A 72,089-nucleotide genomic window follows, 5' to 3' on the forward strand; every position below is an offset into this window, starting at 1 on the left:
GGATCGGAAAGGGTAAGACTGCTGGGAGGGGTCACAAAGGTCAGAAGGCTAGAGGGCATGGGAAATTGGGTTTTGAAGGAGGTCAAACACCACTTCGACGAAGGTTGCCAAAACGTGGATTTAAGAATCCATTTAGCCTCACTTTTCAGGTGCTCATTTTAGTATTTATTTTATTCATATTTGTTGCCTTTCTTCTGTTTGATGTAGTGGGACGTAGATGATTCAGAATGCGCAGCATTTTTGTGCACCTTGTAGAGAAAATGCACCATTTCGAACATATAAATTTAATTTTCATGGTGGCTGGTTGAATTTTCTCACCATCCAAGAAAAATTCTTAGGTAGATCAGTTACGTCATGTCATTTGTAGTCTGTCCAATAAAATTATGACATTCAAATGATATTAAATATAAATTGATTTTGATATTAATAATAGTAGAGTGAGAGAAGGCAAGAAATTAAATATGTATTTTGTTATAAGAGTATAATCAATAAAAATAATGTCATATAAGATTTTATTGAGATGACTTGGGGCATTCTAATTGGATAGATCACAAATGATATGGCGTACCCAATTTACCTAAGAATTTCTCCACCATCCAAACAGAGTATTAAACAAAATGGTTCATTTTCAGTTTAATCAGGTTTGATTAACACCAGAAGCCTTATGTGTGCTGATAGCTTTAAACGCATCTAAACATTCTGCCATGTTTGTTGAACTCTAGGATTTCTTTATTGTAGTGATCGTTTTGAGGTGTAGAATGTAGATATAGGAAGGCTTCTGGACTACGTTTGTGCGTATTTAAATTTTTATAAAACTTGTGACTATAATTTATCTTTTGATGCTTTCTCTTTCCTGGGAAAAGCCAACTATGGCTGGAGCTGTTAATATTCAAATGATAGGATTTTCTATATATGTTTCCTTTCCAATTTTCTTCTGACATTTTTTTTCTCTCTGTATGGGTTTTAATTTCTTCATATATCTTTTCTTGCAGCCTGTGGGTTTGGGAAAAATTGCAAAGCTTATAAATGCAGGGAAGATAGATTCGTCTGAACTGATTACAATGAAAACACTCAAGGTCTATTCACTGTTACTTTGTTTTGAATGGAACTGTTCACTTCACATGTTCACACGATTGCTCTTATTCTGGTGACAATTATTACCATAGGATACAGGGGCGATTGGAAAGCAGATAAAAGATGGAGTAAGATTGATGGGACGTGGTGCTGAGCAGATCAAGTGGCCAATTCATCTGGAGGTAGACTTGATTAAGACTGTTAGTGCTTTAGAATCATGATCATGCTTTTTTGCTTCCTAACTAACGAAATGATTTTACAATTTTTGGAATTATCACTGTCACTGATCGCTCATCACCATTATTGCTTGTGCTGAGTAGATTATGATTACTAGGTCTTTGTCCTTGGACCTTGGACAGCCCTTGCACCATCTGGAACCAAAACCATCTGTTTGTAGGAGCAGCCAGCTTCCAACCTTCGTAACTGGGGTGGTATAGGAAGGCTATATGTGTATGGTTTCTTAGAAATTGGAAGAAAAGAAGACTTGAGACTGCATAGACTCTGCTATTTTTTTTTCAAAGTTGACATTGATAATGCAGTATATCTACAAAACTTGTAACAAGCCATACAGTTCACAAGCCGTGAATAGTGGAGTCTATCTCAAATTTTGTGCAAGTTCATAGGCCTATTCTAGTTGTCCAATTTTTAAGAAATCAGATTGAAGGATTTTACATTAACTTCTGTTGGTCATCGTGGTGTTCTTTCTCTCTGAATCTCTCTTTCCTATTTCTTGTTCTTTGAACTTTGAAGGAATTTTGAAAACATTGAAGACTGTTTTGGCTGATAATCAGTTTATCCTTTTATTTTGCTTGAAGGAATCTAAGATGCGTTCCTTGCTCAGATACACTCTCAAAAATACATGAAGGTCATAGCTGTGCATTGTGCTTTTTTTTTTTTTTAATGTATAACAAAAAGTCATGCAAAATGTATCTTGCTTCCTCCGGTCCAAAATATAAGTTGATTTTTGCCTTCTAATCTTGGTCCAGAATATAAATAACTTAATATTTATGAAAATTATTCTCTCATTTTGCCCATTGTATTTATTAACTTAGATTATTTTGTTATACTATCAATTTATGATCTTTTCACTCATCATAAATTGAGATTAAAGGTAAAAAAGCAAAACAATATATATTTTCATAAGAATAAGAATTTTATTGATATATAAATTATTGTTGAAAGTTGCTTATATTTTGGACTGGTAGGAGTATAATCTTTTGAATTTACAGGTATCAAGGGTCACTGTAAGGGCCAGGGAAGCAGTGGAAGCAGCTGGTGGGTCTGTGAGAAGAGTGTATTACAACAAGCTCGGCTTCAGGGCACTTCTGCAGCCAGAGTGGTTTGAGAAGAAGGGAAGATTGTTGCCAAAAGCAGCTAGGCCTCCTCCCAAACAGAGAGATAAAGCTGACAGCATCGGTCGGCTTCCTGCTCCAACAAAGCCAATTCCATTTTCGGTTGAAGAAAAGGAAGCACCTTTGAATTCATAATTTATATTCATAATATTAGTGATAAATCCCTTGAACCATATCTAGTGAATTCAAGTTGAGACAATAGCATATCCATTCAATCATCCCATGAAATGAGAATATCTTTTTTGGTATGGTGATTTTAAGGCACAGTTGTTCACTCAGATAAGCAGAGCTTAGTTCTTGTCTGTATTTGGGCTGTGATTGGAACTTAGTCTGTGAGATATCTAGGGAGGAGAACTATGCACAGTTTTCATTTCTACTTGGGTCCTTTTCTCTTCGAATTGAGATTAAATTTCTGTCTTCACTCTTTTTGTTTTCCTTGGCTGACTTTGGTATTGCAAATGTTTGTTTTCAAAATGAACTGAGAAAATCAGAAATCATCAGGTAAGGCACTCGGATGGATCAAAGGAGAAAAACAGGATTTTGATTTTGAAATACTGTACTCCCCAGTCTTAAAATATAAGAGCTAGACGATTAATTCACACAAATTAAGAAAATTAGTTAATTACAAAAAGTGTGTTGGTTATTTTAAAATCTCTCTTTTTAATCATTTATATTGAAAATTGACTCGATTGATTTTGCATATTTATTGATTATACATCTTACAGTGTGTGTACATGATAAATATGGGAGACAATAAATTGAGATTTTATATCAAGAATATGAAGTAACCGATATTAATTTTAGGGATAATCTCGATTTTCTTCTCTCATTTTTGCGCTTATCTGATTATAAGACATCGACATTTGTCAATTAATATATTCCTCAGAGTAAAGCATTAAAAGGGATTTGGAGAGCCTTTGTTATGGACATTTTTGTCTCTGCGGATGAAATGTACGTTTTGGTTGTTGTTTATTTTTTTAATTAATACAAAGGCCACACTAACATCATAAAAAAATAAAGCTAAAATCCAAGTTTGGTCATAGTGATCGACTGTGATAGTTCAATTGCACTTGATGAGCTTTCTAATGGTCCTAATATATCTAATTAGGAGATGATTATCAGAGTGTCCATTTTGAATGTCTGATTCAGTTGTTTTAAGTTATTTATCCCTATAAAAGTTAGTTTTTATTGATTAGGCTAAAGTGCATCTTTGATGAATCTTCAGTCTTGAGGCAAATTGATATTTCTATATGTGCCAAGAGAGCATAACTTGGTGGCTGATTCGTTTTGTTTTTGTTTTTGGGGAAAAAAGGCTCACAATGTCTCAATGTCTAAATGAGTGTATGGGATTGCTGTCCTGGCCTAATCTATTTCCCATTTTTTTGGGTTAGCCCCTTTATTGTATTAAAAAAAAGTGCATCTTTGATCCTTAAATTTTATACAAATTTTGTCTTATTTTCTCAATTTTATAAAATATTATTTGAGGTTGGGCCTGGTGAAAAAAGGTTATTGAGAAATACTTAAATAAATTGGGTTCATCATGTCATTTGTAGTTTGTCTAATTAAAATATTTCAAGTATTTTAAATAAAATCTTATATGATATTTTCTTAATTGATTTTATTTTTATAACAGAATGTACATTTGATTTCTTGCCTTTTCTCTCTTTATTATCATTAATATTAAAATTAATTTATATTTAATTTAATCTAAATGTCATGTTTTTATTGGACATATCACAAATGACATGGTGCACTCAATCTATCTAAATATTTTTCAAAATTATTTTCTTATAACATGGCAAACTAAAGTTAATTTGAGAGAAGTGCTCACATTTAATACTCAACATAATCTTAAATAGAATTACATGAGGAAAAAAAATTATAAAGTATCTTTTAAGTTTTCTGGCCATAACACTGTTAATTTTATTAGCAAAAAATGCTGATATTGAATTTTTAAATGTTGACAAAATATTTTTAAATATTGATATATTAACTTTAATTTTTAAAAATCACAATGATGGACAAAACATTTCATGCAAGATATTGATTTTGTAGATATATAAAGGTAGTTTTATAGATATAAAGATAAGCTGCTTTTTAATAAATTTGTTCTGTTTTATGAAGCAACTTTATGTATTTAGGTGGCGGTGGTGGGGCTATGAGGGCACCACTAGTGTCCAAGGGAGAGAGAACAATTGGAGAGGGACCAGCAAACACTGGAAAAGATTGTGGGGAAAAAATCCATATTATCTCGTATATATTTTTAATATTTGTCTCTCTATTTCATTAATTTTCAAGCAAACACATAAAGAAAATATGAAGTAACATTTGATTCTTTTCCTGAGGCAAAGGACCAAGAAAAGAAAGGTACATTTTGAGAGCTTGCTTTTGCTTTTTATATTCTTTTCAAATTCTGATAAAATGGATAAGCACATTTCAAGTTGGAATGGGAACGCACTGTGTACGGCTACTAGGCAAACGCTGAGTTTTCATGCAAGAGAGAGCACACTTCATGCTTTGCAGGGTTGTTCGAGCTAGGGGATTGTGATAACACTGGTGTTTGAAAACTAGGTCAGCCGATTCAATTGGTTGAACTTAAAATCAGTTCTTAATTTAATTTGGTTGACCTTTCAAAACTAATCATAAAAAAACCAATCAATGATCAGAAAAACAGGTCAAAAATAAAAAAAAAATCAGTTGAAAACATGTCTGAATTAATTAAAAAAATTTAAAAAATTAATTAAAACAAAGAACAGTCAAGAATAATTAATATTAATCATGTATTCGTCAACAATATGTTATTTTACCAAACATTTATTAATATTTTTTAAAAAATATAAATATTTGCATATATTTTTTATTTAATTATGATACATAAATTATAAATATATTAATTTAATATCAATCAATACAACCATGATTTAATTACGGTTGAACCAATGAACCATGAACTAGTGGCTACTTCAGTTCAATGACCGGTCCGATGTTTAAAACTTTAGATAAAACATTTATATTCATGTCGCTCATAGATACAATTGAAAATTTATACAACTCTTTTTAAGAAGATTAAAGTTTTAATTAAATTTTTTAGAATCATAAAATAGTTATCAATATTAGTATTTTGTAATGTCACAAGAACCACGTTATGTCAAATGATCAAATCAAGTGGACCTGTTGATTGAAATCATTAACAACTTGATTTGAACCAAAATACTGTTTTCATAGTTTAGTTCAATTGGATTAAGTTAGAGTTAAGAATTAAGATCATCTTTGAAAAGCTAGAGTTTAAATAAGCTCATGCTATTAAATCTAATTACCTTATAACTCTATTTTACAAAATTTACACTAGCCCTTGAGTCAAAGGGCGTTGACCCTAACATTTTTTTAATTTAAAAAATTTAAAAATATATTTATAATCTCAAAAAAGTTAGTATTATGTAAGATTAAATTTAAGAAAATAAATTTAAGTAAATCCATTCCACAACAAATATATAAAACTTAAACATTCATACCTAATGTCAAATAATAACATCAAAATCAATATCAATAAAACTTACACTTTGGTAACATCACTAGCAACATCATAATGATTATCATTATCATCATTATCAATATTAATATAATTTAATCATTCTGTGAAGCCTTTTTAATGACAGAGATATTAAGATCCCATTTAGTTATTAAAAAGGAATGAAGTAGATTTAAAAAATAACAAAAAATGAATTAAACCACCTTTCCCTCTATGGTAAGTATAAAAAAAATTTATTAATATATGTTACAAATGTAAGAATCATCATACTTTCTAAAAATTTTATAAATCATGATTTTCAATTCTATAAATTAAATTATCTATCTTTTTTATAAATGTATTTATCTATCTATTTTTATCATCTTATTTTTATTATTTTTTTAATCATTCTTTTCTAATATCCAAGCGGACTTAAGTTCTTTATATCTTCCTTCTTCCTTCTCATTATCTGATTCCGTTCGTGATCAAGCACAGTGCAAGTCAATGAGCATATGCGGTCTATCGAGGATAGTGCAAGTCAATTACCTTTTTCGTTTCATGTGTGAAGTGGGTAGGGGTAACACAGTAAGTGACGCAGGAGCTGTGGCTGTCGATGGATGAGAATGACAAATGAGCCTGTTAGCCTTTTATTTTTTTTAAACTGAAATTAAAAAAATGACAGGACTTAAAAGTGTTAGCCCCTTTACTCTAATTCTCAGCTCTAATCAAAATTGAGTCATTATTAAATTGAAAACTGAAATGATTTTTCAAAAGCCAAACAAGTTTATGCACAACATAAAAAAGGCCAAAAAAACTAAAAATAAAAAAATTAAAAATTAAACCTTACTAAAAGTCAAGTAAACCCTTCACATTTATATAATATGATTTTGGACTATTTTTTTAAAACATATTGACAACTATATGTGTAAATATAGATGTTTTTAAGCCAACTTATGTCTGATTTAATAAGATCTACCTATATATTTGATTAGTTATAAAATTTTATAGTTATGTTATGTTATTTTATTAAGAATTAGACATAATATAAGTATAAATTAATTTCTTATATGTATTCTTATATATACATTTAATATATTTTGTTTAGTTGTCACTTAATTATTACATTAACGGTTTGGAGTGTTAATCTAACGTATTAATTCATAAAAACCGAGATCTATAGTTTCACAGGTCATCCAGGGTTTTAAAATATGGGTATTTTGATTGTAATGAGTACCTGATTTGATTATTTAGGTTCGATTAAATAGAAAAAGGTGGAAAATAATTTTTGGAAAAGGAGAAGGCAAAAGGGTGCGTGCATGAAAGCCAAAATACAGTGAAAAATATTTCCCTCTCACTCGCCACTCGCCACTACCATGCGGTGGACACCACGCTTTTTTCATTCTTTCATTCTCATCCTCGGCCTCCTACGGACGCGCCCAAAGCAATCTCTTCTCATTCTCTTATTCGCCTTGCCGCCGCACGCTGCTTCTTCCTCCTCCGCGTCATCGTCGCCTCCCACCCTCCCTCCTCCTCCATCGCTAGGTCGTTTTTTTCAGGAGATCTGCTGCTTTGTGTCCTTCCCTATAGCAATCAGTAACGCCCCAACGCTCCTGCCCAAGTTCCTCTTCCAGCCGTCGACAAGAGAGAAGAGGTTGATTGGGCCAGCGAGGCAATGGCGACGAAGGCTTTGAGCTTTGTTGTTTGTGACTTCACAGGCCGCTTTGATGCAAAGTTCTCACCCTTTCGACCAAAACTTATAGCTCCCACGCTCAGATGCTCTGTCCATTTCTCCTCTGATGCTGCTGCCACTAGTAAACCCACCTTCTACCATACCTTGTTTCTTATGCATGTTTTGTGTCTAGGTTCTGTTTCTTGTTTATTTTTTTTTTCTACCTCTTAATCAAAAATAAAGGGGGTGGGTAGATCATTGGTTGTTTTACCAAGTGTTTTTTATTGCTTGAGTTTGGTTTGTTATAGTAAATTTTTCGTTTGAAGTTGAGCTTATGTAATTAAGTATCAGTGGACGAAAGAATATTAATAAAAAAGGCTACCAATGCTTTATAACTCATATTCATTGCTCTTGTCCTGATGAAAAATTTGTACCTCGGGAGTTGAATCCTGTCATTGATGAATTTCTGGATTTTAAAGAATTGGGTAGTTATTTTACGTTCTTCAAACATAGTTGCAGAGCCTTCAAAGTTCAGACTTCAATTTCCTCGACTTCTGTAAATCCTTCTTCTTTACTTTCTCGTGATTTTATATCTGAAAGTGAACTGTGCACCACAGTTCCAATTTATTTTTTAAAATCAACCTTACAATTCCTTTCATTCTAGTAATAGTCTGTTTCAGTTAAATATCCTCTTTCTTCCTCCAATATATATACTTTAAATGAAAGGAAATCCTTATATTGTTACAAAGAGACTAAAGAAATTGATTGATTTGTATCGCCTGAAACATAGGTAAGGGACAGAGGTCTCGGAGGAATTTAGATGCTACACTTATGTTGGTGGATGATAGACTATTAATAACCATTTTACGAAAATATGTGTGTTGAAGCCGGTGATGCTTTCAAGATCAGATTCATTCTTTTGGTCCTGATGAAAATAATTGAGCATCAGCAATTGAATTCGGCCACTGATAAATTTTCTGGTTTTTAATGGATTTTGTCATCAATTTTTCTTTTTTTGGTGTGATCTCTGAACACGTTTTTTATTGCCCTGAGTTCAAAGCTCAGTTTCTTGAAAATATGCGGACCCAAATTACTTTCTTGTGTTACTTCTCTGAAACTGAATTGTGCACTGCACTTCCATTTCATTTGGTAGAATGAACATCAGGATTCCTTTCATTCCAGTGATAGTCTGATATAAATGAAAGAAAATACTTGTGTTATTGCCAAGAGTGTAAAGAGATTGATCTGTATTACCTGAAACATAGGTAAGGAACAAAGGCCTTGGAAAAATTCAGATGCAAGACTAGTGCTAGAGGATGGTTCAATCTGGAAAGCCAAGTCATTCGGTGCTTCAGGAACCCAAGTTGGTGAAGTCGTATTCAATACATCATTGACTGGGTGAGATGGACTGCATATCTTAAGACCTAGACCAGCAATTCATGCACCCTTTTTTCAGAGGATTGTTTTTCTACATATCATGATCTGTTATGCATGTGCACTGCAGGTATCAAGAAATTCTGACAGATCCTAGTTATGCTGGCCAGTTTGTGCTGATGACAAATCCACATATTGGCAATACTGGCATAAATTTTGGTAAGTGAAATGGTTTATATTCCAAATTTCTGGATTTAGTTCTAGAAGGGCATTTAAATACAGTTTTGTATGCACTTCCTGACAGACGATGAAGAATCAAGAGAGTGCTTCCTTGCTGGTCTAGTAATCAGAAGTTTGAGTATCAGGTTCTTTCCTGCTGCTCCAGGTATATTTCCCTTGACTCAGCTCTACTTAGTATGCTCACACTTTCTTCCTTTGTGTAAATATTTTTCAGTACTTCAAACTGGAGATGTGTAGAACCACTTGGTGATTATTTAGCAAAAAGGAATATCATGGGAATTTGTAAGTTTTTATATAATAACCGCAGAGGTGATTTTGAGAAGATCACTGGTTTGTGCATGATTTCAGGTTCTGATCTTGATTTTGGTGCTTCCTTTGTGATGAAACAGATGATGTTGATACACGTGCAATCACACGTAGACTGAGGGAAGATGGAAGTCTTATCGGTGTCTTGAGCACTGACAATTCTAAAACAGATGATGATCTACTTCAAATGTCCCGTTCATGGGATATTGTTGGTAAGCATGCAAATATTTGAGATTGTAAAACATTTGAATGAGTGGAAGTTCATTGCTACTGCTTCATATTTGCAGGTATTGATCTAATAAGTGGAGTATCATGCAAAACTCCCTATGAATGGGTTGACCAAACAGCTCATGAATGGGATTTTAGCTCCAATGGAAGTCCTAGGGAGACCTTCCATGTAATTATCTGCGTTGCCATTTTAGCTTCACTTCTTTCTCATTGATGATCTGGCAGTTTAATTTACCCATCATTCTGGTGACTGGATTGCAGGTTGTTGCATATGATTTTGGGATCAAGCTTAATATTCTCCGGCGCCTAGCATCTTATGGCTGTAAAATCACTGTGGTACCATCCACGTGGCCTGCATCAGAAACTTTGAAGTTGAAACCAGATGGAGTTCTTTTCAGCAATGGTCCCGGTGATCCCTCTGCTGTTCCTTATGCCGTTGAAACCGTGAAGAGCATTCTAGGAAAGGTGCCTGTATTTGGAATTTGTATGGGCCATCAGTTATTAGGTCAGGCATTGGGAGGAAAAACCTTTAAGATGAAATTTGGTCACCATGGAGGAAATCATCCAGTTCGTAACCTTCTAACTGGCCATGTTGAAATCAGTGCTCAGGTAGGCCTTTTTAGTAATTTATTTCATGAGATGAGTACATATGAGAAGAAGTGAGTCCTAGTTTTTTGGGTGATGTATTATTTCCCAAATATATGCAATTCTTCCCCATGGGTAAAAAAAAATATTTGCTGTATATGCTGCATTATTAACCACTGGACCATAAGAGCATTGATTGTACCTTTGGTCTTGCTATGAACAATGAAGTAGAAAGTAATATAACAAATTTCATGCGTAGCTGCAACATTTTAGGTAAAACTTGCTCCTTTGGCATCCCCTGTTTGGTATGATAAATATTTTTGCTCATATAAAGTTTATTTATTGTTTTAAAATGGCAGAACCACAACTATGCAGTTGACCCTTCGCCTTTGCCAGAAGGAGTGAAGGTTACTCATATCAACCTTAATGATGGAAGTTGTGCTGGCCTTTCATTCCCTGCTCTGAATATCATGTCTCTTCAATACCACCCTGAAGCATCTCCTGGACCTCATGATTCAGATTACGGTATATGAGACTTCTAGCCATTACATTTTATAAAACGCAAATGTGAAGAAGAATCAAAACTTGTCAGACCCACATGTATATAGGGATGAAAATTATGCGGCATTGCAAAATTTCTGGTTATTGGTTAAAGAGTAGATTGAGATTCCTAGCTCGCAAGTCCTCATCAGTGCCATTAACTCATTCCAATAGTTGCTGTTGCTGATTTTTTTTAATCAATAATGCTCACCTGATTTATTGATAATGCAGCTTTTAGGCAGTTTGTGGAACTAATGAAGAAGGAAAGAAACAAGAAGCCGGAGGCAAATCTACAGCATCTGTCAACAGTGCAGGCTGTGGATGCTTAGTGCATGAAGTGAGCTGCTACCCTATGAGGATGAAACTTTAGGTGTTAGTCTGAATGATTTTGTGGATGAATTTATCCATCGATGTTCTGCTAAGGTCAATTTAGGTTTATTGTCCTCCATTTATATACCTAGTGCAAGATTGGCTGAGATTGTTGTATCTTAATCAAATGAGGAATTCGTGTACTTTTTGTTTGGGATTTTTCAATCTAGCTGCTTCATAATAATCATAAGATATATCAATGTTTCAATTCTCTGATGGTTCATACTTCCCGGTAACGTTGGTCAGTGTTTGACTCGAAGAAACCTGTGGAGGGGAAGGGAAGTGTTTAATGGTTCTTGTTTGGTTCAGAAAGGAATGAAAAGGGAACTAATGATAAACTTGCAAATATGCTTGTGTTATTTTACTTTTCTTGTTCTATATAGAAGTATTTGTATAGGATTTTTTTTTTTTACTTTTTAAAAATTTTAAAAAATGTTATATTTTACCTCATTTATTTATGATAAATGCTTGCAATATTTTTTTAAGAAACAGTTATTTGATTAATTTTAACTTATTATCTCATTAATTTTAATATACCTTTTAATAAAAGAATATACATGTTGACACAAACAACCACTTAATATCCTAGCCAACAATTGGATACCTAAGAGTCTAAGACTAAGTAATAATTCAAAAATAAAAACAATTAAGACTAAGGGTAATACTTCTGTAAAGGTTCTAAACTTAGACCCTGGATGTATATCTTGGTTTAGTAACTTTTGGAACCCAAACTCACCTAAACTTTTATTTAAAAAAAAAAAATCATTCAGGTGATATTTTTTTAAACTCATCTTTAACACGTCCATAAGGTGCAAGGGAGTCTATTCTAGAAAATGTTGGATCCATTGCGGTTGACCCCCACAAATATTGTAAATTATTCATCAGCAAGGAGGGATTCAGCAACAGTAAATGAAATATCATACCAAGATCGCATTCCTTCATTTCATTTAATAACCCTCTGGAAAAGAGAAATACTTGATGTTGGTGGTATGTGGCATGTCGATGTATTTCTCACATGAAGTCGAAAGCCAATCACGCCTATATCAGGGTTGGAATTGAAGATAAATGTGTGACAACTAGTAATGCATAATTATTGACAGAGAGATAAAAAACAGTGACATGTTTTTTATTTAATTGAATCAATAGTAATTTTGAAAGAAGCCTTTCTGCAGTCCCGCCACGCTGGTAAAATTAAAACAGCTCATACGATAAATATCTAGTCACATTGACAAACTTGAAGATTCGATCATAGGAATTTACCACATGATCAAAAGGAAAAGTCAGAACCAAGCCATTTGCCTGTTATCCTTGTGGAACAACCGAAATTAGAGTTCAGACAAAACAAAATCACTTGTTGAAAGATCGGAGATACAGTACAGTAAACAATATTAAACATCAAATTACAACAGAAATTACCCGTTTGAAAACCTAGGTACAATTAGTTTCCGTTTGAAGAGAGCCACAAATATCTTGCGGCCTCGTGTCTTCATTTCTTATTATACCGGAAATAAGATTCATGCCTAATTATAAGCAAGTATAAAGCTCCACTGAGAGGAATTTCTACAATCGAAAGGAGACTTCGAAAAATCGAAGCCTGGTTAACGCCTCCAAGGCCTGATAACTACCAAAATTAGAATCCAAAGATCAATCCCACGTATATTTTTGTTAGTCTAACAACACAGTATAGCCAAATCCGGATTATGAAATCAGGAGGCATAGAGCATAAAATTAAATTGAAATTATAACGCGATCTAAATTCATCTAATTGGCGGAATAAATTCATTGATCAGAGTTCCAAGCAGTCTACAAAGAGAGTAGATCTCCGTTCATTTTCTCATATGTGCTGAAGATAGCATTGAAAACCTAGTTGCGATCCACTTGCGCTTTAAGAAAATAAATGTTATTAAGCTCTCTCGCCTCTAATTCTCCTGGCAAGTTGAATATCCTTCGGCATGATGGTGACCCTCTTAGCATGAATGGCACACAAATTGGTGTCCTCGAACAACCCTACAAGATACGCCTCGGCGGCTTCCTGAAGAGCAGCCACGGCACTGCTCTGAAACCTCAGATCGGTCTTGAAATCCTGAGCGATTTCTCGAACCAGACGCTGAAACGGAAGCTTGCGAATGAGAAGCTCAGTGCTCTTCTGGTACTTTCTGATTTCTCTCAAGGCCACAGTCCCTGGCCTGAAACGGTGAGGCTTCTTAACACCACCGGTGGCCGGAGCAGACTTCCGAGCAGCCTTAGTGGCCAGCTGCTTGCGGGGAGCCTTACCGCCAGTAGACTTCCTAGCAGTCTGCTTGGTTCTTGCCATTGCTGAACTGGATTTTGATGTTGAAAGCTTAAAGCTAGCTGCAATATAGAATTGAATGGAAAGATGAAGAGTAGTGATGAAGAGAAAGGTGTGCATTTTGGTATTTATAGATGACAGTGGACTGAAATTTTTGGAGGGAGATTGGGAGGGCGCGGTGGGTTTGGCTGAAATGAGCACTGAGATTGGGGATTGATCTGACGGTGACGATTTGGTTATGAGATGGCACACGGATCGCCATCTTTTCGTTTAAGACGGAGATTTTTAATTTTCGTTTTTAAATTTTCAAGCTTGGCGCCTTACCCTATTCTAAAACGAGAGTTCTCAGTTTTGTTTTCAAATTTCAACTGTATTTTGGTTAGGGGAAAGAGAAAATTAATAAATTAAAAACGGCAATAACTATTAAATTAGTTGAGACATTTTGATTTGAAATTTGATAGTTAGATTATAATTAAATCAGTCATGATTCAACTACCATATTTTGAACATGTATTAACTATTGAATATAAAATTTAAAATAATAACAAATATAATAAAATATTTTCTCAGATAAGATAATGGTAAATTAAAAATATAGTAAATAAAGACAAGAAATATAATTTTGAAAAGTATATAAATATTTTATAATTTAAATTTAATAAATAAAAAATATTAAATTGAGTGTATCCATCAAACACTATGTATAACACGTAGTTTAAAATTTGAAATTTTAAAGAACAAAAAAAATATCAAAAATCTAGTTCATGACCAATTAGACATTAAAATTGGGTGCAGATGGGTGTACTAAAAATCAAATTAGTCATTAAATTAGTCAAGATTTTGGTCTGAGGATCAATGATTTGATGGTTGCAATCATATATGAATAAAACATTTTATTAAATTTGTCAAAAAACACCAATTCAATTACTTTTCAATCCAAGTGGCTAGATTAACCAAAATTTTAATGTTATGGTGCAAAGCAATGCTAGAGTCACTTTGTGTAATACAATTTTAAGTAAGGTACTGAAAATTAGACCCAACATTGAACCGGCCAAGGTCAAGAGTTAAAGGTTAAATATTCAATTAAGGGTCAAACTAGAGTTGGACTAGTCATGATAAAATAATATATTTTTATTATATAATAAATGATAAATACTTTGTTAAAAAAAATAATGCAAATAGATAAAAATTACAATATATAAATTTTTTTCTATCTATTTGTAGCTTGACAAAAATCACCATCCCTTCACTCTTTTCAATGTGTAGCAAAATCACCTTTTGAGCTTTCCTTCACACATTAGAGTCTTCATCTTCTACCTTCTTCCTTCTTCATCTCTTTCTTTCTTCTTTTGCTTCTCTCTTCTTTTTTCTTCATCCTTGCTTAAGCCTTGAAGAAAGAAAATGTGCACAATAATAACATTGAGTACTTGAGCAATGCCAAGGGACTAGTGAAGAACAAGAGACCCATAATGGACGCTAAGGTATGCAAGGGATGAAGAGAGCTCAACCAAGATCTGAGAGCAAGTGAAAAACTGGAGATGAGAAGTGAAGCTGTGAAGGAGAAGGACCGAATGACTGCACACTAGGGCTTCTGTATTCTTTTTTTTAATTTCTAACCCTCAAAACAATGTTGTTTTTGATATATTTTTTTAGGTCCTGTTTATAAGTCACTTTCAATATCTTTTATCAAAAGTAAGGAAAATCTTATACCTCACTAAGTTTGTTTTAAAATTTAATAAATTTTCACATCTATCACTTGATAAGGATAAAAGTAAATATTTTTAATAATTTTTCTTAACATTTAATAAGGGCATAAAAGTAAGATTTGAGTACCCTAGTCTATATTATATCCAGAGTCCAGGATAGCCATGGCCATAATCTTGATTACTCCTTATTATTTACTCATTTTTCTAATTGTTGGTGTTATTTTTGTAGTTGTTATGTTTGCAATCTTGTTAAAGGAGTTGATTTTAAATAGTGTGATAAACTTGATTTCTCAATCAAATGATGAGCACATAATTTCCCTAAACATGAATGCTCAAGAATGGAGAAAATGGAATAAATGTGTAACATCTCAAGTTTTCTAATTTGTAGCCCAATTGTCAATTAAGGGTAAGATTAGTAAATTGGTAAATTAATTAAGTTAATTATATTTTCAAGTTGTTAATTGACATTTTAAACTATTAGGCAGCTTTAAGTGTGGGCTAAGGTGAAAGTCAAATCATAATGGGATAAGGTGGCATGAGACAAGAAAGAGATTCCTCACTATGCCACATGCCTTGTGAAAATTCATCAGCAATCACAATAGCTAAGTTCCATTTATGCTTAATAGCCTTTTTAGATATGCATATATAATCAATTCCAAATCCAAAATTATGGTTTTAGAAAATTTTATTCAAACACCCTAATTTTTTTAAATTCCATTTACCTTTTGAAACTCCATTTGACATGGGCTACTTTTTTCTCCATTCAAGGACCAACTCTCAGCATTTGAGCATTTTCCATTTTCTCTCATCTTTATAGTTGATTCTAGGGAATAAAAAACTGAACTAGATCAGCCGGTTCGATAGGATAACTTGGTGAATTAGCCACTTTGCTAGTCTAGTTTGATACTGAACCATGGGTGGCATTGATCCAAACTAACTCAGGCAACCTAGAGTTAACTTGGGATAACTCAAATAACTTTACGGTTTGGCCGGGTTATTATTTTTTCCTGTCACAACCCTCAAACAGTGTTTTTTTTTAGGGTTTTTAACACAAAAAAGGAACCTAAATCTCTTTTATATTCGCTTCTCCCTTACTGTTTGTGTCAAGTCTTTGTATCTCGCCGTCCAACTTGTTTGAACTCTCCCTAGACGCTAAGTTTGCAAGCTTGCTTCCATCTTCTTACCGTTCAGGTTTGCTAGTTATTTCTATGTTGGCGCTTGTTGCCCATGGGTGGTGGTCGTGGCCCAACTTTGCATTTTGAGGGGGGCCATGCTAACTTTTGCCATTTCATGACATAGAACACAAGGAATTGCAGTAAGGCGATAAGCTTTCAAGTTCCTATTTACACACATGCACCCATATATTATTATACAAAGAGACTTGCATGTGATTGTAGATGCGGCATTGCAAGGTGATAAAGTATTGTTGGTGTGGCACTGGAAGGTAGCAAGGTGCACACTTAGCTTTTGAATAAGGATTGGAAAATACAAATTTTTAATAAGAGTGTTGTCTATCATATTTTTTATGATTAATATATATATATATGTATATATATACTCGCTTTAATCCTATTTATAAGATAAGAAGAAAAGAATTTCTTTGTTTACTCATCTAGTTTTATTTATAAAACAAAGAAAGAATATTTATTTTGATTTTACCTATAAGACACTTCAATAATTATTATATTCATCTTTAACCTTTTATCCTTGTTAAATATTTGGAAGATTATTAATTGTTATAGTATTTTATTTTTAAAAGTATGCACTTTAATAGAAGAAAAGTTGAAAACTTATGAAATTTTTTAAACAAAGTTAATAAAGTTTAAGATTTTTCTTAGTTCCAGTAAAAATGCTCAAATGATTTATAAATAAGATTAAAAAAATATATTTATAGGCATGTTGTTGATTTTTAATCATAAGTTTATCCTTAATTTGATCCCTATCAAGTGTTGGCTAAAAAAAAAAAAACAAAAGATTCCTATCAATTGTTGGTGGAAAAATATGTTATTAATATATATATATATATATTTAATAAGAACAAAATCAAAAACTTGTTAAATTTTTATACAAAATCAATGAATTTTCAAATTTTCATGTGTTTTAGTAAAACATGTTAAAAAAATAATTTACAAAAAAAATATTTTTTTCATATATTATATAATTATTTATTTTTTATTAAAAATTGGATTTTAATATTATATATTTTATCCAGTGTATCTAGTCTAGATCATTTATTTTAATATTTCTTTTCAATTATATTTTGTTTTTTTATCTTTTAGTCCTCCAAATTCTTATTTATATTATCATTACTAATTCTTTTTGTGCTACTATTTATTTTTTTGTTATTTTTATTATCATGTTTTTTTAAATTATTATTATTATTTTGTATTCAATTTTTGTTAGGTTATTTGAGTTAAATTATTTAACCTTTTAATTGGTATTGTGCTGAGTTTGTTAGATTTTTGTTAGAATTGTATTGACATGTATAATTATTCCATTCATATGAGAATTAGTATTTTTTATTTAAATATTCATTTATATATATATATATATGAATATTTGTGTATTACATTATATTATTTTAATCAAGACCAACTTGAGTTCAAATTGACCTCAGTTGAACTACTAACCCTGAGGCCCTAATCCATTGTCTGACTAGTTAATGATCAGTCCAGTTTTTAGTACCTTAATCAATTTTAAAAAATTATTCAAATATTTTCAATTGTTAGAATCAATTTTAAAAATTATCTGAACATCATCATTTTTTCTGGTGGAAGGAGCTTTGAATGCTTAAGCATAAGATCTTGAGTTTGAGTTCATGTGAGTGCATAAAATTTCTTTGGAAGAACTGCTCTCAATTAGCCTTGACAATGCTTCAATCTAACCCAATTAGATAACCAAACCTTAACATAATTTCAAGTAAAAAATATGGATAAAATAAACAATCTCCATTTCCAATTTTCTCTATAACGGAGTGTAATTATTTATAATCCAAATATGTTTAATCACAATTTCGAACTCAAGTTTAATGAAACATATGGAAGTCATGAAAATAATTTCAAATTATAAACTTCATAGTGCAGATTAAATGGGAACATCCTAAATGTGGGTGGCTAAATCTGAACACCAGATGGACCTAGGGTTCAGAATCCAAAGGTTAACGAATAGAAATGACATCATGAGATAATTACTTTGAAGTTGCTATTGCTAAGATTTATTTAACATAATTTTTTTTTGCTAAATCTTGTTTTGACCCTTTGCAAGATAATATAAAGTTATTTGTCATTTGCTACTCAATTTTAATTATTTCTCTATCTTAAATAGTCATTTATACATATGAAAATCGCACTAAGCTACAAACCATTACACTTGAATGGTACAAAAAAGTTGCAAAAAGTTAGTGTATGTTTAGTTTTCATTTTACAATTGACAAAATTGTATTTGTGAAATTCAATTATTTGTTAGATTTGATAAAAGTATATCTCATTTGTGGTTTAAATGTACTTTTAAAGGCTACTCAAATAGGTTCAATTGTCATTTGCTACCCAATTTTAGTCAATGACTTGTTTAAAGTAGTCATTTTTCCATTTGAAGTAGTTAGGCTTGTTTGATGTTTTATTATTCATTTTGAAAAAAAAAGTAAAAGTTATTCTATAAAATTAAAAAACTAGAACATCAAACAAACCTAACTACTACAATCAAGCCATTGACTAAAATTGAGTAGCAAATGACAACTAAATTTTTACATATTTTTTGCATCAATCAAGTGTAATGATTTGTAGGTCAATGATGACTTCAAATGAAAAAATGACTACTATTAAGTAGTAAAGGTCCACAGATAAGTGACTACTTCAAGTGGGAAAATGACTACTTCAAATAGGAAAATGACTAAAATTGAATAGCAAATGACAACTAATTTTGGCTAAAATATATTTTTAATCATTTAACTTTATATAAAAATTTAATTTAGTCTTTTAATTTTATAAACTATCTTTTTAATTCTTTAACCTTAACATTGTTAGTTTGAAATGATTATTTTTATGTGTGAATCATTGTTATTTTTTAAAAAAATTAAACTTAATATATCAATATTTGAGAATGTTTTATCATTATTTGAAAGTTCAATGTAAAAATTTATTAAGATAAAACTAATAATGTTAAGATTAAAAGATTAAAAAGATATGTTATAAAGTTAAGAGGCTAAAATAAAATATTGTGTAAAATTAAAGGAAATATACTTTAGTCATGAATTTTTTTTATGATTTTTGAAAGAGTCATAAACATAAGTTTGTAAAAAAAAAATATGTCAAATAAAATTCTAAAAGCTTCGGAGTAATTATCCCATTTCATTTCATGGCATTCCCTTATCATTTAACCATTTGGATGGGATTTATTTGCCATTCTCGTGTTGTATAATATCAATAGGTAAACAAAAGAGTCAGCAATTCAGCTGCTGCGATCTGTCGTGTGAATGATATAATTAGCCTTAGGGAATGGGGACCACATAGAATATGATTCGCATCGCAGTCACAAGATCCCAAACACTATCATTCAAAAGCAACACCACCATTCCCATATCATTCTACCAACCATTGCCTTTCTTTCTTTTTTCCCCCTGCAAAACCATTACCTTTATTTTGTCTCAAATATTATTTTATTAAAGGACGTTAGTTACAACTTTCAACAAACTAGAGTTTTTCCCTTTTTTCGAAGTACAACAGCTGGGGGGGCGGGGGAAAGGGGGTTTGGGTGCAAGAACCAACAACGTAAAAGGAGAGACACAACATGCCATTAAAGCACTTTTTTCTCCCAATTATCTAATGGTGGGTTTAATTCAATTCCATGTAATCCAATGTAATGAGGTAATCTATTGATTACATGTCATTCTAATTAGGGGTGTTCAGTCTGAACCCGTCCCGACTGGTTTGATATTGTTCTGATCATATCGGGACGGGTCTTATCCCGGCCTGAAAATAATCGAGACGGGACTTTATGGGACGGGATAGGAAAGAGGTTCGGGACGGGATGGGACACAGGATTACTATCGGGACGTCCCATCCCGAATATTATATATATTATTTTTTATTTTAAATATATTAATTATATTAATATAATTTATACTTATATTAATTATATCAATTATAATTTTAATACTTGCAATTCTTATTTAAAACTAAAATTTTTTTATATTGATAATTTTAATGGCATGGAGTAAATATGGCGATATCTTTTTTTTATAATATATTAATTATATTAATATAATTTATTCTTATATTTATCTATTTAATAACTTTTATTTATAATATATTTCTTGCTTATTTTTAAAAGAGTAATTAGCTTAGTACATCTTCACTAAAGTAGAAAAATAATGATTTGATATTGTGTTTGACTTGCCTGTTATTGCTAATCTTATAGCATAAAGATCACTTGTATTTGTTATTATAATATGTAATTGTGATTAATATAATTCAATAACTGATTTTAAATTATTGTTATTTATGTGCTTGTATTGTTTTGATTTTAAACTTAATAATTATATGATTTAGAATTTTAATGAATGTTATTATCTAGATCTTTTTTCAATATTATTCCATTTATCAGGACGACGGAACGTCCCGATCTTGTCTCGGTCCCGTCCCGACTCTTAACGGGACGGGACGACTTTCAGGACCGAATGGGACACGGGACCAAAATTCAGTCCAGATCTTTTTTTCGGGACGGGACACGAGATGGGGGTGTCCCGATCCCGTCCCATCCTGTGAACACCCTAATTCTAATGCATTTTGTTGATTCATAGGATTAGGTTGGCCTAATGAAGTAATCCAATGTAATCCTGATTACATCACAACAAAACAAAACATGTAATCCCTGATATATAATTTTAGGTGTATGATTCAAATTCAGATCTCCATGGATCAACATTTGAAGATCTATATACCTTCCATGAATTAACATTTGAACATTTGTATTATACCCTCTATTTTTAGCCTTCACAGGGACAAACATATGATTTTACACTTGTTTTTATTTTATGAATAACACACACACACACTTTCCATTGTATGATTTCTGGGTGACACTAAACAAATACCCCCTTCAGTTCACTTTATTAGTCACTTTTTAAAAAGGCAAAGGGATTCACTTTATAAATTATTAGATTGAAAGTAATATTTTATTTTAAATGAAATGTCTAAACTACCCTTAAAAATTAAGAGAGAGAAACAAAAAAATGCTATTATATAGTTTATTTATTTTTTGAAGATTATGTCTGTAATTTTACTAAATTTTATATTTTGTATTTTTATTATATTAATATTATTGAGGTTGGTAAAAATAATTTATAAATAGAATTGGAGAAAGTATTAATTATGTAATCATTTCATTACATTATATTTCATTCCCAATGATTTTTTGAAGTTTGAACCAAACGGGCACTAAAGATTTTAGAAACCAAACAAACCAAATATTAATGAAAAAGAATACAAGAACCTTTTGATCGTATTTATATTCTTGCTTGTTGCATTTCATATTTCATGGATCAATGCAGCTGCTTCTTCATTGGCAAGATAACAAGTGAATTGGTCGTTGCACTTACCCAATTCACATAATGGGCTTACAAATCGCTAATCGTAAAATTTTACAGTGTAAGCAGGAACTTGATCTCCAAGGGAACAACTGATTCAGAAAAACCCAGAGTTTATGAACGCAAATTGACCATCAGATAGAATTTCTCCATACATTTAACTATTAAAATTAATGTTCCAAGGGTAAAAACACCTTCAAAATATGCAAATTTTAAGGGGGGAAATGAGAAGCAAATATTAAAAATACATCACTCCTTTGCTACGGATAACCTCTTGGAAAAGGCATGGATGAACAAAGGCGAGAAATGCTCTTGATAACTTTCTGCCCACCACTATGAACCAGAGTCACATACAATCAAAGCTCAGACTACCCTCCAATAATCCACAAGACATGACACCGACACCAAAAACCGACTAAAGCAGATGATAATTCGCCATTAAAGCATCTTCAGAACTTAGAAGCATTTCCTGTGGACAATGGAAGGACCAGACTCATCATACTCACCCTTGGATATCCACATCTGCAAAACCACCATGTGTTGTTAGAGCTCAATCGATATGACATGGATTGTTAAGAGATAAGTTAATGAGAAAAATGCTTACCTGCTGGAAGGTGCTTAGGGATGCAAGGATTGAACCTCCGATCCAGACACTGTACTTTCTCTCTGGTGGAGCCACCACCTTAATCTTCATGCTGCTGGGAGCAAGTGCAGTGATTTCCTTGCTCATTCGGTCTGCAATACCAGGAAACATGGTTGAGCCACCACTGAGAACAATGTTGCCGTAGAGATCCTTTCTGATATCCACATCACACTTCATGATAGAATTGTAAGTGGTTTCATGGATTCCAGCAGCTTCCATTCCGATCATAGATGGCTGGAAAAGAACTTCGGGCAACGGAATCTCTCAGCTCCAATTGTAATAACCTGTCCATCAGGAAGCTCATAGTTTTTCTCCACTGAAGAACTGGTCTTTGCAGTCTCAAGTTCTTGCTCATAGTCTAAAGCAACATATGCAAGCTTCTCCTTCATGTCACGGACAATTTCCCGCTCAGCAGAGGTAGTGAACATATACCCTCTTTCAGTGAGGATCTTCATTAATGAATCAGTTAGATCACGACCAGCAAGATCCAAACGGAGAATAGCATGAGGCAGTGCATACCCCTCATAAATTGGTACAGTGTGACTCACACCATCACCGGAGTCCAAAACAATACCAGTTGTACGACCACTAGCATATAGAGAGAGAACAGCCTGGATGGCTACATACATGGCAGGGACATTAAAGGTCTCAAACATGATTTGAGTCATTTTCTCTCTGTTGGCCTTAGGGTTGAGAGGAGCCTCAGTGAGAAGAACTGGGTGTTCCTCAGGAGCAACACGCAGCTCATTGTAAAATGTGTGATGCCAAATCTTCTCCATGTCATCCCAGTTACTGACTATACCATGCTCAATGGGATACTTCAAAGTAAGAATACCTCTTTTTGACTGGGCTTCATCACCTACATATGCATCTTTCTGACCCATCCCAACCATAACACCGGTGTGTCGGGGTCGGCCAACAATGCTGGGAAACACGGCTCTGGGAGCATCATCACCAGCAAACCCTGCCTGCACATATGGACCGAATTTTAAAACATTTGTTGAATTATGAAACCATAATTCATTGATATGTTGATGGAAAAAAGTAAATAGAGATACTAACCTTCACCATTCCAGTTCCATTGTCACAGACGAGGGGTTGAATATCCTCAGCATCGGCCATCTTTTACCAGCCTGGAGAAAATAAATGATGCCGTCAAACAGAGTCAATAGTTTGTAGACACCGAAACATCCACAGCATTTCGAGATCAGTTTTACTCAGAACGTTATAATCTTCATGTCAAAAGGTCAAAGTGAATTGCATCATGCATACCCACGAAATAACCAGAAAAAACATTGCCATTGTTTTAAATTTTTCGAATTAGATTATATTTCCCTTATAAGCTACTCTTGAAACAGGAGGAATATCACTATCTTGAAGTTCTTAGCTTTTAAATCAAACATGGTTTATGTAAAAGGAAGCTCAATAATCAAATAATGAAAAGACTCAAACCAAAGAAATAAATCAGAACAACAAAGTCATTGATTAAAGTAAAATCGTTTCGAATGTATTTAAATAACCCACTATATATGCAAAATCGAAACAGTCGCCAGCATAATAGAGCTACCTGGAAAGAAAAAATCCTCTATTTCGACAGGATAGTAGATCTCAAGTCTCAACTCTAATAGATCATGTAAAATAGTAAGCATCACAACAAAAGTTGTAGATCAGCTACATCTAATCGATAATCGAAGAGAATTTTAACAATCAGATCAGACGATTTACAACAGTGGGGGAGAGAGAAGAAGAATCTGCTAAGATTCCGCAAAGATAAGAAGCAATTCGAGCAGAAACAACATTAAATGGAAAAAAAATCATCACCAGATAAGAAATCTGTTAAAAACAATGGACAAAAGAAACGCATTTTGTACTAGCTAATCATTTGAAACTAAAACGGGGGAAAAACGCACAATAATGAATCGAAGGGAAAAAGACCGAGATATGAAGAGAGAATCACCTTGATTAGAGAGAAAACAAATCCAGAAGATGATGGAGTATAGCGAGAAGCAAACTCCAAAAATATGCTGGGATCGGAATCTGGCCGCGTCTGCTCAGCAAGAAGTGTAGACTGAGAAATGGGATGAAGAATGACAGAGGAGAGGGAAAGGGGGGGTGTATATATATAAAGAAAGAGAAAGAGGAAGGTGTGTAAGAAAATAAAATTAAAATTAAATAAAAAAACTGAAATTTACAGATTTGAAATTGAAATTGGGTTGGGACCAAATTTGAACGATTTCAGAATTCAGAGTAAAATCATTGGCACCACCAGCAAAGACAGGCCTCACTGCCTTGTAACCTTTTTCTTTCTCTTGATCAGATTATCTCATAATGATGTCGGCTTAAACTAAACGCCTCTCTCCATTAAGCGAGCGGCTTTTCTCATCGGCTCGGCTCGGCTTCGCACCCTCACTTTTCAAAATGAAGCGATATGAGGGCGAGCCGCGAGCATTCCGATGTCATAATGTTACTACTACTTATTTAATGTAATAAAAATAATTGTCACAGCAAAAATGAGTAATTAATTCTTTAATTAATCAATTAATTCATAGTTCATGTTAAAATTATTTTTAAAATCAATAGACTAATAACTCACGTTAACTGAAGCTCTTGTGTTCTTCCTGAAGCCTCAAAGCTTTCAAAGTAAGATTAAAAAAATGTCTCTTTCTTAGTTTGAAAGTATAATTACACACGTTTATATTGAATAAGATTTGATTATAAATTATTAATTTTAATACATTATAAATAATATATCGATGCATTATTTTTTTCGAGTCCACTTTTATTGTTATGTGTTTTTTTAAATATAAGGGCGACTTAAAATGGTGGAGCTCTTATACATTTTTTATATGTATATCAACTAGCATTATAAGTATTATTTTGATGAAAACAAAGAAGTGTTCATTTGGAATATAAAAATTTTAGACACAGCCACATAGGTCGTAATTTAATTAATTAATATAGGCTTTGTTTTGTACAAAATGTAAGAATTGCGTATTTCATGATTCCTGAATAAATTTTTTATATTATATATAAACGTTAAGCATACAAATTGATGTAGAAAATGTGGGCATAATGTTCTAACGTTTTAACCGATAATGGAACAAATATAATATGCAATGCAATGTGCACATCATGGGAGATGAAATTAAAGTGTGTTCAGGAACATAAGATAAAATTTAAAACAAAATTGATTAAGCTTTTTCCTCAAACAACACACGGTATTGGTCAGAGAAAAAAAAAAACAGTACACGGTGTCAAATCTCACTTATCGTATTAGATCATGTCTAATACACATATTCACAAGGGTAAAAATAGTAGGCCAGACAAATAAATTCAAACTTATCTAATATTTTAGAGGCTTGAATCTACTCTAAAATCTATATAAATTTTTTTTATAGTTCACGCTTGGCCTATTCAAAAGCCTATTTAAATAGGTCTATGTATAATATGATTTAAAAAATAATGACTTTAAATAGGTTGTAAGGTTATTAAAACCTACATACAAATAATTTGATTTTGTAGGAAGAGAAGTTGAGGAAGATGCCGGATGAAGAGTAGAGGTAAAAAGATTGAACAAAAAATGGAGAAGTAACCACTGGATCTAGACAAGGAGTCAATAACGATTGACAATGTTGGAGGAAGAGTAACAAGCAGTTGAGAAATTGAACAAAGATTTGGAGATTGAACACTGGACGAGTAGTTGTTAACAGTTTGAAAACTAGGTGGAGGACGATGCTGTGGAAGTGTTTAGCTTTATTATTATTATTATTATTATTATTATTGTTTTAACTTTCTATATTTCCTAATTTCTATATGTATAAATAGTTCAGTCTATCATGCTTGTAATTAAGTCAAGTCTTGAAAAAATAAAACCAACTTATTTGCCTAAACGGACATGATCAAAACTTAAACATGCAAGATTGACCTATTCACTGAAAGTCAAGCCTAAAGCATGTCAATTTGTATGTCTTTGACAGGATTGACTTATTTTCACTATTCACATCAATCTTACATGCCATTCTCAACAATTTTATCTCCAAAAGCTAATAAATCATATAATTTCAGCATGTTTGATTTGTTGTTGTAATCGATGCTTCCAAGAATTTTGGGCAGGAATTGGGGAATGCATAAATGAAAATAACAAAAGAAGGGATTAGTATTGGAAAAATAAATAAAGTAAAAGCGGGGAAAAGAGAAAGAAGGTATAAAATATAGAAAAGGGGTTTGAAAAAGGGGGAGAAATTTTAGCTGGCAATATTCGGAAATGAGACACATGCTTGGTTGGCTAAAATTGATGTTGATGATGGAAGTGGAAGGCGATAATGTGGATGGAAATTCTCTGATGATTCCTTTGCCTTTAAAAAGCTTCCATGTGCTTACACGTGCTTCCTATTCTTGCCTCAATGCCCCTCACTCTTCTCTTCTTTCCACTTTTGATTGAGTTGTTGCCTCTATAATATATAAATCATTAACTTGCATTTATATGCGCGTGTTTATCCATTTCAACAATGAATTATATAGTATGTATAAATAAAAAGTTATACATGCATGAGTTTCACATACTTTCTCCCTTTTATAATGTTTACATTTACATATACAAATTACCTCACTATGCATGAATTAAAGATACTAGTTATTAAAAATGAAGAGTCACTATTGAGAAATGGGGAGAAAATAAACAAGTAAAGAACTGTGAAATGACTTAACATCTTAATTCAAATTCTCAAAACTCTTTATACTTCATTATATATGAGTATTTATCAAGTTTAACTTTATTTGATGTGTACCATCAACTAGGGTCATTCTTATTTTGGACTATAAATACATGTATAATAAAAGTACTTAAGTTTCAATCAAAACCTAACTTTGATAGCCTAAATTTGGAAAGAAGAGTGAAAAATATATCACATCTTAATTTAAAATTTTAATGTTTGAATTTATGAGTCGTTACAGCTTATTATGTATTTTTTTTAAATTTAACTTTATCTTATGTGGGATTTTTCATCATTAATTTTAGTTTGCTCACACTTAAACAACTTAGCCCTAGTTAAATGAAAGTTTTTTCATTAAAAATGTTAAAACTTTGTAATATATTTTCCAAAAACAACTCTAATTAAATGTTAAAGGCCATATTAATTGCTCACAATATTTAATTGTGCATGATGGCAAATTAGGAAAGGAAAAAAATTAAATAATTTGAATACCTTCTAAAGTTATATTTTGAACCAACAAAAACTTTGAGAAAATGACCTATATTATGGACCCAAGGAGCATTAAACTCAAGTCTTATTGTTGACACAATTAAATACCTCATTAATAGGTAAATTCGTGATTATTTCGGCAAATGCCTTTTGAGTTGTAGGACCTGCTTTTGTTCAGACTTCAGATGATTTCTCAAAATCCCATTGAAAAGTCCGCAATATTATAAATTAAAAAGAGGGAACAAAATCAAATAATTTAAAAAAAAAAAAGTGAACTAGAAGCAAAGACTCAATCATGAAGATGGAAGGGGTGGTATAGCTAGCTTGAATACAACTCATTGGGGCACAGTAGCAATTTTAATTTACATGTTCCGTGAAAGTCTCATGTATATGGATCGGTTCATTTGGTACTACTGGGTTGGTGCGTACATGGATGGATCTATTGTCTAGTCATCTGATCCATGATTTAGTCCTTAACTTACCAACCTTTCCCTACAAGAAACATTACAGCCTAAAAAGTTTGTTCCTAACATTAATTAAATCAAAACTTTCATCAATGCTTTCTTATTGATGCAAATAATTAGAGATGGGACGATGAAGTCAAGGTGGGTGAGTGCTCCTAGATTGGAAGGGAAGGAGGTGTTTGGTAGACATGAATCACTCAAACCACACACACACAAAGATAAAGGAAGAGATGTCAAAGAGCACCAAACTTAGCGGGGAAGCACCGAGGAGAAACTGTTTCAGAGAGGATTCATGATTGAAGTACAACGTAATGGTAAAGATATCAAGTTTGAATCCTACTCAATTATCTGGAAGCCACTGAAAAGAAAGGGATCATAACTAGATTTGCAGCCTTGTTCAATTCAAATATTCAACTATACTCCATTAGTCCCCCCTCCTTAACTTTTGCCTCACTAATGAGTATTGAATTTAGTGGAATGATTTATCTTCTCATAATGCGGTAAACTGACATTTCAATTGTTACTAAAAGATGTACTCGTATATTTAATGTGTGATCGTGTTTTGAGCATGAGTACTTCTAATAAAAATTGTTTCATATTATAATGAATAGTGGACAAGAAGAGGGGGAGAGAGCCGTGAAAGGAATTTGCCTTCTCTTTACTTATTTTTTCTTCAACCTCACATTTTAATCGTTATATTAAATTTTGAATAGTTAGGATTTAATATTTTACAAAATTATTATTAAAATGTGAAATTGTGAAAAATGATTAAATAAATTTAAACTATAAGATTTTATGCAACTGTAAAATATTAAATTTTAATCATTCAAAATTTAATCTAATGGTTGAAATGAGGAGACAAGGAGTGGTGGGAAAATTAAAATAGAGCAAGCCTTGTCCCGTGAAAGTTTATGGGCTTGGTTTGAATGGAAGGAGGGACCATACAAAAGCTACCCCACGCCGCTATTATTATTTTATCTGTTCCAAAACTCGTGGCTGATCTGTGTCCGTATCAGAATCCCTGCATGCCTCATAAATAGCTCCATTTGCAAATTACCAAAAAGTATTATTTTAAGAAAATGAATTTCTATGTATTCAGATTAATAAGAATAATAAGACTTAGTTTTATATATATCTCATAATTCATACATTGAAATAAAATATTTCATGCTTCGTGCTTCCCACTCCACACACATGATATGACTTGCCTTCCTCATTCATAGATGGGTTTCTTTCTTTTTTAGTAAAAGTTTTTGTTGCAATTTTGCATTGGCCATGAAAAGTTGAAATTCTCTGCAGTAATATACCATAGATTTCATTTTTAAAAAAGAAACACAAATTAAAAAAAAAAAACTAAGTACTAGTTTTTTTTTTTTTTTGGTTGATGGAAGTAAGAAGCTGTTGGCTTTGCCGGATGTTACATTTTGTAACTTCCAAATGTGTTGTTTCCGAGCATCACTGGTATGTCACGCAGCGTGCAGCAGAAATAATAATTTTAAAAAAAAGATTTTACTAATTTTTTTAATGCTCAGGACATAGCACAAGGAACAATATTAAAAAAATTGGTGAAGGGAAAAAAGAGGTAAAGTTTGTTTGGAAGCAACTTTTATAGCGTGGGGAATTTAATTACTGAAAAAGAGGGTGTAAAAAAATAAGAACATATGTTGGCCAAAAAAAAAACAAAAGAATAAATAAAAACAGAAAAAGAAAGTGAGGAAAGAAGGTTTCAATATGAAGGAGAAATCAGGCACAGTACTGAAACAGCAATAGCTAAGTGATCTGTTTTACATGAATATCTTGTGTTCACCATTTCCAGAACACATTGGATCCACACTTGTATTTGTCCTTTCCCTCGCATTCCAGCTCCAAATCATCGCTAATGAATGGCACTTTCTGCAATCCGTCCATTTTCAATCCAAACCAACGCACATACACGTCAGAATCCAATCACAGAATAAACCAGATGAATCAGAAAGACAGATTTCAAGAGAGATTAATTGAGGACCTTTTGCTTGGCGAGATCTTGGCAGCCAGTGAAGTTCTCAGGGAACTTGCAGGTCCCAAATTCCACCGTGTAAGCCCTAGCAAAATTCGCTCCACTCGTTGCCAATCTCTTCTTGTCATTCAATTCCTATATAACACCACACAAATCATCGTGCATCGATTTCGCAGAATAAGAGATCCATTAAGCAGATTTCAGATAGAAATTGAGAAACTAGATCTATCTATAGTTCTATACCTTGTTGGCCTTGCTTTTCTCGAGGTATTGTTCGATGACGCCGGCATTTGCAGCAGAAGAAGCGGCGGCGGCGAAAACGGTGGCTGCTAACAGAGAAATAGCGGCTCTTCTTCCTTGCGGAGCCGGCGAGGTTTGCTGGGCCTTGATCACCGGCAATTTGGGAGCAGAAACGGCCATGGAAGTGTGCTTGGAGTTGAATTCAGAAGAAGCCGCACCAGAAATGGCGTAAGTAGAAGCAAGAACAGCAGAGTTCATGGAAGCCATTGGTTGAGCAGACTCGCGAGGGTGATCAGAGGAGAGAGACGAGAGAGGATGAAGAAAAAGTATGTGTTTAGTATAGACGAATCGAGAAGACGATGATGTGGAGAAGAGATAATGAAGAGGATTAGAGATTGTGGTGGGCGTGTGGATAAGGTGAGATTGCCTCGCTCCTATTGGCAATTCCACGAGTTTTGATCTTCTGGGTTCTTGAGCTCCTGGGTCCCGCTTTAATTTCAATTCACAGTGTGTGCTTCATGTCTAGTGCTCTCCCATCTCCATCCGGTGGTCAAAAAATCACAAGACTTAGGTTGACTGAGAGATAACAAAAATGGAAATTTGTAGTATATGTTTTTGACAAAATTATTCTTTTAATTCTTTAATTCTTTAATTTATTTGTAACCCAATCATTTAACTGTAACTCGTTACAACTCGATTCTGTGACTATAATTTATTGTGACTCAATCTCTTAACTTTTAATTTATTTATAATTCAAATCTTATTTTTAATTTTTTTTAAATTATTTTTATCAAATAAGAGAAATAAAAGAAATGCTCCTAGCTTACTTTAAAATATACTCAGCTTACTTTTTAATATAAGATTTAAGATAACATAAAAAAAGAAAACCAACAAAAGTAGAGGGGTTGAGTCGTTGACTAGTTAGAGTCAAAAATTAAAAGATTAAGTCATAACGAGTCATAATTGAAAGACTAGGTTAAAAATTAAAAGACTAAAAAATTAATTTTTATGTTTTTATTAGGGATTTAGTATTTGTTTAATATATAAAATAAGAAATGAAAGATTAAAAAAAAAGTCCTTTTTGATGGTAGATACTAGATACCAAGGAAATTGAGTTATATATATTGATAAAATAGACAAATAAATAGCTTAAATGCTGTTCAAATTATTTCTATCCTCTACTAGAAAAGTAGAAAGAGCAGGCGATAAAGGACTAAAATGATTAAAACCTAGCCATCCATGGAGAGCCTCCTTAGCTGAGGAATCCGCTAGAGTGTTTCCCATTCTGAGAATATGCCTCATAGGGACCTCCCACTTCCAGCGAAGCATGGGTTGAATTCCCCTTATTAAGTGGCTATCATGATGAGCAGGATCATAGACCCCTGTAACAGCATTAACAACTTCAAGAGAATTGGATTCCAGAATGAATCTCCACTGACCCATGTCCCAAGCAATTTTGAGTCTCATAAGCATTGCCTAAAGTTTTGTTTCCACGCTATCAAATCCCACGTAGCCATGAGTAAATCCAACAAGTGAAGTCCCCATATGACCCTTAATTACACCGTCACAACCTCCCTTATTTAATCTTGGCAAGAAAGCTCCATCAACATTCAATAAGAGCCAACCTTGAGGTCGGGCAACCCAAGAGGAGCTACTTTAGATATTTATAAGCCCTGCTAAATTCACCCCAGCCAACTTATCCTTAAATCCTTGTATGCTTGATAAAATCGTATTGACTTGTACAATAATAGCATCACGCGCCTTGCTTTTTCCTTTAAAACTTGATTCATTTCGTCTACTCCACAAAGCCCAATAGCTTAATGTAAATCTGGCAGGCCAATCCAAGTCTCTTCCCATCCTTAATCCTCCAATATTCCACTTCAACCATTGAGCAAGAGGAAGTTCAAAGAAAACATTCTTATAAGCAAGCCTTAGTGTCCTCTCCCAAAAACCAAAAGCTTGGGGGCAATCTCAAAGGACGTGAAGAATATCTTTAGATTGATCCTTGCACCAATGACACATTCCATTGATATCCATTCCCCAGTTCTATCTACCCATATTCCTGAGTAAACATTTGTGATGTGCCAACCACATACAGGATTTGCAACATTAAGGGACTCAAATCTTCCATATCCTTTCCCAAGCATATCCCCCATCAAATCTGTGTTGCAAAGAGAATTATATGGTGATTTGAGCGAACACTGGCCACTTTTTTCTCATCTCCACCTTACATCTTGACCTCCATTAATAATTTATGACCCAAAAACAACCTTATCCCATATTGATTTAATCCTAGCCCAAGTATTAGAGCAAATCCGTTTTTTCTTAATAACGGGCAAAAGATCATCACCACACTTATATTTTTCTCGCACCAACCTAACCCATAACGCATCCCTATATTTCATGAGACTTCAGCCAAGTTTCATTAAATGAGCTTGATTTTGAAACTTACCTTACCGTATACCTGAACCTCCATCCTCTTTGCCCTTGCACACATTGTCGTAGGAAACTAGGTGGACTTGCTGTCCCTCCTCCATTGTCCCCCTAATAAATTTTTTATTGCTCCTATCAAGCTTTTCATAAGTAAACACAGGAAGGAGTGTAGCTTGCATTGTGTAGCTTGTAATTGCTGTACTTTTTGCTACCATAAGAGTAGAACGTCCCACAAGCGATAAGGAATTTGCTTTCTAGTTCGTAAGTCTCTTTCTCACCTCGTCAACCACCTCCTCGAAAGTATCTTTGCCCATAGACTTGGAGTGAAGATTGACTCCAAGATAGTTTCCCAAGTCAACTGTTTGAGTAAAGCCGAGCAAATGACTCAATTCATCCCTTCTAGCATTTTGAACATTATTCAAAAAGTGTCTTTTGTTTTGGAAGCATTAACTTTCATTCCAAAACTAACACAGAACTTCCTTAAACAGTTCTTGATCATATTAACTTCTTTGAAAAACAGAATAATGTCATCAGCAAAAAAAAAAGTGAAAGATAAGAGGGCCAGTCCTACCAATTATGATAAGCTTCCACAAGTTATCTTCGATCTCCTGTTGAATGATATGAGCTAACCTCCCTATACAAATAACAAAAAGATAAGGAGATACAGGGTCACCTTATCTATTTCCTCTTGAAGGACAAAAAGATTCAGCCTTGTTCCCATCCCACAAAAACTGCATAGAAACTGAAGACACACACTTAATCAATATATCCACCATATGAGAAGGGAAGTTCAAATCTTGGATAGAAATCCCCAATTCAGAGGATCATAGGTTTTTTTCATGTCAATTTTATTGCCACAAACCCTCTCTTTCCCTTCATTGTCCACATAGAATGTATCATTTCCTGGGTCATTATAATGTTATCTGAGCTATGACAACCCGAAACAAAACTACATTGGCTATGAGCTAAATGTCCAGCAAGAAGGATTTCATTCCATTAGTTATCACCTTGGTTAACACCTTGAAAATCACATTGCATGGGCTTACAGGGCAAAGATCTCGTAACGCCTTGGATTTTTCTTAGGTATCAAAATCAGAAAAGCCTTGTTGATTTCCCATATTTGACTTGGATTGCAGAATAACTCTTTTGCAAAGGAAATAATAGAAGGACCAACCACTTGTCATTTACTTTGGTAAAAAGCAGCACCAAAGTCATCAAAACCAAGAAACTTTAAAGCACCCATGGATTTTATAGCTATATGAATTCCATTAACTTCAATGTCGTCCAAACCTTTGTATGTAAAACCTCCTCATCAAGTTCAGAGAAGTTAATTTTGAGTGTGTTTGAATTAAAAAAATTTACAACTAAGGTTAGAGTTTAATTGAGGTTAAAAAAAAATCAATTCATATAATGTAATTTATGTTTAGATACTTTTTTTTTAAAGTCAATTAGATAAATTAAAATGCATTTAGATAATTTGATTCAAAAGCCAGTTGAGATATTTAACGATAAAAATAAGCATAAATTTTTTTTATTTTAAATAAGCATGTTTATATTTTTTGACTAACTAATAGGTAAAAAATATTAAATTTAAAATTACAACTAATAAGTAAAATATTATAAATATTCAATTATAAAAATTTAAAAAAAATTAATATTCAATTAATATAATTTACAATACCATCTCTCAAGGCTGCATTTATTCTCAATGCTTTGAGTCTTTAACAAGAAGTTTTTTTGATGGGTTATTGTCAAAATATTATCTGCTCCTTCTTTTAATTCAAGACATCACCAAACTATGCATCGTGGAGTTTAACATTTTTCACGAAGGTTTTCTCTACTTACCTCCTCATCCTTTAACTTTCGTACTATTCATGCACTGTAAACGCTTATTTTTAAATATTATTATTTATCTTTATATATATATATATATATATATTCCCCACCACGCATAGCAGAGTGGCACACAGCCACGCTCATTTTTGTTCGAAATTTTTACATATATATACCAATGCATTATTTTATTTATTTTTTATTTTTTTGCCCAAAGATGCATTGTTTTATTGAAATCTGAATTATACAGGAGTAAACAACCTCCAGTTCTTCGCCAGAACTGAAGTGGACTGAAAAGTAAAGACTGAAGACCACATCGATCGTCAAATTTGTTCGATTTCTAAACCTCATGGGTGAAGGCTTAGAGCGAGGCATGAAGAAACAGTAACCGAAAGCAAAAGAAGCAGGAGAGGCCTAACAAACGAATAAGGATTCGCTGCTTAAAGACGAAGAAGACTCGAAAGAGAAGAAGAAAGACCACACACTTCCCGACGCATCCCCATCCCTCACACAGCAGGCTCTTATCTTCGGAGCCTCAAATCCCAGTCCTTGCCTGTCCATTCTTCTCCGGAATTGTCAATTTTTGAGGGTCATTGCTCCCCCACTCCCACCCTCAACAAACGCTTCTCTCCTCCGCCGCAAAACTCGCCTCCCCGCTCCTTGTCGGATTCATCAATCTCCTCTGATCTCTGCTCCATCATTGATGGAGCCCCTCCTGTGGAAGAGCAACGAAGGTGAAGCTGCGATCTGGTTCAGTTGAGCTTGTGAGGTCATGGGAGAAAGAAAACACGCACAGTGGGATGAAAAGCAAAGCTGGTGCCTCGTGGGGTAGATAAATGAGGGGAGAAAGAAAGCAAAAAAAAAAATAAAAATAAAAGCTAATCAATGCTTCCAACAGCCACTGATCAACGCAAAGCAGGAGAAAAAAGCCAACGCTATCAGCTTCTCAATTAACGCTGGTTTAGCTCTACCAAAGATTGATAAATTTTGTTAACCCAAACATTATTTTTTAACCCTTTTATATTCTAACTTTAGTTTGGCTCAAGGTTAAGATGTAAACCAAACATGTACTCATCTAGTAGTCAAAAAAGGCTGAACGTCAACCTCTTCAAAAAAAAAGGTTGGCAAAAAATGTTGTGGCCATTCTCCTCTTCATCGAAAATTTGGTCGCTAATGTTATTTTTGAGAGCTCCTATTCTATTACCCTTCTCTCGACCATTAGCAACCATATGGAAAAAGTGAGTGTTTTTATTGCTTAATAAAGCCCAATTATGCTTTGCTATTTGAGCCCATGTCAATTCTCCATCCAGTCAACGTTGGCAAGAATTCTGTCAATTCTGCTTTCCACCTTTTCACAGTGCCATGTAAAAGCTAGAAATTTGAAGTCAAGGTCATTCGGATTCGCAGTCTCAACCCATTTAACAAACTCTGAATCAGTACCTGTGGGCCGCATCAAACATCCGTCCGATGTTCACTATGAAGGAGTACTGTAGCATTAAAATCCCTAACTACACATTACTTCCCAGACGCCAGCAATTTATGAACCATATTTAATTGCACAAATTCAAAATATGCAACATCTAATTATCTATTGTGTTTAATTGCATGAAATTGACTTATAAGCATTTGCAAATATAAGTGATTGCTACTAGCTATGTTTTTTCACATCTAAAAATACAAAAGAAATATATATATATATATACAGCCCCAATTTTTTCAAGTCATTTTGCATTCAGTTAATTTTAAGATAAAAAAGAGATACGCCTCTACTTTTAATTTAAAAAAATATTAAATTATATCTATAACCAATATTATTTGTTTAGTATTGATGAGTAAAGAAAATTATGCGTCTGAGGAGGGGGGATATTGACGTTTGAGTCCCATTGAAATGGTGCATTGACAACAAAGTTCTGTGAAATGAAGTAATCACACCACATTCCTTAGGGACTTTGCTGGTATTAAAACTTTTTATCGAATTATCACAATGTCCTTCACTTGAAAAAACAAAATAAAACAAGTCTCTTATTCCTTATGCACCCTCTCTCTCGACCAGTTGCTTACACACAGAGAGAGTGAAGAGAGAGAATGGATCGAACTCATTGTTTGATGTTTATAGAGAGCCATGTTGGCTTCGGCTTCACTTTGCAATTCATCGGTTTGATTCGGCGTGCTTCATGAGAACTGAGGAGACAGATAAGAGAGAGATGGTGATCATCACGAATGCAAAGTTCTTAGAAAATTAGTGACACTGATGTTCATTCAGTATACATCTCATATAAGAAAGCAAAAATATGAAAAATAAATAAAAATAATCTATTTCCTAACCAGTGATAGCAAACAATTCAGTTGGGCAAAGCATAAAAGAGAATTACAAATCCTTGTACTTTCTAGTTGTTACTGAATCAAAAGCCTCACAAGAAAAATAATTTCAAAAAGGAAACCCAATAGGATAGGAATTTTATTTTCTTTATCCATTGATTCTCCGTTGCGTTTGCTGATGATCCATCACTGCCATTAGATTTGCTGAGTGAGAAACTGGAGAAGATGATGGTAGGGTTAGGCTCCATGAGGAATATTGAGGATTGAAAGAAATTTAATGAGGGGGATGTTGGATGAAGTGGTGATGCAGACGAAGGATCATGAAGCATTCATGGAGAAAGGGGTGAAGGATATTATGGTAATTTGGTAAAACAACTTAATGTCTGCAAAGACTCTAGGGACTGTAATGTGATTATCTCATTTTATGGGACTTTGTTGTCAATACATCATTTCAGTGGGACTTAGATGTCATTGACCCTTGAATTTTTTTTATATGGTTATTTCATTGGGTTAGAATAAAATATTCTGAAATTTAATTGATATAACTCTTCTAAAGATATTTTCTACATTCATGCAATTTCGAATTCAAGATTTTATACTTAAATAATTCTAATTTCTTTCACTAAAACCAACACGGTTGGTTAAAAAAGAAGTGGGCTATAAAAGTAAAATGGTAAAGAGCGTTACCCAATAAAAATACAGTAAATTGGAAGAGATATATTGGGTTCCCCTGCCTCGCTTCCCTGAACTAAAGCCCTCTGAAAAGGAAGCCCACATCAACGATATTGATGTCAATATACCGATATATGAGCATAATTTTTCTGGCCGCAATATAGCAATATAATTAATATAAAAATCTATTTATAAATCATGAATAATATGACTTATTAATTAATTCAAATAAGGATTATATTTTTGCTCGCAAAACTTGAAAACCAAGCTTTGTTTGTTAGTGAAGTCCGTTTAAACCTCGACTAGAAGGATAATTTCAAAAAAAATTTATAAAAGAATATTAAATGTATGTTTGCAAAAAGAGAAAAACATTTCAAAACTCAATTGTATGTGGAGAAGATATTAAACATCTCACAACATTTGTTTTAAAAAAATGATTCTACTAAATTGACTACATAAAATTATTATGGTTATAAATATATTATAATTACCCTTTATAAAATAAGAACTTAGGGTTTATATCTCTTTGAAGAGGATTAAAATTCATGTAATTAAGTAATAAATATATGTCACTTAGTTGGTATTTTTAAAGAATTTTTTTTACTATTTATAAACGAAACAATTTTTGTTTCGGTTTGGATTTTTTAATCTATAAAAATGATTTTCTTTTCATATTTGAAAAATTGGAAGAATGATTGTCTTTTATTAATATTCCTATGGAGACTTCGAAAATTTTACACGAAATCAATCACTCACGTGTGCAAAGGTTCCCAGACCTCACGCAATCTAATTGGTATATCTTTCCATCAATGACTTATTCTTGTAGCCGAAATATAAGCTAAGTTATATGAATTGGCTCAAATAAAGGGTTGGGTTGAAAAAAAAAAAATTGATCCAAATTAAAATAAGTTTTTCATGACTCAAACTGGATAACTCATGAACCATGTGGGCTAATTTTGATGGATTAAAGTTGGTCCATTTAATTCATATTATTTTTAAGAAAATAAAAAAAGGAAAAATGAAGAATATGTTGAATTCATAACTTTTGATAAATTGATAAGCACGGTTTGATTAGCTCAATTCATATATTTTATACAAATTAAAAAAATCAAAGTAACATTATATTGAAATTCATCATCATTATCATTCTAGGTGTACTTTTATTAACATTTATAGAAATAAATTAAAAAATAAAATAGGTTGGTGGATTAGCCCATTCAATTTGCCATGCTTGGGGTTGAGTTGGGTTAAAATTTTTTTAACCCATATGAAAATGAGTTAAATTCAATCTAATTCATATTTTTTCTAACCCATATAATTCAGGTTGGCACATATTCCTAACTTTATTATCGTCACATGACACACCAATTAACTATGTACATGTAGAAACTCAAAAATTTCACATAATGAAACTTTAAAAATAAAAATTAATTAAAGTGTTAATTTATCTCTCAACTCTTTTTTAATAGGTATATTGGGCATTCTCAAATCAAATTAAAGGTGATAGAATATTAAACAATATTGTTCCGTTTTAATAAACGAGAGACAATATTTTTACCACCCTTCACTTGAGGGTATGTAATTAGTGCACATGAAAAGAAAGTTAAATAGTAAATCGACACATTGACCCATAAACAAACTATGAGGAAGGAAATAAATCAAAACATTATAATCAAGCAATGCAATTTCATTCATTAAAATTAATTATGGTGAATGTGGAATAGCGAGAGAAATGATCTAGGAGCAATGCCATATTCATTGCTAATTGCCACATGATTCATCAATATAAGGGTGTTCAAAATCGATTTAAATTAATAGGATCAAACTGAACTGATTCAAACTAAAATGAATCGATCAAAATCGACTATTAATCAAGTCTACTTCAATTTTTATAACACACAAATTAATTGGTTTGGTTTTATTTCAATTTTGAGATATGTAAATCAAACTAAACTTGAACCAAACTTGATTAAAAATAGTATTTATTTATATAATATGTATTTAATTAATTCTAACACCTAATCACCTAACCTATTGATCCAATCCAATAATGTTTCAGCTTCTATAAATAAACCCAAACCTCTTAACCTATTAGCCCAAACCATAGCCCAAGCTCCAAGTCAAATTACATAGAATAATTGATTGGATATTATCAGATTCAGAATTTCTCAATATCCTTAACAAAAAAAAAAAGAATTTCACAATTTTAGATGAATAGTCACTGAGTTGCTTGCACGCACAATATGCAGTCTCATTCAGTCTTAGAAATCAAAATTCAAAAAACATAATACGCACGGTCGTTGGTCTCACACGTATTGCACGGTCTCTCACTCTCAGTCAGACTCACACTTAGTCACAAAACAGTATCGCCGAGATGCCGAGACGGAGTCACTTCGCACAATCACACGCAAAGTCACAGAGAACAAAGCCATCATCCTGCGTTCCTCGTTCTCATTTAGAATTCAGTCTTCAACATTCTTCATTCTCATTCTCATTCTCATTTAGTCAGAGTCAGTTCCACTTGCACCATGTTTTTCAAGTCTTTATTCATTTTTGACCTCTACTTTTGTTGAGTTGTTTAGCATGTAGGTTATGCATATTCTTGTTCACTGCTACAGAAAAGAAAATATTGAACAGTTATTTTTGTCTATGAATCTTTCAATATAAGACCGTCATATATTGATAAAATAAATATTGAACGGTTATTAGAACTGTCCAATGTATAATATTAGATGATTTAAAGACCCATCCAATATAGTATTAAAATGGGGTGTACAAGAAAAAAAATATATTAGACGGTTATTTTAAGAATCGTTCAATATATGGACATGTTAGACGGTTACCATTAGAACCGTCCAATATGTTCGAACATATTGGACTGTTTTGTCCATATATTAGACGGTTATAGTAAATAACCGTCCAATATATTATAATTTTTTTAATATGTTAGCTGCATTTCTTGCAACCCCTCTGCAACAGTATAATACAAATACAAATCAGTCCAATTCAATTCAGTTCAATCCATAATTATACTAAACTAAATTGAATTATAGTAAACTAATAATTTTATTAACATAAAAAAATTTGTTACCTATACAATTGCTCAACATAATACTAAGTAAAACAAAGTTGTTTGCTAGACTAAACCAAAATTATTCTAAATTATAAAAACTAAAATAAAAAAGTGCGATTTACTTATTTCTAGCCCACAATTAAAAAATGTACTCACACCATTCCTCAATAATTTCACTAATGTGACGATCCTTGAATTCTTCACAATATGAATCGGGATAATACTGTAATAATGTAATATGATAACTAAGTTAATTATTTCAATAAATTAAAATTTATAATCACATATAATTTAATGTAAATAACATACATACCGCAGGGGAAATTAGAGTTATCCCATGAGTGATAATGTCTTTAAAAAATCTAAATGATCTTCCAACTCACTCGCACTAACCCACTTCAAGAGGCCACATTTCACACAAGGACATACAATACTATTATGGTTTGCCTCATATTCTAGTGTGAATCTAATGAACTTTTTCACCCCATTGACATATTTTTTTTGTGACTCTATTCGCAGACATTCATCTCTTATTCATAATCTCTCTCAATCTAATAAGAATTGTTGAGAAAAATCATATTAGCGACTCAATCATATTAAAAGAGTTAGTTTAATGAATATTAATGAATATATTAATTACTAACTCTATCAATCATGAGCCACACACACACACACAATCTCTCTTTAATATAATTAAATTTGAGGTAATACTTACAATTATATTAAATTTATTATAAGTATTTTATCGTATGTGAAAACTTGCCAACAAGTGAATTATTTTATTTATAATTTATAAAAAATTAAGAATTATTTTATTAGTTATAATCATAAAAAATCATTTTTACTTATAATAATAAGTAATATATATATATATATATATCAATATTAACATTAACATATAGGTCCAACTATTATAAAAATTATATGTCATTAATTTATAAAAATTAATTTTATTGAAATTTTCTACCCCTATTCAAAACAAATAAAAAAAATTTCTTGTATAAAAAAATTTCCTTTTAATTAAAAAAAAAGTTAAACAAAAGGGCCCTTAAAATGCCAAACTATTAATTTCAAACAAAAATTCGGCAGCATAATGGCATAAAAATAAAATTTGTCTAGGCATTTTGTCCTCATTCTAATCACATTATCATCATCATCAAAAACAACAATATCACATGTTATTTAAAACTATAAATTACACATAACTAACAATTTTGAGTAAGCTAAAAGTACTTATATACAATTTCAATTACTATGAAACTTTATATACTACTCAATCATCAATCAAAGAACCAAACGATAAAAATTTTTACTCAAACTAGTTAAATATTGTTCAAACAAAAAATACATAAAAAATAGATAATAAATTTAGATAAAAATAAAAACTAAATATAACTCTCTTCTAATCATATATTACTAGTCTAACATGCATTTTCAAGTGACTCATAACTTAAATTTTATGTGAGTTCTTGCCAAAGCTCATTTTTTTCTATAAAGCATTTTACCAAACAGCTTACATGCAACACCAATAACACCCAAAATCAATATAATCTAATCTAACAAAACAAAAACCTAATCAAGAATTAGTAATTCATGCAATAATGAAATACAAAAATCAAGTTAAATCGTTTCAGAGAGCAAGAGATTCAAAAGAAATGAGAGGAGAAAATGAGACCACTTATGCGTGAGAGAGTAGAGCACGAGGAAAGACAAGATCTTCGATAGTGGGAGATGAGTCTTCGGTGGCAAAACAGGAGAAGAGAGTGGTGGAAGAGCAAGAGAGAGTTTGGAAGAGATTAATGGTCAAAATGAGAGGAGAGGAGATAATAAGAGGAAAGGAAACCAAAAGAATCAGATTTGAAAAAATGCAGAAGGGGAGGCCAAAGCTGATGAAATAAAGCACATATTGGATGGTTAAAATATTAACCGTCCAATATTCAACATCTTTATTGGATGGTTATTATGCCGTCCAAGAAAGTGTAAAAAAGAGAGGTAACTAAAAAAATTCAAACATATATTGGACGGTTCAATAAATAACCATCCAATAAATATATTGGATGGTTATTTATTGAACCGTCTAATATTTTAATTTATTGAACAGTTATAATTATAATCATCCAATAAGACTCGTCATATATATCCATAGTGGATTCTTACTTTGCCTATATTTTGGTGTTTATGTTGACTTAGGGCTATGTGATGTGTTTCAAAGTTTCAACTTTATTTTTTATTTAATTGATTTTGAATTTTGATTGGGTGTTATTGTCTTGTTGACTTGCTCTGCTGAAGTATAAAGTTTGAACTGACGTTTAAAGTTTTTGCTTTGATTTTAAAACAATATAACTAGGAAACGAGGTAGAGACCAAAGAGGGACCACTTGTTTTGTTTTAATATGCATGTGAATAAGAACAAAGTAACCATAATTTTTAAATTTGTAACAAAGAGGGACCCTGTATTATTTTTTTTTATAAAACAACCTAGTTTAGTAACTTTAGTTTACTATATTAAATTACTTCCCTTCATAATATAATATAGGACAATTTGTCTTTTTTGAGGGCCACTTGCACACTTTATATCATAGATTTTCAATATGAGTGAAGCTGAGGTAAATGTTTTATATGGTATTTAAAAAAAATCATGTAATATCATGCTTGATTGATATAATTGCTTCTGTATTTTTTTTTTCTAGCAAGAAAGATATATGGAGTTGATAGATGTTCATGATAATGATCAACCTAAAAGTCTGAACCAGTTAACAATGCTCATCTAACCATGGACTCAAATCAACACAAAGAGCAAGAGTAAGAGAAAGACAAAGGTAAAAAGTAGCTAGAAAACTCTAAAGTTATAGGTAAAAGAAAACCAACTAGGCTTGAGCCTTGGTATGGAGTCATTTTACTTTGATGGAGGGCTATGATCTTGACTTTTTTAAGGCGATATGTAATTGGTGTGGCTTTGATTATGCTTGTCATAAAAAAAGAAATGGCACTACTAACATGGCAATACATTTAGAAGAAAGATGTAAGAAATTTGGTGCTAGAGATATAAATTCTAAACAACCTAAACTTTCTTTCCAATCTAAAAAGGAAGAAGAAGGATAAGGTTGTGGAACTAGCTTGAAGGGGGTGACGTTCAATCTTAATTCTTGTAGGCAAGCTCTTGCTAGAATGATAATTGTTGATGAGTTACCTTTTAAATTTGTTGAGAATGAAGATTTTCAATATTTCATGAGTGTTGCACAACCTATGTTTCCCCTTCCATCATGCACTACAATAGCTAAAGATTGCTTGAGTCTTTACTTATCAGAACAAGCTAAGTTGAGGAATATATTTTTTAAATCAAAACAAAGTGTTTCTTTAACTACTAATTGTTGGACATCTTTACAAAATATGAATTACTTATGTCTCACTAGATATTTCATTGATGATAAGTGGAAATTGCATAAAAAAAATTTGAACTTTTGTCAAATTGTTGATCATAAGTGTGAGACTATTGATTAATTGATAGAGAAATGTTTATTGAATTAGGGGATTGATAGGGTTTTTTTCAATTACAGTTAACAATACTTAAAGTAATGACACAGCTATATCTTATGTTAGAGATAGAATACTTGATTAGAATGGGCACATTATGAAAGGAGAATACATGTATGTTAGATATTGTGCACACATGTTGAATTTAGTTGTTAATGATGGGTTGATAGAGATTGGTGACACTCTAACAAGAATTAAAAATGTAGTTTGATATATTCGTGCATCACCATTACGTTTCCAAAAGTTTAAATCTTGTGTAAAGCAAACAAGAATTCAAGAAAAAGATATTATGAAGTTGGATTGTCCTACTAGGTAGAATTTGTAACATCCTTAATTTTAAACTAGATTAATTAAGCTCAATTAGAATAATTAAGTGTATTAGCAAGGTGTGTGGCCAAAGAGGCCTAACAGGTGTGTTTTGTCTCAATTTCAGCCCTAAATATGGGTCTGAAGGAGAATTAGGTTACTCAAGAATGAGAAGAGAAAGAAATCTGAAGGGATAAGATTTTGTGCCACACACTGCGGCTTGTGGATCAGGCACCACAATGCACACATGTTGAAACGTTTAGGAAGCCTTCTCTATGTAATGAGTCGTGGCACATTGTGCATCCACCACGGCACATGGATATTTTTTTTGCAAAAATAGATCATTTTGTAACTCGCGAAAATAAAGAGAAAGAAAGATTTTTGAGAGAGAGTCTGAAGAGCTGTGCTGAGGCTTGAAGAAACCAACTAGTATGAGTAATTTGGAGCTCATAAACATCAAAGATAAGCTTCATATACTTAAATATTTCTCTCTTCTTTCATTTTCTTGATGGTAGAAGTTAGGATTTGATTTATAATGATAATTTTTGGTCCATAGACACTATGGGTCTGAACCCATTAACTTAAATAAAATTAATGGGAGTAGATTGAGCTAAGTAAACTTAGTATTTATGATTATATGAGGGTTGGTGGTTGAGGAGCATTAAGTGTCAGAAAATTCCCATAATGGGTTAGTTAAAGACAATGTGGCTCCATTAATGACCATTAAAGAGCTTAATGATATTAATAAAAATTAAAGGAAGCTAAGAAATTATATAGGTACTTTTATATGAGTCAAAAATGAATCTTGAGCATTAAGAAGTATTGAATCATTAGTGAAAATTAGCCCAAATATGAATATTGATGAGTTGCATTGTAAATGCTTATAGAGTGACTATCCTTGGCACCATTCTAGCTTTTTGAAAGCTTTGGGAGTGAGTATTTAAGGGGTGACACCTTTGACCTCTCAAACGTTTGAGGCAACTGAGGAAATTTCATTATATACTTTTGTATGTTAATTAGTTTGTTGAATAATATTTCATAATTGAATTGTGTGAAATCGGTAAAAATGAAAATGTGGCTTGTTTTATTGGAAGAGCCCACTATTAAAGTGGTGAGTTAATATAGTCTAATGATTTTAAAGTTATGAAGTTTAATAATTTTTAATGAGTGAGGTATAATGATTATAAAAACATGAAGTATAATGATTTGTGTAATTGAGAGTTTAATGATTTGAGTTTCTTAGAGTTTAATGATTTTGAAATTTATGAAGTTCAATGATTATGAATGTGTGAGTTACAACAATTTTGAAATTTAGAATTCAATGACTTATTTGATTTAAAGTTTAATGAAAATGTATTTAAGGAGTTCAATAATTTGTAAAACGGTGGAGTTCAATAAAATTAGTTATGTGAAGTTCTATGAATTATGTTAAATGTGAATTATTGCATAAATATGCATCACATGATCTTGAAAGGTAAGAGTTCGCCTAGGAAGAGGATTAGAGAATTAAATTCAGGTGATAGGGCTCCCATCCGAGTTAATGGCTTGCCCAGATTGTTTTTATATATATATATATATATTGTCCTACTTATTTAATGAGGGACTATCCCACTAGTTCAACGAGAGACTTAAACCTAGCTAGCTATCCATTGGTTCAACAAGGAAGCTAGTTTAGGGAGTATGACACCTCATAGTGTGAGAAATGGGGGAAACTGTGTTTCACAAGTAAGTTGGGTGAGCTTTGGCCGGGTAATTTCCTCACAAGTGTTTAGGCTAGGAAAGTCACAGATTATAGACTATCCCATTGTGTTATAGCCCATAATTTCATGTCAGAGAAATAAGGAGAATATAAGGGAGGCATAATCATGCATATGGTGAAAAGTGCACATGGTTGATATTTTATGATCCCAGTGAATTAATACACTTAGAAACTTTGTTGATTATGTAAAGGCAATAATTTGTTTGACATTCCATGAATATGAATCAGTGCAAATGAATATGTGGATATTTATTCTTGAGACTTGTTTACAAATTGATTTTTAATCATAATCTCATATGTATATCTTAAAGATGATGAGAATGTTGAATTAAGCTCTTGAACATATCCATACTCTATAATTACTTATAATTTTTTACTTACATTTAAATTAATTGACATGCATTAGTATAGTTAATTAGACCTTGGTTACTGAGTGGTTATATTCATCCCATGATCTTCAATATTACAGGAAATAGCTCAAGAGGATCGGATAGAGAAAAGAAACTAGAGGCTTAGGACTGCGATCCTATTTTAGTATGCCCCTTTAATTTTGAGCCTTTATGTGTATTTGACAATTTAAATTGCCAACTACGAATTATCCATTCTTGATTCTTACTTGTAGTATGCGTTTGTGAGTTGTAAGTGTATTTTGAACCTTAGAGAGTGAGTTGATGATATGTGTTATATGCGATAGGGCTAAAATATTTATATAAATAAGGGTTGGGCATAATATGTATTTAATATGAAATATTTGATGAAAAGTGACTTGAATTCCCCCTTGTATGTTTTTTTAAATTAAGGAATTAAGTAGTAAAATTGTGATTTATAAGTGTTTAATGTGATATGGTACATTACACGTGTTAATTTTAATGTTTTGCATGTGGTCTAATTAGTGTCAATGACTATTGGCTTTTGATGATTGAGCTGAACACTTAGTTTAGAGAAAAATGTTAGAAAAGTATAAGTTTTAAAAAGAGTGTCCAAATTTTGATTGTATAATATTTTGACTATGAAACTAAAAGCCATTAGTTAGAGTTCAAAAAGAGCTTTCCATAAATATCTAGTTCATACTAATTGAATATCAGATGGAGAATTGAGGTGCGTCGGAAGTTGCTCTAAAAGTTGTCAAATTAACAGTAGAATTTACTATCACAGTTCATGCAAATGTGTCGCAATGCAAGGTGCCATAAGCTGTGGTGCATGTTCAACGAGCTACAGCGCCCGCCTAAAATTTTTGTAGAATTATATTGTTTTCAAATTCTTTAGCGAATGTACTCATGTTTGTCATGATCTTATGCTTTTACATATTTGTGAACTCTGATTTACCTATTTGGGAGACTTTGAAAATGGTTTTTAATTTTGTAAACTTGAAATCCCAACTTTTTTACCCTTTGGTAAATGATATTATGTTAATTATCTTAATCTAACCTCTTTATTACTTGAGATTCGGAGTTAATCATGGGTTACAAGAAGGAGGAGATTACAGAATTTCACTTACATGATGCTTGAAAGTGCTTTGGAATTTGAAAAGGCATTTAAGAAATTAGAAGAAAAGGATACTATTTTTGCAATTGATAAGGAAAGACCTCCAACCACAAAAGATTGGGAAAAAGCACGTGTTTTTGTCAAATTCTTGAAAATATTTTTTGATGCCACTAAAAAATCTCTAGCTCAATGTATGTTGCATGTTCTCAATATTTTTCATGAGTTTTGCTTGGTAGTAAGAACTTTGAATGATATGTGTCTAAGTGATGATCGTTTGTTAAGTTTAATGGCAAATAAAATGAAACAAAAACATGACAAGTATTGGGGGAATGTTGATAATTTGAACATAATAATTTTTATAGCTGTAGTGACTTGATCCCAAGTATAAGTTGAAATTTATGGAATGGAGTTTGAAATAACTATATAATGAATAGATGGCTAAATATTTCACTAGGAGGGTGAAAAAGTTGCTTTTCAAGAGGTATGATAGGTACAAATCTTTTCACGGCCTTAAAAAAAGTTCTTCCAATATTCAATCCCAAGTGAAGGAAGGTGTTTCCTATGATGATGGTGAAAAAGATTCATTTGATATGAAGTTTGGTTAAGTTATAAATGAAAATGATAATATTGAGAATCAATCAGAGTTGGACCTCTACTTGATAGAGACTGGAGAAAAAACAAGTCCTAAATTTGACATACTTAATTGATGAAAAGTGAATTCATCCAAGTATCTTGTCAGTGGACGAATTGCCAGGGATGTATTGGCCATGCCTATCTCAACTATAGCTTTTAAATCTGCTTTCAACACTGGGTGTCATGTACTAAATGAATATAGATGTTCACTCAAGGCCAATGAAATCAAAAGATGAATAAGATTAATATAATATGAACATATCTTTTTATCTTTGATTCATTTGAGATCAAGCAAAAAATAAATATTTTTTAAAAAAGATGAACATTTATGCATGATTGCATACGATATGTGATGTGATTAATCAAGGTTCAAAGACTTCCCATAAATATGTTATGATTCTGAATTTTTGATTGAAATAAAGCATGAGGTAAATAAGGATCTTCCATATAATGAAAGAGCTAATAATGCATAAATTAATTCAAATTAAAAGAAATCCAACTGTTACAAAGATAGGAAAAAAGGAAAAAAAAAGTCAAATAAATTTATTGAAACTTGATCCAAATTTTAACCAAATAAAAACAAAGTAAAACAAAAACTAAACCAAATCAACTTTAGTTGAAACTAATCAAGTTCCACTTATGCTCAAACTGATTGATTCGGTTCGGTCTAATTTTTGCTCAAAAACAAACTAAACCAAACCTATGAACACCCCTACAGCAATACATATCCATAAGCTATTGTGCCATTCCATTCACATGTAGTGCACATGCATATAGGGCAAAGCTAGAAATTTTAATTAAGGGGCAGGATAACAAAACATATATGGTAATTGAAGAAAAATTAAATTTATATATATATATAAATCATTAACATAATATAAATATTTTTACATATATAATCATATCAATTTTACAAATATATAACAAATAAATAAGTTCTTTCATTTTAAAATATTTTCTCTTTGATTTTCATGGCATAAAAATTATCAATTTTCATGTATAAGATAAATTTTTCAATAATTTCTTTCTCAGTATAAACCATTAATCATTAAATTAGTAAAAAATTTATCTTCTTTTTTTAAGCATTGAATGTCTTAAATGCATTAAATTCTATTATTTATTCACTAAATTTACTATTTAAGTATTTTAATTGATAATCATCAACAATAGTAAATATATCGATGCAATGATGATACTCAACTATCACATAATCTCTATGTTTGTGAGATTAAATTATATAAGAGTAAAAACCATTCATGTTATAAATTTTAATAACTTGCAGTTATTACAAAAAGAAATAACTTTTTTTCTAAAAGAACACCTTAATTATAATCTCTTAACGTTTCAATAAGTAATTTTATGATGGATATAAAGCTTATATCATTAAATATATCTTGAAATATTTGATGCAAGGCTTGACAAAGTTTGTCAATAATTATATTCTCATAATTTGTTTCATCAAATCTAAAATGAAAATAAAATCAAATGATATCGATTGTTATAAAGCATATGTAGCATCATTTTGTTAGAAATGAAAAATATACACACATACAAGACTACATACATGATTGAAATAAAAACTCTATCTATTGTTTCCATGACTCTACAATATGTTAATTTAGAAGGATTGAAGATACCTCTGTATTTTACTAATAAAAAGTTAAAAAAAATTAGGAAAGGCCGTCCCTCATCTCTACCCCCTACATTCATGGTAATTAACATTGGCACCTTTACGCTGTACACATGAAGGAGATGGTGAGAAAAACTGAATCTAAAAATAAAAGGGAAGAGATGAAAGCTTGTTGGCGTCCGTGAAGAGGATGAGCACTTAGAAACAATCACATGCAAACATGTTGATTATGACCATCTTGAAAAAACAATCACGACAAAGCAAACACGTACTCAAAAAATGGACAATACAGAATAGGATATGGAAAAATGAGATTAAAACTTTGGCCATACAATGTCTATTCCATTCCATGAATATGAAGGTGATCGAGATGAGCATGTATGGGTGAGACCACAATAATCAAATGGCCATGCTTGAATAGGAATGAAAAAACAAAGTGGAGAGGAAGAGAAGACGTGTCCTGAGATTACACGCCCACGCCTCCATCTCATTGGGATGCTCATTGACATGAAGTGCTCGATACCCACGGGGCCATATTAATATGAATTTTTTGGTGATATAATAATAGTGTGATTTACTTTAAACTCTGAAGTACAACGACCAATATTTAGCCTGTTCATTCAAAATAAAAAAAGAGCATACTTTTCCTAAGTGAGAGTTCAATTTAAAACTTTGAACTAGAACAAACATCATATGATTTAATTTAATTTTTTTTTCATTTGATTTCACTTATAAGTCTTTTTTAACATGTTTCAAAAAAAAATCTTAAAATTCATTAATTTTTTATATAGAACACAATCTAATTTTATTTATCAATCACTTTCAAAATGTTTTATCATAGAATCAAAGAATGTTCTTCCATAAATAAAGTTATTTATAAATAAAACAAAAATTCATTTCTCTCTACCTTAATTAATAGGATAGGGAAGAGCATGTGTTAATCAAGTAATATTTATTTGCTGTAGACAGGATTCGATTCTAAGTTTTACTAAAATTTAGGTAGGAAATTAAAAGCGAGACAAGATAGAATTGTGAAGCCTACAAAAGGAGCAAAAAGTACTTTAAAAAACAATTACGTTTTATTTGAATGGAGCGAAAAATAAAAAATAAAACTCATAAAAATAATAAAAAAATAAATTTACTAATTTTAAAAATTTTGCCTTCTCATTTTTTCCCTCACTTTTTCTTCAATTTAAATCAAGTTTTAGTAATACTTTTTCAGTCCTCTTTATATAAGTCATTTTACAAATTTCATCAATATCAATGCTTGAAAGGAATAAAAATGTGTATAATTTTAAATATACTCTCATATAATAAATTTAAAAAATAATATCATGTTATTTTTTTCTCTTATAAAAAATAAACTTTAAAAATAAGAAAAAATAATAATCAAGAATCTTGTACGAAATTTATTTTAATTAAGGATTAGTTATTATCAAAATTCACATTGATATATACTTGTCAATTCAGATTAATTTTTTATCAATAAGTATTCATTTAAGTTTTAATGATAACTCATTTTAAACTTTAATTAATATAAATTTTATATAAAAAATTTTTAATTATTTTTTTAAAAAATATCTTTTAAAGATTATATTAAAATTATATTGTGACTTGTAAATAAAATTAAATATATTTCTAAGACGCACATTGATGGAGAAGGTGACAGCATAAGAAGAAATTAAAAGATGATTGATTGATTAAAGGAGAAATTAGAGATGGTAGGGAATGGGATAGAGGGTTTGATTAGATTATGATATGGTGCTGGCCAGCTAGGCCTAGTGCCTAGGTTCTGGTATGGTACGATATTCGCCAGATTCACGGGAACCCGAACTCGACATTCTCCGTATTGACGAGCACGACTTGGTTCGTGTCCATGTGTAAAAAAATCGTCACCTATAGTGGACACGGGAATCTGGCACAGTCATTCCACTATAACTCTCAATGCACGCAGAATATGGTATCCATCCATCAATCTCATACTATGTGAATTATTCATCAAACATGCTTTTTCCTTTTTCATTATTTCTCACTTGTTTCAGCCACACTAATCTAATTAACTCATCGCCTTAGGCTTATAAATTAATCTAACCCATCTCTGCTGCAACTGCAAAACGCCACGATGCCAGCCACCACATCTCATTCGTACAGATTAATCATTTCACATCCTCAATTATTATTATACTCTCTCTCTCTCTCTCTCTTCAATTATGCATCTGCCATCTTTTATTTACTCTCAAAATTATTTTAAATTAAACTGTGTTTTTACCTCCATTACATTTTCGGATGAGTAGTTGTTGTTGGCTTCAATAAAATAATGGATTAATATAACACATCATAATCTTTCAAAACTAATAAAATGTTACCCCTTTCTAACTGTTAGTTGTTAAAAGTTAGTTAAGAGCATGATTTTAAAAAAACTCTATAAAAATTTTAAATCACTCTTAATTAAAATTATTAATTCTATCTTTAAATTTTAAAATCAAACAGACCTTCCAGACTAACTAGTTAATATTTGAACATTTTTAAAATAACTCATATTAATACTTTATTGAGTTTTATAAGATATTTTATATCAATTTTTAAAAAATATCTTACATTACAAATGGGGGAATATATATACTTCATACGTTTAAAAATGTAAGAAATTTTAATTAAATTCACCTTCAATAAAGTTGTTACTTACTTTTAAATTAACTTATCTTTTTATATTCATCCCTATTGAACACCCTGCAATAAATATAAAATAGTCATTATTAATAGGGACACTTAAAAAAATAATGATTAAATCTCAAAAAATTAAAAATATTTTATATTTTTTAACATTTAATTCTTCAAAAAATATCTTATATTTTTAAATGAAGAGAGTATATATAAACTAACATGCGTAATTTTATATATGAAAAGTTGGAAACAAATAGCATGAGAAAAAACATTGTAATACAAACAGGGACTTGGCATCGATCTGCTTTATGCGAATCAGTGTCCCACGCACATGCAGCTCGTACACAGCGGCAGTTTCATTTTTAATAATAATAATAATAATAATAATAATAATAATGCGTTTATCTTAAGCACTTATATTCCAAGTCCAAGTAGAGATCCGTCCTGGGCGACGCACTTTGTGATATTTTTCTTGCAGCACTATGCATGTTTCGAACATTTGCCCCTTTAGTCCCCATGTTTTCCATTTAATACCCATAATTATGGTGTCTTTCACCCTCAGCCTCCATTCATTATTCATTCAGCCCACACGCACATGTGCTCAATTATTAATTGCCTCTATCATTAGGCACCCAACTTTAATTCATGCTTATGATCAATTAATCGCTGATCATCACTCTGATCCATGAAATTAAAATAGCTTCTACTCTCATTGAAAAAGAATGCAAACTAATACAATTTTGAACTAGCCAGCTAGCTACATTAACACTGATATCAGGGCTAAGGGGTAAAATTCAAATTAACAGCTTATCAGAATAATTTCACAACTCGATATGTATATACACTTACGATGAAAGTGGGAAAGATGGCAATTACAAATTTAGTAACTAATGATTTTTCTCACGGCCATTATCGCGAGAAAACACTCATAATTCTATTTCTCACCGAATTTCTCATGTCTCTGACTAGCTAGGTATAGTTACGCACCATAGCTTCTGGTTCTAAAGGTGAGATCCTCACAATAGTTTCAGCAGAAGAAGGTTGGGACGTTGTGGATGAATCTACGATCTTATGACATGTCTGAAGGAGACAGCGTCTGCACTTAGGGCAAGACGAGTGCGAGCCGAGCCACTTGTCAATGCAACGAAGGTGGTAGCCATGGTTGCACTTGGGAAGAATCCGAAGCCGATCGCCACTGTTGAACTCCGAGAGACAGATCGCGCACTCTGTGTCCGGACCTGGGAGCTTCAACTCAATAGAGTACGTCACTGTCGGGAACGTCTTCAAGGCCTTCTTCTTCACTCCAGTGTTGGCCAGTCGAGCCGGCGAGTTAGTGGCGGCGGCGGCTGCGGCGGGGTCGTTAACGACGATGTTGGAAAACCTTAGGGCACATCTGATGATGGAGTTCAAACCCAGCGAGCAGATGAGAGCACACAAGAGGACAGACAGTACCATGATAACATTTGCATCGAAGTTACCATCTCCGAGGAAGGAAGGATCTGTCGAGTTGGTTTTGGAAGAATTAAGGTGGGAGTGAAGGAAGAGTAACCTTCTGGAGTGGATTAACATTCCATCGGCGAAAAAGAACTGATGATCAGAAATACCAGACATATTTGGTTCTGCTGTTTGTTATGTTGATGATGAAGATGAAGAATTGATGAGTATACTTAGAGATCAAGATGGGTTCAAGGGATTATATATATAGGAAAGATATATCATATATGTGTTGAATAGAATATTCCTAGGAGAGGGTTCAAGAGATTGAGATTTGATTTAGCAGAAATTAATGGATGCTCCACTCAGTGGGGTTTAACTTTTCCTGAATAGTAATAATAATTGGATTAATTATCTCAGGAAAAGTGGGTCTCTCTCTTCCACTTTAAGCGCGGTAGGATGTGCCACGTTTTCGATATATTCTGGAGAGTGGACCAATCATAAAATCCTCCCATATATTGCTGTTGCTTGATCCTACAATCCCAGTGGCCTTATAGCTTCACCTGAGAAAAGGCTGATCATTTTAGGAGGATCGTGACTTCTCAAAATATGGTTTCAAGTTCTATTCAAGGTTTACTCTTTAGGGTAAAGAATAACACTTGACAGTGTTTCTTTCTTTTTTCTAATCTTTTTTTTTCCCAGCAGTTAAGAAATTGTTATTATTATTATTACTACTACTATTATTATTATATTAATTTTTAGAGGGTAAAAATATACCTTTGCACTAGCAACTAAACGTGCTTTCAGAATGAAATTTTGTCTTTCTTCAATTTAACAGTAGTTTTTTGGGTACGATTTTTGATTCAATGTCTGGTCTTTTGGATTCAAAAGAGAAGTGAGCTAAGTGGCCTTGGCCGTACTCACCTTTGAGAACGAGCTTTTTGTATATCACTGGTCTCTTTTTCAGGTTTGTTTTTCTCTCTAGAGACTAAGGATTTGTTAATTCATGCGGTCATAAAAAAAAATTATTTCATATAAAAAGCAAGACATCAATTTGCAAATAATAACAAAATGTGTGTACTTTCTATGCAACTATCAAAGTAGTCATTGGCTCAAATTTGAGCATATATACATGCCCCTTTAGTCTTATTTATAAATTTAAGTATTTCTAGCATATTTCACCATAATTGAAGTGAAACTTTAAACATCATTAACTCTTTTTTTAAAAATTAATAAATTTCCTAACATTTAATAAGATAATAAAAGTAAAAAGGAACATAGAAAACAAATGAATGCAATGTAAATCTATCAATAGGACTAGAAGAGTATAGTATTGAAAACAGAGCCAACCTAACTAGTTCAAGTGGTAAACTATTGAATCGACATCTTAATAACTTGTTTAATAAAATAGTTTGTTCATGATCAATTTGACCATTGACTTTTAAATTGACGCATTCACCGATTCAGTGACTAGTTCGATTTTTTTGCATACCTTTAAATTTGAATAATATTTGGATTTGATTGGGGGGTATTCTTAATGTAACTTCTTAAATTAACATCATTTTTTGTTTAATTTCTTTTAGCTTTGTTTAATTAAATTTAACATAAAAGCCACTATACAACCATTACCAATGATGGTTTATTGCTTATGACCATTACTAATGAAATCTTATCTCAAATTCGAACTTAATTACTTGACCATTATCTTAAGATTCACCCTATATTGTGGGTGGATATTGAATCAACATTAATGTTGATTCTATTCATCAACAAGAATTAGATTTGAATCTGAAAGATTAGACGTTAAGCACTGGAGATGGATTAGATTAAAGCAGTAAATCAAAAGGGAGTGATTTGCAAGCTCCAGCTGGAAAGTTGATGAACAAAGCTAGCAGGTTTCAGTCACAACTAAATAACAATTAACAAAAGAGGCCCAAGTTGGCTGACAAGCTTCCTTACAGTACAAATCTTATCCTCTAATAACAATAACAATATGTTTATAATCTGTCTTTGTGATTCTTAGTACATAAAATTGCAACATGTCATGTTAGACACCAGTAATCAGATTAAATAGATATTCAAAATCTTCCAAGGCTGCAACTAGTTAGATCGCAATCCCTTGGGATACTAATTTATTAATTACCTCATCAATTTGAATTTTTGATTTGTGGGTACTTTTCGGCTTCAAAATCTGAATACAAAAACAACGTTGTGGGTATTGTAGATTATCCATATGGAGGAAGAAACGCGGAGACAAGTGGCTAAGCTTTCTCTCTCTTTTTCTTCTTCTTTATTTAAAGGAAAAAAAGTTCAATAATAATAATAATAAATATAATGATTAATGTTCATAAAAAAAAATAGTAAGACTAAGAGTTTTTGAGGTTTAAAGTTTTGCTTTTTTGCTTTAGGCTGTACTGTATGTAAACCACCACTTGGATTTTTATCTTCGCGGGCTGGATCTCACTATGCTTGTTGTTTCTCTACATGGCCCACACCATGGGACCATCCGTTCAGGACTCACATGTCCAGCACAACAAATTTAAATAAAAAAAATCTAATGAAATCGTAAATCATTCTAAAATTCCATGTTTTCCCATTGAAGTTGTCGGTTATTGCTAAATAGTTGTTAATTACTGTCGTTTAGTGTTCAATTAAATAATTTTGTTAACAACCATCCAACATTAATTAATAATTTCAATATAGCAAATTGACAATTTTAATAAGTGACATGAAATTTAAACTTTTATTTTAAGAAAAAAATAATAGCAAAAAATAAAGCCATAAAACTTAATATAGACAAATACAAATTAACAATTCTCATTTTCCATCGGCTTACATATATAGATGTATATAATTTATTGTAAAAAACATATAATACTAGTTTAGTCGAAGGGAATTATAGTTGCTTTCAAATCTATGTGAAAGCACAAAAAAAAAATTACACTTTTAAAGTATCGACCTTCGTTTGGACCCGATAAATTTGAAATTTTCGATCTGGTAGTACTGAATATTGGATATCATATATTTTATAAAAAAAAAAGAATTAAGGGTGATATATTCGACAAAAAAAGTTGGTGAAAAAAACAAAAAAGAAATGGGATAAACGTAGTTGGAATCCAATGAGAAATAGATGCGTGTTAGTGCTAAACAATTCATCATTCTGATTTTTCTCCCGATTTAGACACACATTCCTATTTCTGATATCATTATGTAGTGACGCCATTAGTGAATTTTTCCTGCCCTATGCATCCCCTATTCTATTAATACTATAGCTAATACTATTTGTTCTGATCTTTCTATATGCTCTATGTTCTTTATATATATATATATATTGCTTTTCAAAGTATCATCTCCCTCTTCATTATATTGTCCAAAGAAATAACCATCATCTTCATCTCATAACGCAAATGACACCAAATTTTGTTAAATTCATGGCCAAATCATAAACAATATACAAGCTAATTAAATTTCTAACTCTAGAATAAAAACTAAATAGTGTGTTAAGTTTTTTAAGTATGAGTAGATTTAAATTAACATGAGAAGTTACACATCAAACAAAAATTGAGCCAAATAATTAAGACATAATAAGGTGTAAAGATATATAAACTTGATTTTAAAGTTTTGAGTTAAGCTATGATATATCCTTTCACAGTTTTTGCCCACTTTAATTTATTATATATTAACTATTAAACTCAATTTTATTCAATACTTATAATTTGACAACCTAACACAATGAATTTCTTAGAGAGTTTGATATAGTTCATTATTAGCAGTAAATAGTTCGACTTGCTCTCTATATATATTGTTTGGACTAAATATGAAATGTCACTCAAATAGATCACAAAGCTAGTTGAACTGAATAATTAAAATATCAAGCCTAATATAAACAAAAGAGATCAGCCCGAAAGATCTATAAAGGCCATAACAAGTAAACATATCGAAATCCCATCAACTATAAATATTAGACCGTTGGCACGAAAATACAATCCTAAGTAATGTCGAAATCTACGTCCAAATAATTCGATAAAATGGGCTGGTTATCAAAATGGAGAGACCGTACCATAATTTTAGCAAGATTCCTGATTCTTCAGCAAAATGTGTTAAGTTTCAAGGAAAAGGCTTCTGCTATTTGATATTAATAGAAAGAAGAAAATACAAAAAAAGCTAGTCAATACTCCATCAAGACTCACACATTTTACATTTGTTATCCCTTTTTACTTTTTAAGTCTGTAATCTTTTACACTTTAATAAAAGCATACATTTATTCTACCAAAGTCTTGTATCTTTTTATATCCGCGTGAACTGTGGTAAGAAAACTCGAGATCCTTTTGTTATCTATTGAGACTGGCACGCCTAGTATTTATTATTTAACTACAAATATATATAAATATATATATATATATATATATATAACTTCATCTATAAAATGGAGTGAAGCCAAGCTCTTATCACATTTCAGTGATACTATATATATATTAATCTTTTGGCTGCGCACCTAGTCTCCAATATACTTGTTTCCCTTTTAATCCATTTGGTGTTTCTTTTTTAGTATATTAAAAGCATATTTTTGGATGGAAAAGTGAATGGAATTGGATCGGCCTGGTGCTTGTGATGATGTGTTTGTGTGTAACCCAAGTGGGCGAGTTGACAAGTGAGGCACATATTCATTATATTATTGTTGATTTAGATTTCTGGAACTTGCATTTTGGCCCAACGCCTTAAAATATACATAGTTTCAAATATACCGTATAATCTAAATCTCAACTTGTGTCATTAATTAATATCATAATCCATTAATCGTTATAATTATCTATACTTGAGTGTGGTTCATGTTCATTTAATTAGAACTGCTCAGTGCTTGACACACAGTACAGTATATAGATTTGAGTAGCGAATACGTTCATTTTATGTACAAGTGTGTGTCATATGAGAATCAAAATTAGATATTATAATGAAGAAAGCAAGGGGGTTATATTAATAATCTTGGACGAAGATATGGTATATATAAAATGTGATCTTTTTTGAAGCTTTTGAGGATTGAATTTGAAAAAATAAACACTTTTTTGGGGATGGGGTTGTGTTCATTGGATGATTGAAGAAGACTACTTTATAATTTGTTAGGTACTACGGACACAGCTTGTGCTTTGTGGATGCCGCCCACTATTATCGGAGCATGCGGGGCTCCTACGTAAGCATTGCATGAGGGCTGATGCTATTATCGACTTTGTTTGATTATATGTTTTTAGAATAGTTTTTTTTTTGTTTTGAAAAATAAAAAATAAGAAAAAAAAAACATTCTTCTTCTTCTTCTTCTTCTTCTTCTTCTTTTCATTACCAACAAGTAAAAACCTGCTTGAAATGTGTTTTCTTTTGTCTGCGGTCTGGAAAAAAAAAAAATGTTGTTTTGGAAAACTAATCAGAACAACTTTTTTATGTTTTTTCATTTTTTTTATTATTCTCAAATTAATTAGTTTATATATTAAAATATTTGGTATCAAAACTACTGTTATTCACTTCTGCATATTAATTAGTTTCTTTGAAAGTATTTTTTTGGGTAATTAATAAAAGGGGCGATTCATTAGAACGATAAACAAAGAGACCAAAAAGGGAACCACAAGATAAGACGACGCACAGGAAAATCGGGATTGGGGGAACACGCGAGAAGGCTTCATAGAATAAAAGACCGATTGACATAAACGCTTTCATGTTTTGGATAAAGATATTTTTTTTTTAAATTTTTTTAACAAGGTTTCCATGTCAATACTTAAATCCAACCTTTATAGTAGATAAGTCTACTTATTTTCAACTTATTTAGAAAAATATCACCGATCATTTTTTTTTTTCATCAGTTTTTATATTTACTGATGTAGATGATCGGTGTGAAATCTATTTTCTGTATTAACAGGAATGGCCAATGATTTTTTTTTTGTGTGCTTTATTGAAGAAAAACATAATCAATGATCTTTATAATTTTATCAATTTTTTCTCTTAGTCCTTATAAATTTTTTTCAACATTTTTTGTCCTTGTAATTTAACATTTTTAGGGACCTGAGAAATAAGTACTATCCAATCTCACTAAAATTATAAAGACCAAAAATATTAAAAAAATTAGATAGACTAAAAGCAAAATTTTATAAAATTATAGGAATCAATAAATGTATTTTTTCTTTGTTATATATATGTATATATATATATATATAGTTAGTTATTTTTAAAATGATACATTCTTTTTATATTTACCCCTATTTAATAGGGTATTTCAATTAAAAATAAAAAATATATTATATCTTTTAACATTTTACCTAAAAAAAAATTTTGAACAGAGCTGTATTAGTTTTTTCTTTAAGGAAAAAGTGTCTTAATAGTAATAATAATTCATTATTTCATTTTTCGTAATCATTACTCTCTCTAGACTAAATATAAGCATTTTTTTCAGCAAATTTTGATTCAAAATACAAGCAATTTAGTATATGTAAAATTTTTCTATTTTACCCCTTATATTTATTAATTACTTATATCCTTATATAAATTTATTCCTCACTCATCATGAAATTTACTGATAATTTAGATTAAATGTAAAAGGGAAAATACAATATGTTTATATAAAAATGAGGACTTTATTGACATGAAAAATTTTCCCAAAAATATGACAAACATATTCAGATCTAACCTTAATTAGTGATAAGTCAATAAAAGTTACTCATTCGCTTAAAAATGTAAGATATTTTTAATCGAATCTCACAATTCAATAAAGTAGTTACCTACTTTCAAACTAACTTTATCTTTTCATATTTATCTCTATAAATTTAAAGTCATTATCAATAAGGACACTTTTAAAAAAAATAATAATTACACTTCAAAATACTAAAAATACCTTACATTTTTAAACATCTAACACCTCAAAAAATGTCTTATATTTTTAACAGAGGGAGTAATTAATTTATATATTGAATTTTATTTTTGTGTTGAATTATGATTAATTAACTAAATTCTAATATCTTCTACTTCAATGAAATAAATAATGAAGAAGTTTGTATTCATTTCATCTTTTGCACCAAATTGTCAATCATGAATTCTTATATTGAACATTGATACCGTCAATACCCCTATATATATATATAGTATGTGTGTAAGAAAGTGACTTTTTCATTGTTTAAATCAACTATTCCTGATGATCCCTTGTGGGGGTGCATTTTTTCTTTTTAATTACTTCTTTCCTTTTTTGTTTTTTTTCCTTTATTCCTTCCTTTTTATTTCTCTCCCCTTCTAATTAAGTCTATATTTTATCATTTTATAACATTTTAATTTGTGTATGTGATACTCATTTGATTCGAATAATTTCTTCTCTACTCCGTACAACACATACGGAAATGTACGAAAGTTCGGTGACATGATTCTTGTTAGGGGAATAACACTTAAATCTTAATGGGATCATTTTATTAAAGTAAACAAAGTCTCAAAAAAATATAAAATAAAAAATATAATGCAATATGTTCTTAATTTTGAAATTAGAAAAAAAATTGTAAATTTAATAAAACAAATTTTAAATTCGAGAGACAAAGTTGCAAATTGCTAAAAGTGTTCAAATTAAATAATGACATATAATTTTGCAAATTTAATCCTTAAAATTTGTATTCATAATAAAATGGGGAAAGTGAGTTGCAAGTTTAAGTAAACAAAATTGCAAATTTTCCTCCAAATTTGATATTTTGCAACATTTACTACTAAAAAAACTAAAATTAGTTACAGATATTTAGTGATTTGTCACTAAATTATAGGAATTAGTGACATAAATTCTGTGGCTGGCTGAAATCTATCATTAATTATATAAATTAATGAAGAATATAAGATATCATCACATTTTGATTAAATTTTATAAGTTTAGTGACCAATTTAAATTTATCACCAATTTCTGTCACAAAATCTTTATATTAGTGACAAATATTTTTAATTAAAAACATTAATAAAATGATCTCAAATATTTTATAAAAATAAATAATTTATAGTATACATACAGAGGTTCACATAAAAAATAATTAAAATTATCAAATTAAATAATTACACAAATAATTTTTCTCTTATTATCAGTAAAACATATAATATAAAATGATATAAAAATAAAAAATAATTTTTCTTTTATTATGTAAATTTAAATATAAAATGAAATTTTTATCATATGAAAATATTTTTATTATAACATAGATAATATAAAACAACATATACAAATATGTATTTTCATAATATATATTATTTGGTATTAAATAATATATTTATTGACTAATAATAAATATTAAATTATATATTTATGTGTGTATGATAATAATATATATATTATCAACATATTTAAATACTAATATATTAAATATAAAAAAAACGTTTAAGATAAATATATGTGTTCAATTAAGTAATACATATTAAATTTTGACATATTAAGAATAAAAGATCATCATAATTCAACTGACAAAAAGCAAATATAAAAAGAGAAATTTTGAGTTTAAAATAAGGTAACGTCACATTTAAAGAGAATTAAAGTGAATTGTTGACATGACAATAATATAACAAATGATGAGTGATGTGTACTTATGAGATGGTATGAAAAGTAACATGACAATGATTGAACCCGTAAAAAATGTTAATTATAAAAAAATTAGTGATAAAAATTTATTAATCAGTGATAGATATTTTCCATTATTATTTAATGAGATTTGAATCATCTAAATTTAAAACTTTTTATTTTTATTTTTTAGTTTTATATTTAAATCATGCAACTTAATATTTTTTTTGTTTGTATTTGTAGCAAAATTATTTGTGATTGTTATTTATTTAAAGTTATGATTGTGTTCTTTTATTTTAAATTTTTAATTGTTAAAAAATTAATTATTGAATTTATATACTTGTGTTGTTTTAATTTTTAGACTTAACACATTATGTAATTTGATAAATATTATAATTCAGGTCTCTCCTTTACGTTTTATATGCTTTACTGAAATCCCTCAATCCTTTCCCAATCTCAAACAAGACATGATGACTTCTAAGACAAGATATAAAACAAAAATTTAATTCCATTTATTTTTCAAGAAAGGACATAAGATAAGACTATCCTGATTTCGTTGAGTGAATACCCCTATTGAAAACAAACCAGCACGTTTATTTAGAATGAATGCTTAGAAAGGTAACTATTATTTGAAAAGTGGCATCCTTCACTGTAGGAAATTATGATCATCCTCCACATAACCCATCCAAACTTTATATCAAGAGTCACCGAGTTTTAAAACCCTTTGAAGAGATCAGGGGTTTAATCATGCATGATTGAAAGATAATCTATAACTATGTCAGTAGAAATATAAATGACTGCAAATTGGTTGGCAAAAGAACCTCATAATATGACCGCTGGGAAGATTGTCATGAGAGAACCTCCTCCACAGTGCAGGAAACTCATGAGGATTGATTTGACTTTGACCAGAGACATGATGATCCACATTTTTGTTCGTAAAAAAATTATGCGAATCAGGTGAGTTATCATAACATGCCTCTAAATTTAAAATTTAAGAACGCTTACATATATCCATAGTTTTATTTGTTTGAAAAAATGCACAGTGACTCTGGTGAAAATGCACAGGCGACCATGCTTTACAGTTTTCATTAGCATATCGTGCTTTCGTGCTTGTAAAGAAAATGGTAACAAAATTACATTATACATACACGTATACGTGCGTATTATATATCATGCCAATAAAATTTCTCAAAGCTGTAGAGAAATCTGTGGATCACATTTCCAAACAACGAGCTATCATAGGTTAACGTGTGATCATTCAGTTTAGCTCTTGCTAAAAGAAATCATGGGGTCCAGCTTACCGGTCTTCCCTTCGAACAGCGTTCGGATCAGACATCATGTCCATCATCATTTTCTCAGGTGAATCGTCCCAGCTCGCAAATGTCTTCAAGTCAACCTGCAAAAGCGCATCATAACATAATTTTCCTGCTTTCTATTTATTCATCATATCTTAATTGAAAAAAACAACAGTTGGATCAGCTGTGTTACTTTTCGTCTTTGCTCAGTGAAAAGTTCTTCTCTCTCCTTATAGGAATCTTGCACCTTCTTTGCCGCATGCCCTCCAAGTCCCCAAACTTCAACTTCTGAAACCAAGCCTTCGACAGCCAGAAAACCCTGAAAATGGAACATATAATAAGTCGACAAATAACAGCTCAGGAAGCTAGAGTCACTAGACAGGCAAGGTTGGCTGTTGCTCAGTAGGACAATAGTCATAGTGCTTTAGCAATCTCGGTCCACGTTGTTCTAACTTCCAATAACTCTTAAAATCTTTCACCATCGCCTTCTTTTAGAAATTTTACCATACGGATTACGGTATTTTTTTTTTTAAGTGAAAAAAAATGATTTCATTCAAAAGAATCAACTATACATCGGAACAATCTGGTACACAAAAAACCCCCAGATTCCGAAAGAGAAAGAACCATTGATCTAGAAAATTAAAGTATATTTAACAAGACGTGTTACCATACGAGACAACAAGCATGATAAGCAACTTCTGATCAATATATTTAATTACTGTTCAGTTACAAGCTCAACATCAACACTTTAATCCTCTCAGACAAAGAATTATACCTGGTCTGGAAGGAGAGGACCAGGCTGGTAAGTTTTGTCAATAGCATGATGACGAACAGTCACTCTCGCAAAATCTTCATCAATAAATATTCGCTCATTTCCTATAGTTCCTCCAAATGCAATTCCCACAGGTTTTGGATGAGGCTCGTATGCTCTACCAGAAGGGTGCAAGTGACTATAAACAAAATTCTTTTCCTTCCCTGTCAATAACAAACTAATGTTGGATAGTTGCCAAAAAAGTAGTCAAAAGAAAAAAAAAAATAACCCCCACCCAGAAATCCCACTCCCCAATAAACAGGAAAATAAAAGGGCCACTTTCAGCCTCTACTACCAACCAGAAGGTGCGAATACATGGAAAACTGGACTTATAGCATATAAACATCCTGAGCTTCCATAGAACAGATCCTTATTTTCAAAACCCTGATTTGTAAGTGCACCTATAACCCATTTCCTAACAATGGAGCTTCCTTCATGGGATTGTCCTGAACTTGCTGCAACCAAAAGTAGCAATGGACCTTTGTAACCTTCAACATGAGACCAAAATCTGTTTAGGCCTTTCCCATGAGCAGATGACCTATAACATATTATATATTCGATGTCAAAGCATATCTTTTTTTCCAAATGCAAGTCTCAGTAGAAAAAAGCTTACAAGAGTGCAAGACTAACCTTCTATTTGGAATGGGAAGAAAATAGAAAGGAGAGAAAAGTAAAAGAAAAAGACATTTTCCTCTCCTTTGCATAAAGTTTTCCCTCCTCGAAAGAGAAATTAGGGGAAACCATAGTTGAAAAATGTCTTTTTCCGCTATTTTCTCTCCTCCCTATTTTCTTCCCATTCCAAACAAAGCATAAGAGTCTATAGGTAACAAAATCAGACACAAAGCGGAGAAGCACAATGTTGTGAATCAGTAGCACAAAATGAGGTACTCATACCCAAGTTTAGCAATGCCAAGCACTGACCAAGAATTTGTTCATTACAGCAGGCATCCTATATTGTTAATGCATAAGTGAGGGATCAAGCCATGTTTAAGATTCAGAGATACAAACCTATAAAGTAGTCTTTCATCCATTCCATCTTCACTTCTTGAAAAACAAACTCCCGAGATCTCCTCATTTATTGTACTTCTTTGTGTAAGACCAATTGCCCATGCCCTTCCGTGGGTTAAAATGTTATTATCACATTCTGTTGTCAATGAAACATCCCCAACTGAGGAATTAGAGGGCACCGATTCATCCTGCCATTGATCAGGAAATTATTCCATCTAAAGACACCTTATAGCCAGATGCAATAGATTTCTTTGTCCTATAATAACCATGTCAAAAGCCGAGACTATATTATTGAATCTAAAACGGTTTGGAAAACAGGGTTAACTCAATGAGTATAACAGCAGGCAAAGCATATTGTTACAGTTCATGCAATAGTTCATAGCAAATGTTTCAACCAATTAATGCTTTGACATAAACTTAGTTGAAAGTGCTCCACAAGTGATGCTATACCATATACTATAGCGTAAATGTTAAGGGCAAAAGGTCTTCAAGACAATTATCATTCCCTATTTCCCTAGCAGCAGCAGCCTAAGAAAAATGTAAAGAGCTAACCACAGTGATTGACATTCTTCTAGAATTTTAGAGAAAAACATTTCAATTATTTGAATATTATCAAATGCTACAATAATAAACTCAATGACAGAATAAAACAACTTCAAGGTAGCTGTTTAACCACCAACTTATATAATGACCCAAACTTAACATCTCAATTTGGCAGAGGAAACCTATTTTTAATGGAAACAAAAAATACAAATATGACCAATTGAGTTACTGCATTCTTGAAAAGGATGTAAGGAAGCAGTTGCATCTCACTCAAGAAGGTCAACAAGAAGGCAAGGTAGAAGACACGAAAAATAGGGCTGACATGAATTAGTGGCATGCATTAATTTAAATCTAATTTCAACTAATTAGCAATCAGGGCAGGCAGTTTTGAATCGATTTATAACAAGCACAGACTACTAGGTAGCTAAACATGTACATAAAGTGTTTAATCCTTGGCATGCATGGAATTATGTTGACCAGGTGTCACAAAAATAAAGATGGCAAATAGTTCAACTTGAATGCAGGAATTACCCCTGCAGTGGCTTGATTTTGCAGTCTTGCATGAAAAAAACTGATTTAAACAATCTGAGAGGCAAGGTACTGTGCTCAAAACCCATGTAACAAACTTTCCTGCAGGAATTTGAACTTCCGAGCTTGAGAAATCACTATCCCACACATTCAAGCCACTGTCAATTTTCGCACATGATGTAATGGCTGATAGTACCAGATGATTCAAATCTGGTGGGCTATGACTTACTTTGCATTGGGATTGTTTCAAACTTCCACAGTCCCATGACATAGACCAACACATGAGGAGAAGCAAAATTACATCACTGGGAATAAGGAACCCATTTATCTTCCAATCAGCATCGTCAAATTCAATCTCCAAATTGATAGGCATATTGGCTCTTCCTATTGTTAAACGCAATACTCTGAGAAGCATATTCAGTGACACAGACGCAGACATCCTTGCACAGCAATTATTATAACCTCTCACAAATTCAACCCAAGTTATTTGCCCTTTCGCAGGCGTAAAAAGTTGATCAACAATGGATGGGCCCAAGTGATCTAACAGTGCCGGGAACAGCTTGGGAATGTTGCTGGAATCACTTTGACCTTTGTAAGCTAAACTAAAGCATTGCTGAAAACAATATGTTAACATGTTAGAAATCAGAGACAAGAAGATAAAACAAAATGAATATAAGAATTGCGGTGAACATATTAGGGCTATATAAAAGAAAAATAGCAAGTGACCTCAAAGCCTTTTCTCTTGGATTTTGGACAGTCACGAAAGTTTTGAACATTTATTATTCTTCATCTTTCTACATGATATCCAATTAAACTAAAATTCAATTTGATCACGAGTAACTCACGATGTTAAACCACATAGAAACTGAGTTTACAGGTGGCTAAGATTAAAAGTTTAAAATGCATTAGGCTAAAGTATAATTCCCCCACCGATAAAACCATAAGTGAATGCAACAAAAAGCAGACCTCATGTCTTCTACGCATACTTGCAAATCGAAGAGTAATGAGTAATTATCCTTAGCATTTTATGGAATATTCAATCACTAAGATCTTCCCATGATATCGCAAGCAAAGGTGCTCTCAAGTTTTTGTTTACCTTCATCTGTTGGGAATGCCAGCTTGATTTAACCGTCTTCTAAGAAACCAAGACTAAACATTTTAATGATCAGTTACAGTGACTTTCTTTCATCAGAATTGGGTAAATCCGTACTTCCAAAAATGAATAATAATACATAAAATCGAGAGTTTAGTAATGTTTTTCAGTACCTGTAAATTTTCACGGGGAACGGCATTTGTTTCGGGATTAGCAAGCTTGGAGAAAGCTCTCCGAAGCATAGGAAGAGCACCCGTGGAAGCGGCTTCGTTTTCCACATCCCGTTGTTCCGTCGAAACGTTTTGTACCGTCGAATTGGATGCCCCCATCGCTTGGCTTTATCGAATCTTCTGGCTCCTCGTCAATGAAACTCTTTGCTCTCCGCTCTGTGCTGCCAACTTCCAATTCCAAGAAACCAGCCCCAAATACTAATCAAGCACCGACTCGGAGTATTTTTTTTAAATTTAATTTAAAATGACAGAAGGATCGGTAAGGATAACGTTTTATGACACGCATTTGGCTATCCAATTTTTCGGAATTTGTTAAAGGCCTAACGGGACCGAATGCCATGTTATATTTATTATTGTTATATTTTATTTTATTTTCTTAAAGACCAGATCATGTCAGATCAGCTACGTGGCGTTCTGTTGTGAGAAAGTCAATGTTCGCCTCGCCCAGCCCAGCCCAGCCCAGCCAAAAAGGAATTAGGAATGTCGGGCCAGGCTAGTATTCTAGTGCTGCCCTGCCCAATTTGCCTTGCCGAACAGTATTTATATATGTATTTATAATTTTATTATTATTTACTGTATATATATCAAAGATTAATATTGAAATGTGCATTTAGTCAATAAGATGGGGAGGGTTTTCTAAAAAAAAATTCAAATAATCCTTGATTCCTTTCATTGAAATTGTGATTTATTAAAAAATTACATATATAAGTTACCCTTACTAAAGTCCATAATGACATTTTTATTACATTTAAATCTTCATGATTTTTTTCTTTCTTTCTTTTATTTTACAAGCAAGTTTCTTTCTTTCTTTTTAGCTTTATTGCAGACTAATTAATTTATAATTGTCTTTTGTATTTTTTAGATGCTCTTCTTTTTGTGAATTTTGAGAAAATCAATTTTTTTTTCCTAGATGCTCCTCTTTTTGTTACATTTGAGTCTCATTGTGTTTTTTTTTTTCCCTAATCCTCTTTTTATATTAATTAATAATTAATTTTACCAATAGATTTTTTTCTTTTTTAACCATCGCTTGGACAAGATAGCTTAGAACATTCTTCTCAATCCAAAATGCTTGAATATCTTATGAGTAAAGTTATATAGGAGGATATAAAGTATAGCCCGTTTATATTTTGAGCCAAGTATTTGGCAGAGACTTGCTCGTGTGCAGCCCTATTTATAACTATACATATAGGAGTAGAAGTAAGAGTTGATATAAAAAAAAAAGAACTAATACCAATCCAGTACTTAATATAAAATTTAGTTAATAAATTTCACTATCATTAAGAATGTTTGTTATAACCTTGAAATTGTAAAAAAAATAATTTTACCCCTTTTTATAGTTGATGATTGTAATAAATTGTTGTTTAGGAATTCAAATAATAATAATAGATGAGGGGTAGATAGAATTTAAAAAAAAGTATTAATTAATCTAACTTTATCTCTTTCTCAGATTAAAAAACAATTTTCAAAAATCTATATATTTAAAGTGCATGTGGTTACTGTTTATCTATAGTTACATGAACAATAACCGTTTTTTTAAAATAATTATTGTAAATTAAAATCTTATGTGGGACCCATAAAAAATAGGTGTGAGACCCAGAATAAAAAATAATATAAGACTTAATATTTTTAGTAAAGGTGAGAACTATGCTTATCATTTATTGCATGTATTTAGTATATGTATAAGATATTTAATTGTATTATAAAATATAAATTTAAATGATAAATCATAAAACAGAATGTTTTACTGCAATGAAATTACAAACTTAATTTATATAAATTATAAAAAATATGCGTATAATTTGATGGATAATATTTAATATTTCAAATATTAACTCACATGAAATAACAAAATTTGTATAACTAAAATTTAAAAGTATTTCATCTTTTTAATATATTTGAGTTAAAAAAATTTAACATAGAATAATTTTTTATTTAAATTTAAATCTGCATAAAGTAACATATCACAAGTACAAAAAATTAATTATTTTAAAATTTTTATTTTTTTATTTTGTGCTTACCCTTCAAATGATAAAAAATCTTTACAAATATTCAAAAAAATATGTCAAATAATTTTTACAATAATTATAAACAAGTAAAAACAAAATATTATCGTCCATCGTAAGGGTCAAAATCTAGTTAAGAAGTAAGATAAAAACTAAGAAGAGTTCGAATCCCAACTCTTTGGTATGGAGCAATTTAGTTAAGAGAGATTTATTATTTGTCCTCAATATCTGGGAGATATTTTCTACTGTCAGCATAGTTTACTGCCCACAATTATCACAAAAAGGTAGAAATTGATATATAAATATAAATATAATACAATTTTACATAAAGAAAACATGACTTTTATCTCTATAGTAATATTTCAATCTTCTTACTGCTTTTAATTTGATCAATATGCAATATTAATTCTTATAATTTTAAAAATACACTTAAAAATTATGAACCAACTTATGGAATTAATTTCACTGCAACACTATTAAGCCCTTTATTAACATGATAAAAATATGCTGGGAAATTGACTAAGCATAATTAAAAATAAAAGGTAAAAAGGTAAAACTTTCTTCCAGGATGCATTTGGATACGTGAGAATTTGGATTTGAATTAAATCCTTCATTTTAGTATATTAAATTTTTAGATTTGTATTTGATCAATGTTTTATTATGACTTCTTTATAATTTTAAATTCTCTATGAACCTTAATACTTGCAATTCTATTTACTCCAATCCTTTATTTTTTTCACATTTTCATCGTCAGTGTCTTTGTTATTATTGTCACTCCTCTCACATATCATTCTCGTCTTTCAACAATTAAGGTAAGCTTGTCACTTTCAATCTTCTATTTTGCTTTCAATTTTAACCCATCCTTTTTTTTTTTTTTAACTTTAACATATGCTTGTTGTTGAATACTTTGTTTTGATGATAATAGAATTCAAAAAGAGGTTTTGTTTTGAGCAGGTTATAACATTAACCATGACAAACCAACTCAAGATTATAAATAGGCAAGAACAAGGAAAGTTCCAGTCTTATAGGATTTTTTTTTTCATTTTCTCATAGTTCTTATTGTTAAAAACTTGTTTAAATATAAGAGCTTGCATTTGCATACATTAGCAAAATATGTTTGAGAGATAAGCCTAAGACATAGCACCGAACAAACGGGTGATGCGCTGGCTGGCAATTTTTGTCAGTTGGGTTGGCCAACTTGCTAAATAAAACAAGCTAAAAAATTTAATATAACTCATTTTTTTGCGGGTTGGCAAGCCTGCAGGCAAGCCCACAAAAATGTACCAATTTTTTTTTATAAATTAAAATTTATTAATATAAATATATATATATATTTATTTATTTATTTCACACTTTAAGGAAAATTAGCAATTAAAAAACATATAAATAAATAAAATAAACATAAAATTCAACCAAGCAAATTTATTTTGTTATATTTTTACTATTATTTATCTTCTCGCCTTAGTGTATTATCTTTTTCACTGAAAAGAAAATTTTGAATATAAACTCATATTTTTTTTTCAATAAATTCATATTTATGATTTTAATAAATAGTTCTTATGAGATTAATAAATAATATATATTTAAAATATTTATATAAAAATTAATAAATCATCGATTTACAACCTATAATAAAAAATTTATTTGCAAATTGTAAAAAAGATTCATATTATAATTCAAATATAAAGAACATATTTTGAAATTATAAATTATATAGTTAAAAAATATTTTTTTGTTGTAGATTTATAAAAATATATAATGTGATTAAAAATAAAAAAATTATTTTTAAAAAATCATGCTAGCCCGCGAGCTAACTTGTTTAGCCCCCGGCTTATAGCCCGTTTTATCTAGCTAGTTTGCAAGTTGGGCTAACTCATCCCGT

At 31.4% G+C, this 72,089-nt stretch overlaps 6 protein-coding genes and 1 pseudogene across 6 annotated transcripts in view; 2 read left to right on the forward strand and 5 right to left on the reverse strand.

Annotated features, from left to right (window-relative positions):
- Positions 1–2,847, forward strand: part of LOC129308000 (uncharacterized) — a 5,056-nt gene extending 2,209 nt beyond the window's left edge. The window contains 5 exon segments of the mRNA XM_054948955.1: position 1; positions 4–149; positions 993–1,076; positions 1,167–1,256; positions 2,304–2,847. The exon segment at position 1 is cut by the window's left edge and continues 265 nt beyond it. Coding sequence (XP_054804930.1) covers position 1; positions 4–149; positions 993–1,076; positions 1,167–1,256; positions 2,304–2,561 — 579 coding nt within the window. The 3' untranslated portion in view covers positions 2,562–2,847.
- Positions 2,848–7,332: 4,485 nt separating this feature from the next.
- On the forward strand, positions 7,333–11,453 carry LOC129307942 (carbamoyl-phosphate synthase small chain, chloroplastic). Its single transcript, XM_054948894.1, has 10 exons — positions 7,333–7,745; positions 8,869–9,001; positions 9,108–9,196; positions 9,282–9,342; positions 9,432–9,499; positions 9,607–9,735; positions 9,811–9,920; positions 10,013–10,360; positions 10,696–10,861; positions 11,108–11,453. Exons 1-10 carry the CDS (start codon positions 7,607–7,609, stop codon positions 11,203–11,205), a joined length of 1,341 nt encoding a protein of 446 aa, XP_054804869.1. The 5' UTR covers positions 7,333–7,606; the 3' UTR covers positions 11,206–11,453.
- Positions 11,454–13,001: 1,548 nt separating this feature from the next.
- On the reverse strand, positions 13,002–13,642 carry LOC129308757 (histone H3.2). The gene has a single exon (XM_054950103.1). It carries the CDS (start codon positions 13,557–13,559, stop codon positions 13,149–13,151), a length of 411 nt encoding a protein of 136 aa, XP_054806078.1. The 5' UTR covers positions 13,560–13,642; the 3' UTR covers positions 13,002–13,148.
- An 8,295-nt stretch (positions 13,643–21,937) lies between these two features.
- On the reverse strand, positions 21,938–24,652 carry LOC129308544 (actin-7-like). Its single transcript, XM_054949708.1, is given in 5 exon segments — positions 21,938–22,346; positions 22,429–22,715; positions 22,718–23,435; positions 23,530–23,600; positions 24,425–24,652. Coding segments are annotated over 4 exon segments (1,131 nt in total). The 5' UTR covers positions 23,590–23,600; positions 24,425–24,652; the 3' UTR covers positions 21,938–22,280.
- A 5,191-nt stretch (positions 24,653–29,843) lies between these two features.
- LOC129309746 (photosystem I reaction center subunit N, chloroplastic) lies at positions 29,844–30,763 on the reverse strand. Its single transcript, XM_054951440.1, has 3 exons — positions 30,372–30,763; positions 30,138–30,263; positions 29,844–30,025 (listed from the first exon to the last, which is right to left on the reverse strand). The coding sequence occupies exons 1-3, from the start codon at positions 30,633–30,635 to the stop codon at positions 29,936–29,938; spliced, it is 480 nt and encodes a 159-aa protein (XP_054807415.1). The 5' UTR covers positions 30,636–30,763; the 3' UTR covers positions 29,844–29,935.
- Positions 30,764–53,482: 22,719 nt separating this feature from the next.
- On the reverse strand, positions 53,483–54,384 carry LOC129309900 (RING-H2 finger protein ATL78-like). The gene has a single exon (XM_054951653.1). The coding sequence runs from the start codon at positions 54,317–54,319 to the stop codon at positions 53,678–53,680; it is 642 nt and encodes a 213-aa protein (XP_054807628.1). The 5' UTR covers positions 54,320–54,384; the 3' UTR covers positions 53,483–53,677.
- Positions 54,385–63,658: 9,274 nt separating this feature from the next.
- Positions 63,659–68,387, reverse strand: LOC129309527 (uncharacterized; annotated as a pseudogene).
- Between the last annotated feature and the right edge of the window lie 3,702 nt (positions 68,388–72,089).

The sequence above is a fragment of the Prosopis cineraria genome, unplaced genomic scaffold (genome assembly GCF_029017545.1).
Source record: "Prosopis cineraria cultivar Desert tree isolate PC_DT_omini unplaced genomic scaffold, ASM2901754v1 PC4, whole genome shotgun sequence".
Classification (NCBI taxonomy): Eukaryota; Viridiplantae; Streptophyta; class Magnoliopsida; order Fabales; family Fabaceae; genus Prosopis; species Prosopis cineraria.

Excerpts from the sequence above, each read along its gene's own strand:
- LOC129308757 (XM_054950103.1), bottom strand. The coding sequence starts at position 13,559 with ATGGCAAGAACCAAGCAGACTGCTAGGAAGTCTACTGGCGGTAAGGCT.
- LOC129309746 (XM_054951440.1), bottom strand. The coding sequence starts at position 30,635 with ATGGCTTCCATGAACTCTGCTGTTCTTGCTTCTACTTACGCCATTTCT. Across the intron at positions 30,264-30,371 it reads AGAAAAGCAAGGCCAACAAG|GAATTGAATGACAAGAAGAG; the intron begins GTATAGAACTAT and ends GGTGTTATATAG. Across the intron at positions 30,026-30,137 it reads AAGATCTCGCCAAGCAAAAG|AAAGTGCCATTCATTAGCGA; the intron begins GTCCTCAATTAA and ends GACGGATTGCAG.
- LOC129307942 (XM_054948894.1), top strand. The coding sequence starts at position 7,607 with ATGGCGACGAAGGCTTTGAGCTTTGTTGTTTGTGACTTCACAGGCCGC. Across the intron at positions 9,500-9,606 it reads AAGGAATATCATGGGAATTT|ATGATGTTGATACACGTGCA; the intron begins GTAAGTTTTTAT and ends GTGATGAAACAG. Across the intron at positions 9,921-10,012 it reads GTCCTAGGGAGACCTTCCAT|GTTGTTGCATATGATTTTGG; the intron begins GTAATTATCTGC and ends ACTGGATTGCAG.
- LOC129309900 (XM_054951653.1), bottom strand. The coding sequence starts at position 54,319 with ATGTCTGGTATTTCTGATCATCAGTTCTTTTTCGCCGATGGAATGTTA.